The sequence below is a fragment of the Phyllobates terribilis genome, unplaced genomic scaffold (genome assembly GCF_046119375.1).
Source record: "Phyllobates terribilis strain yellow unplaced genomic scaffold, ASM4611937v1 Scaffold_2__4_contigs__length_985480577, whole genome shotgun sequence".
Classification (NCBI taxonomy): domain Eukaryota; kingdom Metazoa; phylum Chordata; class Amphibia; order Anura; family Dendrobatidae; genus Phyllobates; species Phyllobates terribilis.
The window spans coordinates 341636764-341708852 of NW_027362762.1; positions in this window are offsets into that span (position 1 = coordinate 341636764).

Genomic DNA, 72089 nt, shown 5'->3' on the forward strand with positions numbered 1-72089 from the left:
TAATATGCAGAAAACAGATTTACGTGACTATGCTCTTCTACCTATTCAACGTAATTGTAATTTTCTAATTATAGAAGAACGTGTTGATGTGACTGAGGGCAGAAATTTGCTTAAGCTTGGAGAAAAGTAAATAAATAAGTATACCCATTAAACTGATCATTAACGCAGAGTGTAAATTAAAAATCAATATCATTATTTTTAATGGCAGTCATTTCTGTAACACCGAAAAAAACTTGCTGATGAACTAGTAGAAGACCAAAACACTTAGCTTATTACTCCATAATTGGCCTCTTCTAGGCTGCTGGTTTCCACCACCTAGAGATTTACACATGGTGGAGATAATTTTGCCATGATCACTGTTCCACTCAACTGCAAAAGCTATTCATTATTCAGCATGAAGTAATTGTGGGTTAGCGAGAAGCCAATAACTCCAGAAATATCGCATTACGGTCACGTTATTTAATAGGTTTACTATTTAGAAAATACTGCATATCTAATTGTAGTGTACAAGGAAATGACATCTAAGGTGACCTAGATTGTATTTTCTTCCCACGGGCTCAGATCCAATTTATTGATAATTTTTATAGGATACAGTGTTACATATACTGTAGTATGAAATATCAAGTGATGCTGAGAAAACTACAATGATATTGTTGTATTATTTCTTAGTTCATAGCAACATACTGTAGACTTGCACAGTTTGAGTATAATATAATCTGATAAAAAGAAAGATAATCTTCATTTAAGCAAAAGGGAGAGGGGCATGTAAATAAAACTGATTTTCAGCCATATTGTGGCTAAACCATGCCTGCTATGTGTGCCTATTGGTTTCAAGTTCAATATCGGTCATTTATTTCTACTACAGCTGTATAAAACTGGGACAATATAACCAGTGATTCGGAAGGCAAAGACAGGCCTTATTCAGATGTCTATTTTTCACATACATGTTCTGTCTGTATTGTTCACGGTAAGAACACATGTGGCACCCCAGGGGTCTGGTTTCCCACAGTAATGTAATGTTATGTCTGAGAGCAGGTGGGAGGTCCTTTGGTCAGGGATCCTGTGCATGCCACACCTCCTGCCCAGTCTTGGGAGGGGAAGAACTTCCCCTATATAAACCCGGGGCTGAGGCAGGGTGAGGAGTAGAGAAGAAGTAGAGACGAGAAACAGTCATAGGAAGAAACAGCAGAAGCTCAGTGGGAGCAATACTACTACGAGTCAGGGGCTGGCAGCTGCAGAGCTCGCCCTGACTGAGAAGCTTTCTTACCGGACCCGGCGTCCGAGGCTGTGGGGACTAACTCTTACCCAGCAGCAAAAGCCGACCGGCAGGGGATTTCAGGTCCCCAGGCCCAGAAACCCAAAGGCACGGTCACACGCGTGGGACCAGCAGCGCCATCGTGGAGCGGAAGCCATAGAAGGCCCCGAGTCACCGGCCATACGGGTGAGCACCACACGGTACACTCAGGGACGTGGGCTACTTATATCCGCTTCTAGCAAGGTAGCCAGAGGAGTACAGTCAGTTTGGGAGGCCTACAACTCCGCCTGGCCAGGGGAGATCCCATCTGCTCAAGGACTGACCAGGCCCCGTTCGCTAGCAAGTACTCCGGGAGGGTCTATCGTTGTTACCAGTAAAGACCCTGAATTACACCGCACCGTCTCTGAGTGGTTCCTGCTACCCCCATCTTCCACGACGGCTGCCCTGAGGCCATACCCCTCCCGTTGGGGGTTATACTATCACGCTGCACAATTCTACACCGGCCTCAGCGGTCTGCCCTGCAGCGGCAGCTCCATAGCTGCAAATCAACGGGTGGCGTGGTCGACACTCAAATAACATCTATCAAGACTGCCACACACTGAGTTTGACTCCCTGGGCACGGACCGGGTCCCCGCCACTCGGAGACTACAACCCTCATCTGATCCGGTTCCGGGTAAGCCCCGTGCGCGAGACGCTGCGCGACACAGCAGGCCCAGGGGCGCGTCACACATACCTATTACAATCAATGTGGCTGTTCACAATTTAGAGTTTTTTTGTCAACCAAACAGTCCAGAAAAATAGCAGAGACATGTCCAGTTTTGATCTGAGTCATGGATCAAAATTACCCATAAAAGTCTATAAGTCCATAAAAATCAGGGACAACACAGGGATGCAATTTTTTAGCATTGCACTGGGTAAGAAAAAAATCCCTGATGCAATATTGCTGGTAACAGCTAAAACACTGACTTCTGAATAAGGTATAAAGACCAGGGTCAGGACTAGATATTTTGGTGCCCTAGGCAGTTGAAGTCTATGGAGACTCCACCCCTCAGCCCCCAAGCAAAGGAGTGGGTTAGAGTCTAAGGTAACAGGACCCCTAATGCACCCTCCTCCGATAGGTCAGGTAACAACCTCTTACTATCATTTCCACTAGAATTGTTATCTTTTTCACCTAAAATACCAGCAAAAAAAGTAAAAAAGTGGTGTACTTTAGGGGTGAGGCTCAACAGGGTCTGCAATTTCAAAGTTAGATATAGATATAGAATCATTCATTATTTGGGGAGCATTTACACAATACGAGGGACAAATAGCAATATTCATCCTTGACATCCTATATTTTAAATGTCAGACAGAAGGACAGTCATGGAAACTAATATTGATTAACTATAATGGGGGCAGTTTGGTTTCAATTAAAGTGTCCAGCATTTGGCGGATATACTAATGGAAATTAAACAGAACCCATGATAAATAAAGGGATAAGTCTGAAGATTTTTGAGTCTGCCATGTAACAAAAACAGCTTGCAACAAAGCTGATGGTGGTTCTAGTGTCATATTCCCATTCTGATTGTTGTTCTGGTGATATATTTCTGTTTAGATAGTGGTTCTGGTTTACAAATTACTGTAGCGATGGTTATTCTACTGCTGTATTCATATACTACTGAAGGTTCTGATGTTGTATTCATGTAGTGATGACGATCCTGGTGATGTATTCATGTAGGCATGGTTATTCTTGTGACATATTCATCACCAAAACCACCATCAGTATATGACTACGAAACCAACAACAGTACATGAATAGAACACCAGAGCCATCAATAGCACATAAATACAACACTAGAACCATCATTAGAAAATAAATAGGTCACTAAAACCACCATCAGCACATAAATATGTCACCAGAACCACCATCAGTAAATGAATACAATGCAAGTACCATCATAAGTACATGAATGCATCAACAGAACCACCATAAGTACTTGAAAACAAGAACCAAGCTTAGTACAGCAATAAATAGTAATGTCAGGTCAGCCCCATACACAATTGTATTGCATGAACCTACAACTCCCAGTATGTCCTTAACAATGGCAAGTAGATGCTGGTGTAGCACCCTGAGGATTCGGCTGCTACAGGGGTATTGCACCTCAACCCAGAGGTGTGATATTCCACTCCCGGGTAAGGATGGAGTGTGGATCTGAGCTCAGATAGACTGCATGCACTACATACATCCCATTCCAGAGGAGCAGGCCGACGGTACTCCCACTTAGAAATGTGCAGGTACAACCGAGCCTGTTCCTGGCTGGAGTGGGAGGGGGGTGGTACATCCCATGTAGTGTAGGGGCAGAAAGGGGGAGCAGTCTGGGTAGTGATAGGAGCTCATTGGGTGCTGGTCACCTGAGCTCACACATAGAGGGTGTATATAAGGTGGGCACCATCAAAGATCAGGGTCAGACGCAGAGAGGAAGTCAGATGCAGAGGACAAGCCTGCAGCAAGAGAGAGAAAGAAACAACAGCCCTGGAGAGAGAGTGGAGTGCAGAAAGACCCAGAGGGGGACAAAGAAGGGACCCAAGAACCCAAATAAGAACACCGGGTGAGGAGTCAGCAGAAGGGTACCGGAACCCAAGCTGGTGGGGGCAAAGACATTCCCCAGCCAGAGACCGGAGACCGTGGGCAGTGTCTGTCACGGTCACCCACTACATTCACCCTGAAGGCACACCACATGGAGGGTCAGGGAACCTTAGGCCAAAGGTTGCCCAACAGAAGGCCCGAGGGAGCTGGATTTAGGTGAATCACTGGTGGGGACGGCTGAAGAAAGGACAGAGGGAGAGCTCAGGGCCACGCTCCGGACTTGTTTGGGGGTTGGCTGGATCCAGGACCTGGTGGACGCAGCACGGCTCGGGAGGTCACTTGGAGCTAGAGTGACCAGGAACATCTGCAGTAAGTAAAGACCCTTAACTGCACAACCCGAGTCTGTCATCATTACCGGCTGCACCGCACCACCACAACCCCCATCCTCTGCGCCTGTCCCCTCTGAGGCTATACCCCTCCCGTTGGGGGTTATCCCACCAAGCTGTGCACCCACCATCAGCCTCAGCGGACCCTGCAGCAGCGGCGGCCACAGTGACCGCATCACAACGGGTGGCGTAGTCGACACAACGAACTTTAATAACATCAGTAAGGACTGCCACATAACACTGAGCTTGACGCCCTGGGCACGGGACCGGGTCACAGCCGCTCGGAGACTACAACCCCCCCCCCATCTGATCCGGTGCCGGGTATTCCCCTCAAAAAGGAATATGTCCCAGGGGGCGCGTCAACTTTGGCGTAGTCGGCAGGATTACGTGCCCGCAACACCCGGGTACTGCGTGCCTGAAGAAAAGTGCAAGTTTACCTCAGAAAGAAGTCTCCCGCCGGTTCCGGAGGGTCCACGCCATCGGACTCCATCACCAGTCGTTTCCCGCCGATTGTCCGCCATTTCCAGCTTGTTCCCGCCATCTGCAGAGTTTCCCGCCACTGGGAAGCGATTCCCGCCAAAACCGCAGATTTCCCGCCCTGGAAGAGCAGCGGACGCCATTATGGGCGTGCCAAAGGAGAGCAAGAGGCTACCTCCCATCGTGGGCCGGGACAGAAAATGGCGCCAAAAGTGGAAACCGCCCCCACCAACAGAGACTGTGATGCTGGAGGTGTCTGTCAGCGTGAAAGAACTCCCCCTGGAGCTGACAGTCACCGAGTTGCCCCGGGACCGCCCTCGAAGTAGGAGGAGACGAAAGAAAAGAGAAAAGATGGGTGTCGCTTGGAGCAGTCTAGAACGAGCGCACCCGGAGGCAAGGTGTCTAGAGCGAGAGCACCCGGAGTCGAGGAGAGAAAGAGTAGACCCGGGAATGGAGCGGCAGCAGAGCAGCACCGGCCCGCTGGCCAGGAGCCTGCTGGAGGAAGAAGGAGGAGAGCAGAGCAGCACCGACCCGATGGTCAGGAGCCTGCTGGAGTCAACAACCCCGCTAGGCTTAGCGGAGATCCTGGCGCAGCTTCCCCGAGACCGGGAGTGCGCGCGGAGTGCCCTGGAGGGCCTCGCGGGAAGGATGGCCCGAGTGCAGAGGGAGATCCTGGCGGAGTGGGGCCGGGAGATGGCCCAGCAAGCTGGAACCCGTCCACGGAGCCCGCTCCCTTGGAAGAAGACATCGACTGCCTCTGCGGATGACGCGGGAGGACCCAAGGCCGGAGACGGCGCAGAAGAGGGAGCGAGACGCATGGCAGCGGGTAAGGGGGACGCCTATACCCCATACCGGAAGACCGCTTACCTGCCCCAGCTCCCCGTCGCAGAGCCCGAAGGTCCCCCGGCCGTACCCGAGACCGCCATGACACCGCCACCGACTAGGCCCCGACCGGAAGCCGCCGTCGCGACCCCGGTGACGTCACGCGTCGTGACCCGGAGCGTGGCGAAGGAGGAGGAGCCTCCGGCCTGGTCGCAGGGCCTAGCGTTTCCGGGCGCCGCATCCCCAGCAGAGCCATCTACCTCCGCGGAGCCTCCGGCCTGGTCGCAAGGCCAGGTAGCCCAGGGCGCCGCCGTCCTAACAGTTCCATTTACCTTCCAGATGCCCCCGGCCTGGCCGCAAGGCCTGGGCAACCTGGGTGCCCCCACCATCGCGCCCGCACCCGCAACACCAAGGGTGCCATATCTGGGAGAGGACCCCTTCAGCCAGCTAACGTGGCCGGACGGGCGGCCTTTCATCTGGCCCAAAGAATTCTTGGAACTGGAGCGACAAAAGAAGTTGGGGCCCTTGTGTGAGCCCCTAATCCCGGCTCCGAAGCCCGTGACTCGGGTCTCGCCTCCACTCGAGGAAGCCCAGTTCGTGTGGGACCCCACGGGAGAAGATTTGATGGGGTTCACCGGAGAGACTCGGGCAGCTGCAGCAGAGCGTACCGAGTGTTGCCGTCAACAGCTGGCAGAGTTCAAGAGAGAGCGGGAGGAGAGGCGGGCCAGAGAGCAATGGGCCCAGACCCGCAGCGCGGAGCAAAAGAGTCGGACCAGAAGGAACCCCCGTGCAGCAGATCGTCCCCGTACCATCGGGACGGTAATAAAGTTTAATGCGCAGCATGGGTGGGGCTTCATAAGGGACCGGAACACCATGGGTGACGTCTTCGTTACTCGACGGGACGTCGAGTCCCACCTTCCAGAGGGTCACAAAGGCCGTGACCTCTACGTCGGTGACGAGGTAACGTTCACCCGGCACAAGTGTGCCAAGGGACCTTATGCCCTCCACGTGCACCGCCTGACGGAGGAGGAGTTGCGGTGTAGGGAGGAGGAGCCAGAAGACCCGGACGGGTTCAAGGCTAGAAGGTACTATGACTGAAATAGTACAAAGGACTGTATATAGTTACCTGTCGGGGTACCCAAGTAACCGTGGCTGCTTTAAAGTTTAGTCCCCGTTGGGACCAGTGAACTGTTTACCTGTGTGACCCCTTCCATACCAGGCTGAGGACTGTGAGCAGCCATCCCTTTCCCTTTACCTGGCCGGGGACTGAGAACGGCCAAAATTTCCCTGTATATAGTTGCGCTTCCTAAAGCGCCCCCTACCGGTTTTATAGGAGAAACCATTTTTCTAGAAAGACTGTCGCACTTTTCCCGGACACACGTTGCACAGTGTCCGGAGGAGGAACCTGAAACCAGAGAAGTCTACGAGAATGTTTATATAGAAAAAAGTTTTATATATATATAATGTTTATATGTTTTATATGTTCATATAAAAATTTTGTATGTTTTGGTGTTTTGTCTTACAGCCCGAGGACGTGCTGTGGTTTACCAGGGGGGAATGTAGCACCCTGAGGATTCGGCTGCTACAGGGGTATTGCACCTCAACCCAGAGGTGTGATATTCCACTCCCGGGTAAGGATGGAGTGTGGATCTGAGCTCAGATAGACTGCATGCACTACATACATCCCATTCCAGAGGAGCAGGCCGACGGTACTCCCACTTAGAAATGTGCAGGTACAACCGAGCCTGTTCCTGGCTGGAGTGGGAGGGGGGTGGTACATCCCATGTAGTGTAGGGGCAGAAAGGGGGAGCAGTCTGGGTAGTGATAGGAGCTCATTGGGTGCTGGTCACCTGAGCTCACACATAGAGGGTGTATATAAGGTGGGCACCATCAAAGATCAGGGTCAGACGCAGAGAGGAAGTCAGATGCAGAGGACAAGCCTGCAGCAAGAGAGAGAAAGAAACAACAGCCCTGGAGAGAGAGTGGAGTGCAGAAAGACCCAGAGGGGGACAAAGAAGGGACCCAAGAACCCAAATAAGAACACCGGGTGAGGAGTCAGCAGAAGGGTACCGGAACCCAAGCTGGTGGGGGCAAAGACATTCCCCAGCCAGAGACCGGAGACCGTGGGCAGTGTCTGTCACGGTCACCCACTACATTCACCCTGAAGGCACACCACATGGAGGGTCAGGGAACCTTAGGCCAAAGGTTGCCCAACAGAAGGCCCGAGGGAGCTGGATTTAGGTGAATCACTGGTGGGGACGGCTGAAGAAAGGACAGAGGGAGAGCTCAGGGCCACGCTCCGGACTTGTTTGGGGGTTGGCTGGATCCAGGACCTGGTGGACGCAGCACGGCTCGGGAGGTCACTTGGAGCTAGAGTGACCAGGAACATCTGCAGTAAGTAAAGACCCTTAACTGCACAACCCGAGTCTGTCATCATTACCGGCTGCACCGCACCACCACAACCCCCATCCTCTGCGCCTGTCCCCTCTGAGGCTATACCCCTCCCGTTGGGGGTTATCCCACCAAGCTGTGCACCCACCATCAGCCTCAGCGGACCCTGCAGCAGCGGCGGCCACAGTGACCGCATCACAACGGGTGGCGTAGTCGACACAACGAACTTTAATAACATCAGTAAGGACTGCCACATAACACTGAGCTTGACGCCCTGGGCACGGGACCGGGTCACAGCCGCTCGGAGACTACAACCCCCCCCCCATCTGATCCGGTGCCGGGTATTCCCCTCAAAAAGGAATATGTCCCAGGGGGCGCGTCACTGGGAGTTGTTGTTGCTATCAGTCTTTATCAGATTGCGGACCATACAGGAGCCACAGCACTGATGAGACACAGGCAGGATCCCAAATAAAATTTGACAATCCAGGTATCTTACAAGTGACATCTTCCGTGATTGGAGTCGTTCTCTTTCTCTTCGTCTCCATCTTGTCTAGACACCATGTTGACTTCTATCCACAGATCGTCTCTACCGACTTCCATCCTGTCGGGTTTTCTTCAACACATCCTGCCATGATGCCCTTAAAAAATAAGAGTGTTATTAAACTATTATTAAAAACATCTGTCTATACTCTGCCCTAAATAAGCCTCTTATTGTATATGGCCTCCACACTCTCTGCCCTTATGAGATATAAACCCACCACAGTGATTAGTGACTGTGCTTACAGCTCCATGCTCATGTGTGGATGAGAAATATGATCCTACACCAACCAGACAGCATGGAGCTCAGGCATCATAGTCACTAAACTACTGATTCTAATCAGTAACTCCTGCAGAAGCTGGCAGGCAGCAATTTGCATTCTCGGCAATCCTCATCTTTACTGAAGAGTCCCTGGGTCCCTATGTGCAGACGCCGCTCAGCATAGGCTGGAGGAGGGGAGCTGAAGGTTGTAAGTGGCTGAGGAGAGGACGAGCGGGAGGAGGAGCAGCCTGCATGCATGGCCTTGAGGCCGGCGTGTCAACGCTGTGGAGCTACAGCGCGTGGCACTGGTTTTGAATTTGAACCGAGGCACAGGCTCGTCAGCGACTGACATCGCTCACCACAGTGCCTGTGCCCCGGCTGTCGGGGTGCTGAATGCTTGCGGCCAGAAGAAGGTGCCTGGTGGTGGGAGGAAGTTGCCTGGCGGCCACAGGCATTCAGCAATGTCAGTTTGTTTTTTGTTTTTTTTTACACTGCACCCCCCTCAGGGAGGCAAGAGTTAGTGCCCTAGGCAGGTGCCTTCCCTGGCGGCGTACCCCTCATCTCGACCCTGCTAAGGGATATAACGCAAGGCACAAAGTCTGAATGGCAGCCCTATGGTTCTGCATCATCAAGTTGTGGGTATTTTGTAAGCAGTGTATTATGGCCTCATAAACTTCTATGGGTGCCATAAGAAGAATCTGTACAGTACAGAGCCCATAGCCATAAAGGCACATACAAACAACATCACTGCCCACTTTGCTTGATTTTTAACATGATAAAGAGGCCCTTTCACTGATTTTTTTTTTTTTATTTAAACTGAACACCTCCTCCAACAGGCGCAGCTCCAATTATTGTGGATTGATCAGTTTTTCTATTTTTATGTGCCCCTCTGTTCCAAAGTTATGCCCTCTAGTAGTAAAAGTACAAGTTTTCCCTTTTACAACCTGGCCACATATTATAGAACTTCTCTGTGGGCGTTTGCTCCTCTGATAATGGCCAATCAAAACATAGCCGTGGCCACAGAGAAGTGCTGTGATATAAATAATACGGCCAGCTGGTTGAATGGAAAATTTACACCACTATTGCCAGTGGGGGACGGACATAAATTTGGAATGGAGGGGCACAGATGAAAAATAAAACTGTTCTAGCATCAGAGGAACAGCAGCAAATGGAGGCGTTATTCAGTTTAAATGAAAAAAAAAAACAGTGAAAAGTTCTCTTAATGAGTGTGACGTATCATTTCTGTCATAAGACATTCATGATGGGCACAGAACAATCACTAATAGATCAATCTGTCCCCATACAGTATCATGTTATCAGCAGCACATCTGCAGTTTTCACCGGGTGATGTGCTACTGAGAACAAGGATGTTTGTTCCAGCATTAACAATCCAATCAATCGATGAATAGACAGCATTTTGCAAGTTTAGTATAATGCACTTTCACAGTCCTCCACATAGTATAAAGCACTCCCCATAGTCCTCCATACAGTATAATGCTCTACCCATATTCCTCTATATAGTATAATGCACTCCCACAGTCCTCCATATAGTATAATGCACTCCCCATAGTCCTCCATACAGTATAATGCACTCCCCATATTCCTCCAAATAGTATAATGCACTCCCCATAGTCTTCCATACAGTATAATGCACTCCCCATATTCCTCCATATAGTATAATGCGCTCCCATAGTCCTCCATATAGTATAATGCACTCCCCATAGTCTTCCATACAGTATAATGCACTCCCCATATTCCTCCATATAGTATAATGCACTCCCAATATTCCTCCATATAGTATAATGCACTCCCCATATTCCTCCATATAGTATAATGCACTCCCCATATTCCTCCATAGAGTATAATGCACTCCCCATAGTCCTCCATACAGTATAATGCTCTACCCATATTCCTCTATATAGTATAATGCACTCCCACAGTCCTCCATATAGTATAATGCACTCCCCATAGTCCTCCATACAGTATAATGCACTCCCCATATTCCTCCAAATAGTATAATGCACTCCCCATAGTCTTCCATACAGTATAATGCACTCCCCATATTCCTCCATATAGTATAATGCACTCCCATAGTCCTCCATATAGTATAATGCACTCCCCGTAGTCTTCCATACAGTATAATGCACTCCCCATATTCCTCCATATAGTATAATGCACTCCCAATATTCCTCCATATAGTATAATGCACTTCCCATATTCCTCCATATAGTATAATGCACTCCCCATATACCTCCATAGAGTATAATGCACTCCCCATAGTCCTCCATACAGTATAATGCACTCCCCATAGTCTTCCATACAGTACTCCCCATAGTACTTCATACAGTATAATACACTCCCCATAGTCTTCCATACAGTACTACCCATAGTCTTCCATACAGTATAATGCACTCCCCATAGTCTTCCATACAGTATAATGCACTCCCCATAGTCTTCCATACTGTACTCCCCATAGTACTCCATACAGTATAATGCACTCCCCAAAGTCTTCCATACAGTACTCCCCATAGTACTTCATACAGTATAATGCACTCCCCATATTCCTCCATATAGTATAATGCACTCCCCATATTCCTCCATATAGTATAATGCACCCCTCATATTCCTCCATATAGTAACATAGTAACATAGTTTTTAAGGTTGAAGGAAGACTAAGTCCATCTTGTTCAACCCATAGCCTAACATGTTGATCCAGAGGCAAAAAAAAACATGTGGCAAACACTAAGCTCCACGTTGGGGAAAAAAAATTCCTTCCTGACTCCATACGACAATCAGACTAGTTCCCTGGATCAATGCCCTATCAAGGAATCTAGTATATATAACCTGCAATATTATACTTTTCAAGAAAGGCATCCATGCCCTTCTTAAATTTTAGTAGTGAATCACTCATTACAACATCATGTGGCAGAGAGTTCCATAGTCTCACTGCTCTTACAGTAAAGAATCCGCATCTGAGATTATGATTAAACCTTTTTTCCTACAGACATAGAAGATGCCCCCTTGCATAGGCGGATTATAATGAGGACGATCTGGGCTACCTCCCGGGGCCCCAGGCTCCGGCAGGGTCCACAGCCAGATAGCCCTCATTATAATGTTTTCTGGAGAGGCAGGGGCAGGGGGACCGCACATTACCATTAGACGCCGGCCGCATCAGGGAGACAGACACGCCCCTTGCACGCTGTGGCTGTGTCTCCAGGACTGACGTCACACAGCAGCACCTGGAGCTTCTTCACTTCATCCTGCTGGAGAGGAGCTCGTGCATCAGTGGATGGCGGTAAATACAAGGTCGAGGTCGGGCCCTGGGCAGGATGTCTGGAGTGAGGAGGGGGCTGCAGGACGCTGCCCCCCTCCTGATGAGTTCACATGGATCCCTTAGTGTCAGGTCGGCGGGCCGCTCTGCTGGGGCCCTGTATGACTTATGGCCGGAGTCTGACCTTTGCTGCAGATCAGGTCACTCTGGGTCATCGGCTCCAGAGTCACCAGATCTGCAGGAAAATTCAGAGTCCTGCAATAAATCACACTGAGCCCCTGCAGAGCGACCACAGACATCAGCAGAGCGGATCCTGCACTGACTGATCAACCCTGAACCTACAGGACGTCACATACTATACTGCTCCATATATAATATGTGAGGTCCTGTAGGCAGGTCCAAGTGTGATCAGTACAGTGTATACCCATGTACAAAAAATGTCATCCAGTATATTGATTACTGTATAGTATACTGTGGTACAGACATCAGATGGGATATAACAATGTGTATAGCATATAACATCTAATGTCTGTATCACAGTATATCATACTAGCTATTGAACCTGTTCTACGCCCGGGTGGCGAGCTTTTTTATTGGTATATGCTCTCCCATCCTGGCCCCGTATCCCGGTATATGCTCCCCCATCCTGGTATATGCTTCCCCATACTGGTCCCTCATCCTGGTATATGCTTCCCCATCCTGCTCCCCCATCCTGGTATATGCTCCCCCATCCTGGTATATGCTTCCCCATCCTGGTCCCCCATCCTGGTATATGATTCCCCCATCCTGGTATATGCTTCCCCATCCTGGTATATGCTCCGCCCATCCTGGTATATGCTCCCCCATCCTGGTATATGCTTCCCTATCCTGGTCCCCCATCTTGATATATTCTACCCCATCCTGGTATATGCTCCCCCATCCTGGTCTGACATCCTGGTGTATGCTTCCCCATCCTGGTATATGCTCCCCCATCCTGGTCCCCCATCCTGGTATATGCTCCCCCATCCTGGTGTATGCTTCCCCATCCTGGTATATGCTCCCTCATCCTGGTCCCCCATCCTGGTGTATGCTTCCCCATCCTGGTGTATGCTCCCCCATCCTGGTGTATGCTCCCCCATCCTGGTGTATGCTTCCCCATCCTGGTGTATGCTCCTTCATCCTGGTCCATGCTTCCCCCCCATTATGGTATATGCATCTCTCCATCGTGGTCCATGCTTCTCCCCATCCAGGTATATGCTCCCCCATCCTGGTATATGCTCCCCCATCCTGATCCATGCTTCCCCCCATCCTGGTATATGCTCCCCCCCTCACTTTGGTCCATGCTCCACATGTTCGCATAGCGCAATATCTGGTTTCATTTGAATGAATACAAATGTGCAGAGTGTATTCAATAAAATGGTGCCAAAGTACTGTTAGAACCCTCCTGTTTGTTTTTGTTTCTATCTTGTGTTTTGCAGTCACGTGATCATCTTCCTATATATTCCAGCTCCGCCCTTCTGGCTTTGCTGGACTTCAGTGTTGTTTTGACTGTCTCTCTAGCCAGGTGCTTTTGTGCCTATCTATCTCTAGTTTGCTTGGTCCTCTGGGACCTCTAGTACTTTTTGTCAGTTTATCTTTTGCTCTGCAGCAACTTCTGTTAGGAGGTGTCCCATTTTTGTCTCAGTCCTTAGTTCCTTTAGGGACCCCTCCCTTTCTCTATAGGTCTCCGTTAAGACTAGCCGAGGACGAAGGCGGGTCTGTTCACAAGGAACAGGTAGCCCGCTACAACGTAGGGGCTCAGCTTAGTCTTACTGTAGGGACAGCTCTCCCCTTCTTTCCCAAGCCTATGTTGCAGATCATAACAGTAAGTCCAGCCCAAACAAAAACTTTAAGGAAAGAAATCCGGGGATCAGTATGGTTTCTGTTCAAGATTTGGCTCAACGCCTGCAGGGATGGTCTCTGGAGGTGTCCGAGCTCCGGCAACAGGTGAGTAGCTGTTCTGTAGCGCATTTTGTGGAACCGAAGGTAGGACTGCCTGATATTTTTTATGGTAAACAACAAGATTTTTTTTCCTTTAAAATTGCTTGTTTTTTATATTTTCGTTTGAGACCAAGGTCCTCTGGGAATGAATCTCAGCGCATTGGGTTTATCATGTCACTTTTGCGCAAGGAACCACAGGGGTGGGCCTTTTATCTCCAACCTAATGATCCGTGTTTTAGGTCAGTGGAGGATTTTTTTTCTGCTATGGGGCTATTGTACGACGATCCTGATCGAGTCTCATCTGCTGAGACAGAACTGAGGCGTTTGAATCAGGGGTCAGGTGATGTTGAAAATTATTGTACACACTTCAGAAGGTGGTCCTCAGAAGTGAAATTGAATGATTCGGCGTTAAAATGTTTCTTTCTTGCTGGCCTAAGTGAAAGGGTTAAGGATCTGCTTATTGCATTCCCTGCACCTGAGACCTTGCAGGAAGCCATGCAATTAGCTATACGTGTGGACAGGAGACTGCGTGCCTGGGTTAATTATGAAAAAATTCCTGCAATGGCAGCTCTTAGTCCCCAGAGGGTCTGCTCGGATGGCGGAGAACCGATGGAGGTTGAGGCGATGTCACTCCGCTCTCAGGAAAGAGACCGCAGGTTTTCCAAGGGATTGTGTTTTTATTGTGGTAAACCTGACCATTTGATTAAGAACTGTGAGCTTCGTTTAAGTAAAGAAAAAAAAAAGGTCAGTTACGCCCGTATTGCTTGTTTGAGCTCTAAGGGAGTATTTCTTTCAGGGAGTACCTCATTGCGAGAAGATTTGATTGAATTTCGGGTATTTGTGGATTACTCACAAGGTTGCGGCATTTCCCCTCACTATCAATGGTACTTTTTGTCAGTTTATCTTTTGCTCTGCAGCAACTTCTGTTAGGAGGTGTCCCATTTTTGTCCCAGTCCTTAGTTTCTTTAGGGACCCCTCCCTTTCTCTATAGGTCTCCGTTCAGACTAGCCAAGGACGAAGGCGGGTCTGTTCACAAGGAACAGGTAGCCCGCTACAACGTAGGGGCTCAGTTTAGTCTTACTGTAGGGACAGCTCTCCCCTTCTTTTCTTAGCCTATGTTGCAGATCATAACAAGAAAGCGCATGCGCATACCACGCTGTCCATTTTGTCGAAGACACTGTTCATATTTGTCTTCACTAAAATAGCGCCGGAAATCGGCGCCTGTGCCACACTCCTCCCCTGGCCTCTCCAGAGATGACAGGACCGAACACGTATGTGTTTATGGTGCCGGAGATCGCGGTATGCGCTCAGTGCTTATGCATACCGCGATCTCCGGCACCACACTCCTCATCCCTGTCTGGGATGTGGATGTGTCTTTCTGTCTGTGGCCAGACTGCGCAGGTATTGCGCTTGCACAATCTATAGAGGCTTCTATATAATAATATAATAATAATAATAGTTAATTTTTATAGCGCCAACATATTCCGCAGCACTTTACAAATTTTAGGGGGGACTTATACAGACAATACAGAATAAGCATATCTCATATCGAAAGGAGTGAGGGCCCTGCTCGCGAGCTTACAGTCTATGAGGAAGTGGGGGAGACACAAAAGGTAAAAAGTACATATATTGTATAATGCAGCCTTGATATACTGAATAGGATAAATAATAATACATGAACTGGTCGCCAGCCAGTATGTGTGCAGTCCTGACAGAGGCTTTTATGTGCATGGTTGGTTTGAACCCGAAGTTGAAGAAGATTTTAATATGGGGGAAACCTGGGATGGACACAGTGTGTTTAGGTGATACGCCAGTCTAAAGAAATGTGTTTTTAGGGTTCGCTTGAAACTGTGGGTATTGGGAATTAATCGAACTGTCCTGGGTAGTGCATTCCAGAGAATTGGCGCAGCACGCGAGAAATCTTGGAGACGGGAGTGGGAAGTTCGGATTATGGAGGATTTTAGTTTCAAGTCATTTGCAGAACGCAGGGCACGTGTAGGGTGGTAGACTGAGACGAGGGAGGAGATGTAGGGGGGTACTGAAGCATGGAGCGCTTTGTGGGTACGCGTGATAAGTTTAAAATGAACTCTATATTGGATGGGCAACCAATGCAATGACTGGCACAGGGAAGAGGCATCTGAGTAGCGGTTGGCGAGGAATATGATCCTGGCTGCTGCGTTCAGGACGGATTGGAGAGGGGAGAGTTTAGTAAGAGGGAGACCGATTAGTAGAGCGTTGCAATAGTCAAGACGAGAATGAATAAGAGCTACAGTAAGAGTTTTTGCCGAGTCAAAGGTGAGAAAAGTCCTGATTCTTGAGATGTTTTTGAGGTGTAGATGACATGAACGAGCGAGTGATTTGATGTGAGGAGTGAAGGAAAGATCTGAATCAAAAATGACCCCAAGACAGCGGGCTTGTTGCTGGGGAGCAATGGTGGAGCCACAAACAGAAATGGCAATATCGGGCACAGGTAGGTTAGTGGAGGGAGGAAAGACGAGTAGTTCAGTTTTTGACAGATTCAGTTTTAGGTAGAGGGAGGACATAGTGTTAGACACAGCAGAAAGACAATCACTGGTCTTTTGTAATAATGCAGGGGTGATGTCCGGAGCAGAGGTGTATAATTGGGTGTCATCAGCATAGAGATGGTACTGAAAACCGAATCTACTGATTGTTTGTCCAATAGGAGCAGTGTATAAGGAGAAAAGAAGGGGGCCTAGGACTGATCCTTGAGGAACCCCGACAGTAAGAGGAAGTAGGGAGGAGGAGGAGCCGGCGAAAGACACAGAGAAGGAGCGGTCAGAGAGATAGGAGGAGAACCAGGAGAGAACAGTGTCCTTGAGGCCGATAGAGCGGAGCATAATGAGGAGGAGCTGGTGATCCACAGTGTCGAATGCTGCAGAGAGATCCAGGAGAATCAGCAGGGAGCAGTGACCATTAGATTTAGCTGTTAGCAGATCATTAGAGACTTTAGTGAGGGCAGTTTCAGTAGAATGTAAAGAGCGGAAACCAGATTGTAAAGGGTCAAGAAGAGAGTTGTCTGAGAGATAGCGGATTAGACGGGAATGGACCAGGCGTTCCAGGAGTTTAGAGATAAAGGGAAGATTGGAAACAGGTCTGTAGTTGGCCGTGCAGTTCTGGTCGAGGGATGGTTTTTTAAGTAATGGTTGTATGCTGGCGTGTTTAAAAGAAGAGGGAAAGATACCAGATGAGAGGGAAAGGTTGAAAATTTTAGTTAGGTGAGTGGTGACAGCTGGAGCAAGGGACTGAAGGAGATGTGAGGGAATAGGATCGCTGGTGCAGGTGGTAGGGCGAGAAGATGCAAGGCTTCTGGCAGAAGGACACATCCCTGATTATACTATAGATACCAGTCATGTATTGTCATATAAACTATACAGGGCCATACCTATGGGAATCAGGGGGGGCATGTGACCTGGGTACAGCCGTCAGGGGGGTGCCTTCGGGCCACCTCATGTGGTGGTCAGAGGTGTCTCCCAGGTAGCGGCATTTTGCATTCGACCATTCTCTGAACTGGCTATGGAACCAACAATCGATCAGAGGAGGGAGCTATGTACGGGCTCATATTGTATGTAGGGAGCTATGTGGGTGCTCATACTGTATATAGGGAGCTATGTGGGGCTCATACTGTATATAGGGAGCTATGTACGGGCTCATACTGTATATAGGGAGCTATGTGGGGGCTCATACTATATATAGGAGGCTATGTGCGGGCTCATATTGTATATAGGGGCTATGCGGGATCTCATACTGTATCTAGGGAGCTATGTGGGGGCTCATACTGTATCTAGGGAGCTATGTGAGGGCTCATACTGTATATAGGGGGATGTCAGCATACTTAATTCTGCTCAATATTAAGGCTTTGTGCCCATGATGCGTTTAAGTGTTTCCGCAGCGGCAAAAACGCTGCAGAAACGCTTAAAAAACGCTTGGTAGAAGGTCTGCCATGTTCCTCAATGTAATCCGCATGTGCTGTGCACATGCTGTGGAAATTTCCGCTGCGGATTATCATTGCGGAAAAAAACGCAGCACTATTAATTATTTTGCGGAAGTGCTGCGTTTTCGCCGCCATTGACTTGCATTGGAACGCATGGATTACGCATCACTGTATATGTAGATGCGGAATCCACACATTTCAATGTGCGGATGGTACCCAGGTCTAGAGGACAGGAGACTCTCCTCCGGACCCGGGTACCATAGAAACTGTGAAAAAGATAAAATAAAAACTAAATGTTATATTTACCTTCTGGCGGCCCCCGGTGCACTCTTCCTCTCATGCCGGCAGATCGCGAAGGACCTGCGCTGACGTCATAGTCATGTGACGGGTCACGCAATGCTGACGTCGGCAGGTCCTTCAGTGTACCGTGATCTCCTGACAAGGGAGAATGGAGAGAAGCAAGACTCCAGGGGCCATCAGAAGGTAAGTATAGATTTATTTTTTATTTTTCACCATTCTTTTCGTCACAGTATATAAATCCATGCCGTTTGCATGGATTTATATATTGTGACCAAGTTGATAAGCACTTTCCAAGTGATGCTAAAATCGCTTGGAAAGCGGTTGTCAACCCGCATGCGGAAATGCATGTGAAGAACGCTTCACATCCGCATGTCCCTGGCAGGAAAAACGCATGTACAATCCGCATGTACAATCCGCATGTACAATCCGCATGCGTTTTTTTCTGCCAGGGAGATGCAGAAACGCCCAGGAAAAATTCGGAGCATTTCTGCATCGTGGGCACATAGCCTGAGTCATACAATTAATATATTTTTTTATTATTTTGTTAATATTATTAATATTGAGCAGAATTAATTTCAGCCTATTGATTCACCTTCCACAACAGTCATCGTCTCTCATGTGGCCCCTCAAAGAAATTAATCTCCCACCGCTGCTCTACTATACACCGCGTGCAGAATTATTAGGCAAATGAGTATTTTGATCACATGATATTTTTTATACATGTTGTCCTACTCCAAGCTGCATAGGCTTGAGAACCAACTACCAATTAAGTAAATCTGGTGATGTGCATCTCTGTAATGAGGAGGGGTGTTGACTAATGACATCAACACCCTATATAAGGTGTGCTTAATTATTAGGCAACTTCCTTTCCTTTGGCAAAATGGGTCAGAAGAGAGATTTGATGGGCTCTGAAAAGTCCAAAATTGTGAGATGTCTTGCAAAGGGCTGCAGCAGTCTTGAAATTTCCAAACTTTTGAAGCGTGATCACCGAACAATCAAGCGTTTCATGGCAAACAGACAACAGGGTCGCAAGAAGCGTGTTGGCCAAAAAGGCGCAAAATAACTGCCCATGAATTGAGGAAAATCAAGCGTGATGTTGCCAAGATGCCATTCGCCACCAGTTTTGCCATATTTCAGAGCTGCAACGTTACTGGAGTATCAAAAAGCACAAGGTGTGCGATACTCAGGGACATGGCCAAGGTAAGGAAGGCTGAAAAACGACCATCTTTGAATAAGAAACATAAGATAAAACGTCAAAAATGGGACAAGAAATATCTTAAGACTGATTTTTCAAAGGTTTTATGGACTGATGAAATGAGAGTGACTCTTGATGGGCCAGATGGATGGGCCAGAGGCTGGATCAGTAAAGGGCAGAGAGCTCCACTCCGACTTAGACGCCAGCAAGGTGGAGGTGGGGTACTAGTATGGGCTGGTATAATCAAAGATGAACTTGTGGGACCTTTTCGGGTTGAGGATGGAGTGAAGCTCAACTCCCAGACCTACTGCCAGCTTCTGGAAGACAACTTCTTCAAGCAGTGGTACAAGAAGAAGTCGGTATCATTCAAGAAAAACACGATTTTCATGCAGGACAATGCTCCATCACATGCATCCAACTAGTCCACAGCGTGGCTGGCCAGTAAAGGTCTAAAAGAAGAAAAAATAATGACATGGCCCCCTTGTTCACCTGATCTGAACCCCATAGAGAACCTGTGGTCCATCATAAAATGTGAGATCTACAGGGAGGGAAAACACTACACCTCTCGGAACAGTGTCTGGGAGGCTGTGGTGGCTGCTGCACGCAATGTTGATTGAAAACAGATCAAGCAACTGACAGAATCTATGGATGGAAGGCTGTTGAGTGTCATCGTAAAGAAAGGTGGCTATATTCATCAAAAAATTTTTTTGTTTTTGTTTTTGCATGTCAGAAATGTTTATTTCTAAATTTCGTGCACTGATATTGGTTTGCCTGGTGAAAATAAACAAGTGAGATGGGATTATATTTGGTTTCCATTAAGTTGCCTAATAATTCTGCACAGTAATAGTTACCTGCACAAACAGATATCCTCCTAAGATAGCCAAATCGAAAAAAAGCTCACTACAACTTCCAAAAATATTAAGCTTGGATATTTATGAGTCTTTTGGGTTGATTGAGAACATAGTTGTTGATCAAAAATAAAAATAATCCTCTAAAATACAATTTGCCTAATAATTCTGCACACAGTGTATATAGCACTATGTTAAGTATAGGGCTGTGTACATAATGGAAAAAAATTTCCATAATTTTCCGTCTACAGATGTCACCAAAGCATCTGTGTTAGTCACATGACCTATCACATGATCTATCAAAGGGACATGTCACATGATACATCGGGTACCTGTGGGGGGCCCACACCTTCTAAACTGCCCTGTGCCCTGGCTACTCTTAATCCACCCCTGACCCTTGTCCCCGTCTCAGGCCTCAGAGTAAAAAGATCAGTAGAAAGGTCTTTGTACTGTCCCCTCATATACTTGTACATAGTAATAAGATCACTCCTAAGCCTTCGTTTTTCCAAACTAAATAACCCCAAGTGTAATAACCTGTCTTGGTATTGCAGACCCCCCCCCCCCCAGTCCTCTAATAACCTTGGTCGCTCTTCTCTGCACCCGCTCTAGTTCAGCTATGTATTTCTTATACACCGGAGACCAGAACTGTACACAGTATTCTAAGTGTGGTCGCACTAATGACTTGTATAGAGGTAAAATTATGTTCTCCTCATGAGCATCTATGCCTCTTTTTAATGTATAATGTGTATATAATGCATAGTATAATGCATTCCTCATATTCCTCCATCGTTCCCTCGCAGCTCCAGTATCAGCAGTGCATCTCAGTAGCTCCACTGCCCTGCACAGCGTGGAGCAATGATGTCATGACGCTGCGGCAGAGGCAGTAGGGGAATGATGGCAAAGAGAGCATCATGTGACACTCTCTCCTCCATCATTACTATCAACTGTATCGGCATCTACTGTATGATGCCGATACAGTTGAATACGCGATGCAGGGAGGCGGAGTTGACGTCGGGGGCTCCTTGACTCACCTGACTAACGGGCCCCATAGTGGCCGGGCGGTGGCGGGCAGGGGTCCCCTGGGAGAGTGGTGGCCATAGGTTGATGCCTAGTTTGCCTGCCCCTAACGCAGGCCCTGGGAGCAGTACTACTTTTCCAATATTTTACAAAAAAAATATTACTTCCGGGACGACCCTCTAATAGAAGATTTGTGGACAGTGACTGTTTAATTGTTTGATGGAGCAGAGGCAGACACAGACAGAAGAGGGCCTCCGTGCAAGAACAATATATGCTCTTTGAAGTTCATCATAATGTAGCCCTTTATGTCTGTGATAGAAGCTTCTGCTGCTTTGGATTTAGAAATGGACCACACTGTTAGGTCCCTGTGCAGCTTCACAGATTGCACCAATGGTATGTCGCCCCTATGAAGGAGACAACCTTTGTTGTTTTGTGCCGTTGTTTTGCAAAAAATAAAAGTTTTTCCATATACATTGTCCATCAACCAGCCATCCTCCACTCCATCCATCTGGACCATCGAGATCATTTCATGCATGATAATGCCCCGTCTCATGCTGCACATAACACAATGCTTATAATTTCAAAAATGACCATTTTTTTGTTCTTTATTAAAATGAAAAGGTTGAAAACTCTGCTATGCATAATAATTTGGAACATGCATTTTGAGTGCAGTTTGAGTTTTTTATTTTTTAAAAAATATACTGTTATCATAGGCAGTTTGTACGAAAACCTTTCAATTGTACTCTAATAGTTATTTGACTGGAAAATTACAATGACTGCAATTCATATAGATAATTTGGGAAAATCTGAGAAAATATTATTTGCATAATAATTTGAAACACAGTGTAAACATATAAACCAACTTTGGTCTGTGACTGCCTAACCACCATTTTACAGATTATCAGATTTATCACACTTGTCGTTTGTACTTTTCTCTCATGGTCTACACATTTTGCTAGTTCCCCTCGAAATATTAAGGATGCTGATGAAATATATTTTGCTTTTAAAAGCTTATTGTCATATAGCATATTTGCTGAGGGTGTTCCTTTTTCATTTTTAACTTCTAGAAATCATTTTTACCAAATTATTCAAAATATGTATGAATTAATTTTTCGTCAACTGTGAAACTCATTGGACATAACACTGTAGCACAAAAAAACAAACAATAGTGCAATTTAAAAATACATATGCTTAGTTTTACTACGGCTTTTTATCTAAATAGATCCAAAATTCTGAGCTGATCAATTTTATTGCATATCTTTATAGGAGTTTGAGATTCGCTTTTCTGACACAGAGCAGCAAGAATTTTATATGCTAATATAATAATAATAATAATAATAATAATAATTCAAAGGTACTGCCTTGGTCAGGGCTGGCATTAGGGGCAGGCAGACTAGGCATCTGCATACGGCCCCCACTCTCCCAGGGGACCCCAGCCCGCCGCCACCCAGCCGCTATGGGGCCCGTGAGTCAGGTGAGTCATGGGGGCCCCTGATGTCAGCGCCGCTTCCCTGCAACGCGTATTCAACTATATTGGCATCATAGATGCCGACACAGTTGATACTAATGATGGAGGAGAGAGCGTCACATGATGCTCCCTCTGCTTCTGCCGCAGTGTCATGACGTCATTGCTCCACTCTGTGCAGTGCAGTGGAACTACTGCGATACGCTGCTGATACCGGAGCTGCGAGGGAACAAGGAGGAGAGGTATTATATTTTTTAACTCACTGAGGCCATAATACTGGAGGACTAGGGGCTACATTATACTATATATGGGGGGCTGCATTATACTCTATATGGGGGCTTCATTATACCTGCATTATACCCTAAATGTCTGCATTATACACTAAATGGCTGCATTTTACCCTAAATGGCTGCATTATGCCATATATGGCTACATTATATCCTAAATGGCTGCATTATACCCTAAATGGCTGCATTATGCCCTAAGTGGCTGCATTATGCCCTATATGGCAGCATTACAACCCTAAACTGCTGCATTATGCCCTATATGGCTGCATTATACCCTATATGGCTGCATTATACCTGCATTATACCCTAAATTGCTACATTATACCTGCATTATACTCTAAATGGCTGCATTATACCCTAAATGGCTGCATTATACCCGAAATGGCTACATTATACAGTATTGGGACTGCATTATACTCTATGGGGCTGCATTATACTGTATTGAAGACTATGGGGTGCATTATACTGTACAGAGGACTATGGGGATGCAATATACTATGGGGCTGCATTATACTGTATCTAGAACTATGGGGTACATTATACTGTACATAGGACTATGGGGATGCAATATACTATGGGGAGTGCATTATACAGTATCTAGGACTATGGGGATGCAATATACTTTGGGAAGTGCATTATACTGTATCTAGGACTATGGGGTCACAATATACTATTGGGAGTGCATTATACTATATGGAGGAATATGGGGAGTGCATTATATTATATGGAGGAATATGGGGAGTGCATTTTACTATATGGGGAGTGCATTATACTATATGGAGGAATATGGGGACTGCATTATACTGTATGGAAGACTATGGGGAGTTCATTATACTGTATGAAAGACTATAGGGAGTGCATTATACTGTATGGAGGAATATGGGGAGTGCATTATACTATATGGAGGAATAATGGGAGTGCATTATACTATATGGAGGAATATGGGGAGTGCATTATACTGTATGGAAGACTATGGGGAGTGCATTATACTATTTGGAGGAATATGGGGAGTGCATTATACTGTATGGAGGACTATGGGGAGTGCATTATACTTTGTGGAGGACTATGGGAGTGCATTATACTAAGCTAGTAAAATGCTGCCTATTCATCGAGTGATTGGATTGCTTATGCTGGAACAAAAATCATGGATCTCAGTAGCACATCGCCCGGTGAAAACTGCAGATGTGCTGCTGATCACATGATACTGCATGGGGACAGATTAATCTATTAGTGATTGTTCTGTGCCCATCATTCTTCCTTAGCCGCTGTAAAGAAGCCAGAAAACAATCGCTGAACGACTTCAATACTGTCGATCACGGTCGTTTAGTGGCCTGAATTCAACATGTAAATACAACCGAAATGTTTCTGTGTGATGGTGCAATATGTGAGCATTTGGGGCCCCACTATAAAAACTTTTGCCTAGGGCCCCTCTTTGTCTAAAACCGGCCCTGGCCCTGGTTTAGCTATAGGGGATAGAGATATATAGTCGTGGTCACACACCAGGCCATGCCCCCACCGTGATGTCCAAAGAACCTTCTATTGTATAAGAAGAGACTAATATTATACATGGCACATGGTTGGATGGCTGCCATATTACAGATTTTGCATTGAGCCACAGGAACTTCAACTAAGGCCACGGCCCCAATATCACTATTTGGTCAGTATTCGGTCAATATTTTTTCTCAGTAGTGGGAGCCAAAACCAGAAGTGAATGATAAATTCAGAATTGGTACATTTGTTTTTATTATACGTTTTCTCTGATTGTTCCTCATCTGGTTTTGGCTCCCACTCCTGAGAAAAAATACTGACCGAATACTGACCAAATGCTGATAGTGGGGCCGTGGCCTAAAATGTAGAATCGCATAATAGATGCTATGGCAAATATGTATATGCAAAATAGCAAATATTATACCTTGTTCTAGGTGACAGATAATTTTACTGTCTTTTTGTTAAGAGTTCCGAGGATTTTTTTTACAAATAGCAAAGTTATAATTACTACTATTGTACTTTAGTACATAGATATACTGTAATGCAAGACACAATAGGGCAGATTTACTGCACCTCAACTTTGTTTAAAAAATGCACCAAATTTTGATGCAATTTGTGACCTACAGTTTTTAGACCTACAGTGGATAAGAAATGTTACGGGTCCGGGGGGTGGAACCTCTGTGCCGCGGTGCAAGGAGGGACCCAGAGGGGCGTAACTAAGTATCAACTCAGACCGACCCTGGTCGTACGGCGGCTAGCGACTCCGTGACCAGGGAGGGACCAAGCAGAGGGACCAGGTGATACTCTGGGGACGACCTTGTAAGAGAGCAGGTGGCTCCCACGGGTCAGATGACTGGGACTGACCGGTATAGCGGATGGGCACAACAAGCAGGCAGAAGTCTCTGGGTTAGCTGACAGGTGGTCACGGCACATGACGGCAGAGCAGGCTGAAGTCTCTAGCTTAGCAGACAGGTGGTCACGGCAAGTGACAGCAGGAGCCACCAGGTAGGCTATCAGGTGGTCACGGCAAGTGACGGCCGAGCCTCCAGGTAGGCTAGCAGGTAACAGGCGAGTGCTCCCTGGTGAGCGGGCTAGCAGGTACGGCAGGTAGCAGGCAGGTAACAAGTGAGTGCTCCCAGGTGAGCGGGCTAGCAGGCACGGCAGGTAGCAGGCAGGTAATTGGCGGGTGCTTCCTGGTAAGCAGGCGGACTTGCCCATAGACAGACTGGCGGGTTGAACGGAAGACAGACTGTCGGGCTGGAGAGTAGTCAGGCTGGCAGACTGAAACAGTAGTCAGGCTGGCAACTGGACCTGAGGGTTGAAGCAGAGGTAAGTATACTGTGCAACAACTATTGCTCGGGCACCTCCATTTTGGAGGAGGTGCCTTATATATGGGAGGTCCTCCGGCTATTGGCCGGGGACTCCTTAGGACGGCACGCACGGCCACTTTAAGAGAGAGGGAGCGTGCGCGCCCTAAGCACAGTGCCTGGGAAGCAGCGCGCGCAGCAGCAGCAGCAGGAGGAGGAGCGCTGGAGGACGCCGCGCGGGGAGCGAGGAGGTGAGAGGGACGGCGCCTCGGCCTGGCAGGGGGCAGAGACGCCGATACTACAAGAAACACATACCCCTGTTAAAATGCCGGGTTTTTCTTATGTAAAATAAAATAAAATCATACCAAGAACAATCATTTCAGAACTGTTTCAATCCATATTGTCACAAAACAAAGCAAAATGACAAAACAAATTAAAAAAACACAGGTCAGAAAACGAATGCACTCACAGGATGCAGAAATCCCTTTTGATAAAGGCGGAGGCAACACAGGTGCAAAATACTGATGAAACAACCACTCACAAACTTAGCAATTCATGTAGGAGGTGGATGCGGGTAGTATTGCAGGGACACACTGCTGTATAACTCGTGCGATGATCGATCGTATCGCACTGAACAGACTTGGCCGGCACCTCTCCTGACCTGAGCGTGACAGCATGATGGATTTCTATGCAGCTGTCAAGGTTAGGTCAGGAGAGAAGACAGCCAGTACGAGGTTTACCATGCGATCCTCAGACGTGAAATACGGCAGTGTGTCTCTGCCCTTAGAATTGCACACAGATAAGACTTGTATTGGATACCAGTCACACAGATGTAGTGAACAGTATCTGGCTTACAGCCTATTAGCGACGCCCAAACTATTAGATTAGGTGAGCTTCCCAACACTATATAAGTGCACATCACAGGGTCAGGCTCCCTAGATAACAATGCCAACATTGATGGGTTTGCTGCATCCTGCATTAAAATGAAAAACATGTGAAGAAAAATAGATCTTTCTTTTCTTCATTTTTATGCAGAATGTAGCCAGGCCCATCAATGTTGGCCTTGTAACCGAGGGTGCCTGTCCCTGTGGTATATATTACTGGACAGCCCACATAATCTAAGGGTATCAACGTCGCTAATAGGCTTCAAGCCAGACACTGTGCACTACATCTATGTGACTGGCGCGCTATTTAAGCCTTATCTGTGTGCAGTTTTTCATGAATTGGTAGGTTTGTGAGTGGTTGATTCATCAGTATTTTGCACCTGTGTTTTCTCCACCTTTATCAAGGGGGGCTGCTGCATCCTAAAGAGCATTATTTTTCTGACCTGCGTTGGTAAATACAGCTGCCTTTTTTCTGCTATGTTTTTTGTATCTTTCTTGTCATCTATAATCATAACAAATCCATTAAGAAACAAACTGAAATAGTTTTGAGGGGGATTAGAAATAAAACTCAAATGTAATTGTATTCAGAATTAGTAAATCACATTTAAACTCAATTTAAATAGTAATCAGTACACAGCTGCCATCATTAGGGTGATTCTGATTAACCCCGTATAAAATTTAGTTGTTCTAGTAGGGGTTTCCTGACATTTTCTTAGTTTACTTTTACAACAAAAGCCATGGTCCATACACAGCTTACAACACAGCAAAGGGATCTCATTTTTTAAAGTCAGAAATGTATAAAAAAAATTCCAAGGCTTTAGTTATTCATAGTAACATAGGCTGAATAAAGACCTAGGTCCATCCAATTCAACCTTTCTCCCTCAATTGTACTCCGTACACTAACTTACTAACTTACTGGGACTAGGTCTCACAAATGTATTATTACCATTTTTATTATTGTTGCACTATTACAATTAAAAATGAACCCGTTTATAATTTGTGATTAGTTTTATATTTTGTATTACTTTAGTGATTCTAATAAAGGTATTACTAAAATCCCTATGCCTAAATCTATTGATCCAGAAGAAGGCAAAAAGCCCAGGACACATTAAGTCAATTTGCATCACGGGGAAAAATTCCTTCTTGACCCCGAGAAAAGGCGATCTGTCCAAAAACCCTGGATCAAACCTAATTATGATACTAGTTGTGTAATTACTATTATCACATTAAATGTACTACCATAGGTGTAACATTTTGTCTAATTTAACTGTGTAACCCACAATATTATGTGTATCGAGGAAATCGTCCAGCCCTTTTTTGAAACCTGTTATAGTGTCTGCCATCCATGGAACACAATGAAGATGTTTATCAAGAAGTGGCTTACATTTGGCACAACAATGACATTACCTAGAACTGAATGTCTCTCAAAAATTGTTGAAAAGTCAAGAAGAAAACTGGTCCTGGAGACTACCAAGAGGCCTACAGCAATAGTAAAGGAGTTGCAGCAATTGCTGTAAAGTATTAGTTGTGTACTGCATGTTACAACAATCTTCCATATTCTTCATATGTCTGGCCAGTGGGGTATTGATGGCAAGACAGAAGCCTATTCTTACAAAGAAAAACATCCAAGCCCAGCTACGTTTTGCCAAAACCTATATCAAATCTGCAAAAAAACTGTGGCAAAACATGTTATAATCTGATGAGACCAAGGTTCGACTTTTTGGCCATAATTCCAAAAGGTATGTTTGGAGCTAAAATTGCACATCACCACAAGAACACCATACCCACAGTGAAGCATTATAGAGGCAGTATTGTGCTTTTTGGCTGTTTTTTGGCAGCTGGAACTGAGGCTTTAGTTAACTTGGAAGCGGAGGGAATTGTGAATGGCTCTAAATATCAGTCCCTTTGGAGCACTACTGCAAGGACTCCTACCCAAAGAGACTGAATGCTGTCATAAATTCAAAGGGTATTTAATAATAATAATAATCTTTTTATTTATATAGTGCCAACATATTCCACAGCGCTTTACAAATCAGACAATTTACAGACATTATAGGCACTGTCCTCATTGGGGCTCACAATCTACATTCCCTATCAGTATGCCTTTGGAGGGTGGGAGGAAACCAGAGAACCCATGCAAGCACAGGTAGAACATACAAACTCCTTGCAGGTGTTGTCCTTGGTGGGATTTGAACCCAGGACCCCAGCGCTGCAAGGCTACAGTGCTAACAACTGAGCCATCGTGCAACAAGGTATTAGTGTAAGGGTATGCATATTTATGCAGCCACAATATTTTAGTTCTTTATTTTTCTTTTCCACCTAAAAAGACTTCAGTTTATTTTTCAATTGAATTGTACAAATTATGGGTGACATTAAAGGTGGAAACAGTTCTGAAATAATTCTTCTTGGTTTGTTTCTTTTTACATGCCAAAGCCTGCCATTTTAACAGGGGTGTATAGACTTTTTATATCCTTTTTAAATCCTCTTTATTATTTATGTCTTTTAGATTTATTTGCTGGTTACCAGAAAAGGGCTCTGGCTTTCACCAGGAGTGACATATGCAAGATGGAAATAAGTGTGAGTTAAATCATGATAAAGTATGACAAAATTTACATGGAATAAAGTAAGCCAATCAAAAATTGGTGAAAACGGTATCAATTAAGAACTGGATTAGTAAATATAAGCCATTGAGGACAACATATGCAAAATAATATTTTAAGAAAATTATAAAGGTAACCAACTAATTTGGTCATTTTCCATATGGCATCATACCACTAAATGTTACAGTTAGCAAGTCACTTTATAACATGCATGTTAAAAGCATTTTTGGTGCTTTGTTTTACTACAACTGGATCTTAGTTTTACGGTGCAAGTTTAGGTCACAGTCTTTGCTTTTCCAAGTGTTATCCCACTGCAGTGAAGTATTTTCTTTGAAGAGAGATTAGCCTCAGTGTGTTTATTTTCATTCTTTAACCTTGTAAATGTTGCTTTGCAGAGCTTCCCAAAGGGAATATGTTTTTTAACATGAGAGCTCATCTGTGATAGTTTAAAACAACAGTCACACTAAAGGCATTTAGAGATGTAGATAATACTAATATAGGAATGAGCTGTATCAAGTCAAATATTCAACTTTTACAATGTCAAATACATCCTTCAAGGCACTCAAGTAAGGGAATTGAGAATAGAAAATTATAGGGAAACTGACAACAAAAATAAATGATCCCTAACATAACATAAGTAGAGAAGAGCGGATCTTTTGAATTTTGAATTTGCAGTATTTTTCCACAAAATTCGACTTGTGGTGAATACACTTGTGCAAAACTCAATATTGGAAAGCTCAGAATTGCTCAGAAAATACACATGGGGGAAAGAAGAGAGAAAAGCCTGTTGACCATAAGAGCTTACACTCTACAGGCGAGAGAGAGAGGATCCCTGTGCTCCACTGGGAACTGATGATCTGTGGTAGCCATGGTATTGACCACCAATGTACAAGGTATGATATTCCATAAGATATCATACAGTGGCATGAAAAAGTTTGGGCACCCCTGGTCAGAATTACTGTTATTGTGAACAGTTCAGCAAGTTCAAGATGCAGTGATCTCTAAAAGGCCTAAAGACGCATTTCCTTTGTATTTTAGGCAAAAAATATATACACTACAGACCAAAAGTTTGGACACACCTTCTCATTTAAAGATTTTTCTGTATTTTCATGACTATGAAAATTGTACATTCACACTGAAGGCATCAAAACTATAAATTAACACCTGTGGAATTATATACTTAACAAAAAAGTGTGAAACAACTGAAGATATGTCTTATATTCTAGGTTCTTCAAAGTAGCCACCTTTTGCTTTGATGACTGCTTTGCACACTCTTGGCATTCTCTTGATGAGCTTCAAGAGGTAGTCACCGGAAATGGTCTTCCAACAATCTTGAAGGAGTTCCCAGAGATGCTTAGCACTTGTTGGCCCTTTTGCCTTCACTCTGCGGTCCAGCTCACCCCAAACCATCTCGATTGGGTTCAGGTCTGGTGACTGTGGAGGCCAGGTCATCTGGCGTAGCACCCCATCACTCTCCTTCTTGGTCAAATAGCCCTTACACAGCCTGGAGGTGTGTTTGGGGTCATTGTCCTGTTGAAAAATAAATGATGGTCCAACTAAACGCAAACCGGATGGAATAGCATGCCGCTGCAAGATGCTGTGGTAGCCATGCTGGTTCAGTATGACTTCAATTTTGAATAAATCCCCAACAGTGTCACCAGCAAAGCACCCCCATACCATCACACCTCCTCCTCCATGCTTCACGGTGGGAACCAGGCATGTAGAGTCCATCCGTTCACCTTTTCTGCGTCGCACAAAGACACGGTGGTTGGAACCAAAGATCTCAAATTTGGACTCATCAGACAAAAGCACAGACTTCCACTGGTCTAATGTCCATTCCTTGTGTTCATTGGCCCAAACAAGTCTCTTCTGCTTGTTGCCTGTCCTTAGCAGTGGTTTCCTAGAAGCTATTTTACCATGAAGGCCTGCTGTACAAAGTCTCCTTGTAACGCACGCGCCCGGACTGACTGGCGTGAGCGTGATTAGTGATTCCACTGTGCCAAGAACCAGAGAGTGCCTGGAGGGGCGTAACTAAGTATCTGCCCGATCCGACCAAGGCCGCACGACGGCATACGACGCCAGTGCACCAGGGAGGAACCAAGTAGAGGGACCAGGTGCCACTCCAGGTCAGACCCCGGACACGGCTGTTGACCCACACTGGGGAATACGGGAACAGGCAGGCTAGAGTGCAGGCTGGGTAGGGTCCAGTACAGACTGTGAGACGGGTTCAGAGCCGCAGATGCGGTAATAAAGGAGAGCAAAGCGAAACCGCAGACGCGGTAGACAAGGTTGAGCAGAGCGAAACCACAGACGCGGTAGACAAGGCTGAGCAGAGCGAAACCGCAGACGCGGTAGACAAGGCTGAGCAGAGCGAAACCGCAGACACGGTAGACAAGGCTGAGCAGCGCAAAACCGCAGATGCGGTGCACAAGGCTGAGCAGAGCAAAACCGCAGACGCGGTGGACAAGGATGAGCAGAGCAAAACCGCAGACGCGGTGGACAAGGCTGAGCAGAGCGAAACTGCAGACGTGGTAGACAAGGCTGAGCAGAGCAAAACCGCAGACGCGGTAGACAAGGCTGAGCAGAGCAAAACCGCAGACGCGGTGGACAGGGCTGAGCAGTGCAAAACCGCAGACGCGGTGGACAAGGCTGAGCAGAGCAAAACCGCAGACGCGGTGGACAAGGCTGAGCAGAGCAAAATCGCAGACGCGGTGGACAAGGCTGAGCAGAGCAAAACCGCAGACGCGGTGGACAGGACTGAGCAGAGCAAAACCGCAGACGCGGTGGACAGGGCTGAGCAGAGCAAAACCGCAGACGCGGTGGACAGGGCTGAGCAGAGCAAAACCGCAGATGCGGTGGACAGGGCTGAGCAGAGCAAAACCGCAGACGCGGTAGACAAGGCTGAGCAGAGCGAAACCGCAGACGCGGTAGACAATTCTGAGCAGAGCGAAACCGCAGACGCGGTAGACAAGGCTGAGCAGAGCAAAACTGCAGATGCGGTAGACAAGGCTGAGCAGAGCAAAACCGCAGACGCGGTAGACAAGGCTGAGCAGAGCGAAACCGCAAGTGCGGTGGACAAGGCTGAGCGGGCAGGAACCGCCGAAGCGGTAAGTAAGACAGGACAGAGATAAATCGCCGAAGCGGTAAACAAAGACAAAGCAAAGGGGACAGGGCTCTGTTCACATGGAACAGACTGGAAAAGAAAGGCAGAACCAGATACACACAAGGTACTTGCAAACAAGTAGCGAAAGGACTCCAACTCACAAACGGAAGTACAATGACAACGAGTAGAAGTTAGGTGCAGGTTCAGATTCTACAGAAAAAGGGAGCAAACGGACATAAAGACAAAACAGATAAGAAGCTAGGAGACAGTTCAGACAAGAACAGTTACTGCAACAAAATGCAAGAAGGAGCCCCCCGAGGAAGCAGCACGCGAAACGCGCATCGGGGCTTCAACGCGACATCGGAGTATACATTGCACATGGGTGAGCCACCTTATTTGTTGAAGACACCATTATGACTGTCTCACACATATATGAGAATGACTGGAACAGTTACTGAATCTGTATACCTGTAGATTCCATCCATTTCTTGGATTTCTCTGATCATACACACTGCCATTTGGGTATACTATTTATGTATGTTCCCTTCATGTGACTGGTTGCATTTATACCAGAGTGCAACCTTTATTTCTATGCTATCAGATGATCTCATGTGCACTCCTATATAGAATTGTCGCATTGTATTTGTGTTTTCCATCCCCGGTGACCTACTAAATTGTTATGAGTATATTGATTTTAATATTTATACTGAATAAAATTTGTCTTTTTAATATTATTCAATATTGTTCTATATTTCTTTTCTTGGGGGTCATACTTCATATATTTCTATAGGCTATGCATTTCAGTAGGAGTACCCTGTGTATATAATATGGTATTCTTTCATATGGTTCGGTTCAATTGTATTTAAAAATGCAAGAAGGAGCCTAGGTAAAGCCAAGTGCTGGTTCAGACACTGCAGAAAAAGGGAGCAAACGAACATAAAGACAAAACAGGTAAGAAGCTAGGAGACAGTTCAGACAAGAACAGGTACTGCAACAAAATGCAGGAACGAGCCTAGGTAAAGCCAAGTGCTGGTTCAGACACTGCAGAAAAAGAGAGCAAACGGACATAAAGACAAAACAGGTAAGAAGCTAGAAGACAGTTCAGACAAGAACAGTTACTGCAACAAAATGCAGGAACGAGCCTAGGTAAAGCCAAGTGCTGGTTTAGACACTGCAGAAAAAGGGAGCAAACGGACATAAAGACAAAACAGGTAAGACGCTAGAAGACAGTTCAGACAAGAACAGTTACTGAAGCGAGATACAGGAGCGAGTCTGGGTATGCGGCCCCCAGAGGGCGGGACGAACAGGCTAAGAGCGAGTTCACACGGGCCTGGAATTACAGCCTCCAGGAAAGGCAGAAAGACAGCTGGCTAGAGTGCACAGACAGGACACAGTTCAGACACGGGAACTGATACCATAAGGCAGGAAACATAGACAGGACCTGGCACATCAGTGACTAGAAGCCAACTGACAGAACAAGATGCTCAGGCAAGGATTCCAAGGAGGAGCTGGTTTAAATACCAGGTGACATACAGCAATAGGCTGAGGACACATTAGGGGTGTGTCTGCAGCAGCTACAAGAAACAGGAAGTTCGGCGGGCGTCGCCCTAAGCAGCCAGAGCAGAGCAAAGCAGACAGTATGGAAAGAAGCCAGAGTGACAGTCTGGACTGGAAATCAAGTGCGCGCTCTTGCACAGTGGGAGATGGACCACTATGCAAGGATGCCGCCAGGTATGTTACACTCCTCTTAACAGTTGTTGAAGAGATGTGTCTGCTGCTAGAACTCTGTGTGGCATTGACCTGGTCTTTAATCTGAGCTGCTGTTAACCTGCGATTTCTGAGGCTGGTGACTCAGATAAACTTATCCTCAGAAGCAGAGGTGACTCTTGGTCTTCCTTTCCTGGGGCGGTCCTCATGTGAGCCAGTTTCTTTGTAGAGCTTGATGGCTTTTGCAACTGCACTTGGGGACACTTTCAAAGTTTGCCCAATTTTTCAGACTGACTGACCTTCATTTCTTAAAGTAATGATGACCACTCGTTTTTCTTTACTTAGCTGCTTTTTTCTTGCCATAATACAAATTCTAACAGTCTATTCATTAGGACTATCAGCTGTGTATCCATCTGACTTCTGCACAACACAACTGATAGTCCCAACCCCATTTATAAGACAAGAAATCCCACTTATAAAACTTGACAGGGCACACCTGTGAAGTGAAACCATTTCCAGTGACTGCCTCTTGAAGCTCATCAAGAGAATGCAAAGAGTGTGCAAAGCAGTCATCAAAGCAAAAGGTGGCTACTTTGAAGAACCTAGAATATAAGACATATTTTCAGTTGTTTCACAATTTTTTGTTAAGTATATAATTCCACATGTGTTAATTCATAGTTTTGATGCCTTCAGTGTGAATGTATAATTTTCATAGTCATGAAAATACTGAAAAATCTTTAAATGAGAGGGTGTGTCCAAACTTTTGGTCTGTACTGTATATATAGTTTCATCTTTTACATTTTAAAAATTACAAAAGGAAAATGGGCTGATGCAAAAGTTTGGGCACCCTGCATGGTTAGTACCTAGTAGCACCCCCTTTTGAAAGTAACACAGTTTGTAAACACTTTTTGTAGCCAGCCAAGAGTCTTTCAATTCTTGTTAGAGGGATTTTCATCCATTCTTCTATGGAAAATTCTTCCAGCTCTGTGAGATTCCTGGGTCGTCTTGCATGCACTGCTATTTTGAGGTCTAGCCACAGATTTTCAATGATGTTCAGATCAGGGGACTGTGAAGGCAATTGTAAAAGCTTCAGCTTGCACCTTTTGAGGTAGTCTATTGTGGATTTTGACGTGTGTTTAGGATCATTATCCATTTGTAGAAGGCATCTGTCATGCAAGGGGTGGGAAAGACTAAGTGCAACACAAAGGAAAGAGGGAAAGGGAGCCCAGACTCTAGGGAAAGGGGGGAGTGGAGACCTCCTAGGCTGATCTAGTATCACCCTGTCTCCACTAACTTCCCTATATTGGTTCTTCACCAATCGCTGCACGAGTACCTCGCCATGTCTTTCCCTGGCGTTAGACTCAGGCTAGGGAAGGGAGGGGATGAGCACTAGTCAATCCCCACTGAACACTAAAGACAACAAGGGGGGGCAAACAAGGGAAAATCGCTTAGCTTTAGTCGACTCCAGACAAATGTACACACATCCTCTAGCACCAGAGAGGAAGAAGTACTGCTCTTGCTCAATCCTTCACAAGGGGTAATGAATATCACCCGCACCTCCCTCTGACACATAGCAGTTATTTATACACCCAGGCCAGAGTGTTAATTAGCCAGACGAAGGTAGCCACTGGGTCCTAGAGATACAGCTTCTAAGAATTTGTCTGTAATGCCAAATGAAGAGATCTCCTGCAACCAACTGCAGGGTGACTGTCTGTCACTTCTGACACACCAGTGACAGTACCCCCCCTCTACGAGTGACCTCCGGACACTAAGGACCTTGTTTCTCAGGATAACAGGTGTGAAATGAACAAACCAACCTGGGAGAGTTCACCTCTGTTGCTGAAACCCACATCCTCTCCTCTGCACCATAACCCTTCCAGTGCACCAAGTATTGTAGATAACGACGTGGAAAACGAGAATCTACAATCCTCGAAATCTGGAACTCCAGATTACAATCAATCATTACTGGGGGCGGTGGTAGAGGTGAGGGTTCAAGAAGTTCCACATACTTTTTGAGTAAGAACCTGAGGAACACATTGTGGACCTTAAGGGCCTGAGGAAGTTCAAGACGAAACGCTGCTGAGTTAATGATGGCGGTTATTTTATAGGGATCAATAAACCTAGGTCCCAGCTTCTAAGAAGGAACTTTCAATCTTATATTCCTGATAGACAACCACACAAAGTCACCGGTAGGTCAGTAATAAAATCCATGGACAAGTGTGTCCATGGCCAACTAGGGATAGATAGCGGAAGAAGAGTACCAGACAGACGGGTATGCAAAATTTTAGAACGAGCACAAATACTACAAGCAGCAACGTGTTCAATCACATCCCGATGCAACCTCGGCCGCTAAAAGCAACGAGAGAGGAGGCCCACAGTTGCCGTACCACCTGGATGCCCAGCAAGGACAGAGTTATGATGTTCCTTAATTACTTTGCGCAGATTAGATGATACAAATAACCTTCCTGAAGGGCAAGAGGCAGGGGCATCCCCCTGAGCCTCCAAAACCTCACCCTCCAGTTCAGGATACAGTGCCAAAATGACTATTTCTTTCTGTAATATTGGGTCAGGGTTCTCATGTTTACCACCACCAGGGAAGCTCCGGGACAAAACATCAGCCTTGACATTTTTGACCCCTGGACGGAAAGTGACAACAAAATTGAACTTAATAAAAAACATGGAACCATCTGGCTTGGCTAGGGTTGAGACATTTAGCTGACTGGAGATATAACAGGTTCTTATGGTCAGTAATAACAGCAATAAGATGAACAGCCCCCTCCAACCAATTCTTCGAACGCCAATTTGATCGCCAAAAATTCCCTATTACCCACGTCATAATTTCTCTCAGCTGAAGACAATTTTTTAGAAAAGAAGGCGCATGGACGCTGTTTACCAGGTGACGGACCCTGAGACAACACAGCACCAACCCCGACATCCGACGCACAATAAAGGGTTGGGAAACATCAGGTTGACTGAGTATAGGTGCAGTGGCAAAATGATTCTTTAAGGAAGAAAAAACCTGGAGGGAGGTATCCGACCATTTGGAAAAATCAGACCCCTTCTTAGTCATGTCAGTAAGGGGTTTCACAATTACTGAGTAATTTTGGATGAATTTCCGGTAAAAATTAGTAAAGCCCAGAAAATGTTGAAGAGCCTTCAGGTTCTCGGGACGTTCCCAATCAAGGACTGCACGGATCTTCTCCGGATCCATCCGAAAACCCGAAGATGACAACAAGTACCCCAAAAACTGCACCTCCTATATGGCGAAAACACGTTTTTCCAGTTTGGCATAAAGTTTGTTATCCCTTTATATATGTTGCACCTGCTTAACATGCACCCGATGTGTCTCAATATCAGGTGAGTAAACCAAAATATCGTCCAGATAGACCACCACAAACCTGATGGAAAATATAATTTATGAAATGCTGGAATACCACAGGTGCCTTGGTCAAACCAAAAGGCATAAATAGACTGTCAAAATGTCCTTCCGGGGTATTGAATGCTGTTTTCCATTCGTCCCCTTCTCTGATTTTAACCAGATGGTAGGCTCCTCTTAAATAAAAGATGGAGAATACCTTAGCCCCTATAATCTGGCTGAACAAATCAGGAATCAGAGGAAGAGGGTATGGATGGTAAGTTGATTTAATTCCCGGAAATCTAAACAGGGACGTAGACCACCATCTTTTTTCTTCACAAAGAAGAACCCTGCCGCCACCGGTGAAGATGAGGGTCTGATATGTCCCTTCTCCAGACTTTCTGCAATGAAATCCTTCATGGCTTGTCTCTCAGAGCCAGAAAGATTATACAGTTTGGACTGCAGTAGTTTAGCTCCGGTGGTCAAGTTAATAGGACAGTCATATGCACGATGAGAAAGCAAATCCTGACACCCCCTCTAAGAAAAAACGTCCTCAAAACCAGACAGAAAAGCAGGTCATATTTCCGTAGAGACAGTAGCAAGGGAAATTTGTAAACAGTTCTCATGACTGTAATCTCCCCATTCAATCATCTCCCCGTTTTGCCAATCCACTAACGGATTATGTTTAACAAGCCAAGGAATACCCAAAACAATAGGTGTGGGAAGATTGTCAAGGACATAGCAAGGGATTATTTCACAATGACCTGACCCCACCCGCAGTTTTACATTATGTACAATCTGAGTAAATGCTTTCTGTGCAAGTGGCGCCAAGTCGATGGCGAAGATGGAAATAGGTTTAGCTAAAGTACAGCAAGCAAGATCATGAATTTTCACAAACTCAGCATCAACCATGCTGACTCCGGCTCCACTGTCAACAAACACAGAAATTTTCTTGGTTTTGCTCTCTAGCACCACCTCTGCTGTCAGGACAAAGCGGGAACAGCAGGCTTGCAACAAATGCACCCCTTGTTTATCCAACTCCAGACTACCAAGAGTTAATTGAGTCTCCTTTTGTTTAGGAATTGAAGGACAGGTCCCAACAAAATGTCCCTTTTTCCCACAAAAACAAATACGCCTTTTTCCTTGCAAGTCTCAGGGAGATGTATGATGCAGAGACACCCCCTAACTGCATGGGTTCCTCCACCTCACCCAGAAGTGATTCACCCCAGACCGCTCCCCCAGCAGAGGTACACAACTCTGACAAGAAGGCCCCAGAGAAGGTGGTCTCACCCGTCTATCCCGAAGGCATCTATCAAGATGTATGGCCAACGACATGGCAGCCTCCAAGGATTGGGGGTTTCATATACTGCCAAGGCACCTTTCAACCTTTCAGTAAGCCCCTCAAAAAATTGATTTCTATGAGCTCAGTCATTCGATTTGGAATCTGTTGCCCATCTACGGAATTCCGAACTGTACATCTCCACTGACCGATTCCCCTGCTGAAGGCGGCGTAGACTAGACTCAGCCAAGGTGACTCGGTCAGGGTCATCATAGATGAGGGCCAGAGCCCCGAAAAACCCCACCACAGACTGGAGACAAACCGAGCCCTGTGGTAAAGAAAACGCCCACGACTGAGGATCTCCCTGCAGTACAGAGATCACAATTCCAACCCGTTGCTCCACCTTTCCTGGAGGAGTAAGGACGAAGTTTAAAATACAGTTTGCAGGCCTCCTTGAAAACAAAAAACTTGTCCCTAACTCCTGAAAACCTGTCCGGGAGGGCAACCTTGGATTTAGGCTGCATAGGCCTACCTGCAGAGACCTCCACACTGGCGACCTGTAGCCGCTGATGCTGCTGCTGAACCTCACAGCAGAGGTCATTCACCTCCAGAGACAGACAGCGGAACTGCTTTGCAGGCTCTGCAACGGAAGTGCTCTGCTTAAAACAACTAATATAACGTGATTTTTTACAAATTCAACACAAAATGAAACTTTTAATGATACCTGCTGTTGTAAAATTATTTAACACCTTAGTGAAAAATATCTTTAGTACCTGGCTGTTTTAACCTACTGCAAACGTGATATCTAACCACATCAACTTCTTGGTAGTGTTTCCATGGAATGTTAGCCCAGTTCTCGTAAGTAATGGCCTCCAGTTCACTAATATTCTGGTGTTTGTGTGCTGCAACCTACATCTTCTTCAAATCACAGCAAACATTTTTTATAGGGTTCAGGTCAGGCAACTATGTCTCAGAATCTTCCAAGACTTATTATGCAGCCAAGACTTGCGTGACTGGCTTTGATGTATGTTTGGGATTATTGTCCTGTTGAAAAGTTCTGTAACATCCAAACTTCAATTTGATGTTTCCTCGTATGATTTCTCCCAGGATGATTGTATTAATTTTGCTTTCCACACACTGCAGGTTTCCAATGCCAGAGGAAGCAAAGCAGCCACAGAGTATCAGCAAGACACCACTGTGCTTCTCTATAAGCAGGGTGATCATGGTATGCTTTGCTTTATTTTTCCTCCTCCAGACACAAACTGATTCATAGTTCCAAAAAGTTTAAGTTTTCAATTTTGTTTCAGCAATCCACAAAACAGAATGCCAAAACTTATGTGGCTTAATTATCTTAATTATTTGCTTTTGAGTATACTCAAGTCAACTTTTCTTGTGCTTTGGGGTCAGTAGAGTACAGAAATGGAGACTTTCAGCATTTAGTTTGTGTATTAGGCCTCATTCACAGGTCCATGTCTCCAGTACATGTGGTGCCAGTCTTCACACGTACTGGAGAGACTTACACAAATGAATGGGTCTGCGCACATGTCAGTGTGTCTCCATGGACCATATGTTCATGGGAAAACACACTGAGATGTCAGTTTTTTACATGCAGCATGGGCGACAAAATGTCCCACACATGTGCACACTGATGACACACACTGTCATTAGTGTTACAAGTACCAGCGCCTGGGAATCAGCGGTGCAGTTAGCACTGTTACCAAGCGCATGCTGAGGCAGATGTATTACGGCGTGCGACACTTACTTCATCTTAGGAAAGGTGAGTATAATGATTTTTTTATTTTATTCTTATTTTTACACTTGGAGACATTGGGAGCAGAATACTACTCTCAACATTGTCCCTTGCTCGCGCGGATCGCAGCATAAGCTGGGGACAATGATGACAGATGCCTCCAGCACCCGGCGCTTGGGAACAGTGCAAACTGTACCCCTGATTCCCAGGCGCTGGTATGTGTTATTATGATGCTGCACATGGGCGGCACACGGTTGCCACACGTATGACACACAGGGACACACGGACACGGATATCTCCGGTACTGGTTTTTCCAGTACCAGAAATATCTGGACGTGTGAAAGAGGCCTTAGGCCATGTGCACGTGTTCAGTATTTGGTCAGTATTTTACATCAGTATTTGTAAGCCAAGACCAGGAGTAGGTGAAAAATACAAAAGTGGTGTCATGTTTCTATTATACTTTTCCTCTGACTGATCCACTCCTGATTTGGGCTTACAAATACTGATGGAAAATACTGACCAAATACTGAACGTGTGACCATGGCCTTACTGTGAATACTGGAACATTGATGCAGGTCTTCTGCAGACACTTGAAGTTTTTTATCACCTACCTCCTCAGAAAGCTGACAAGTGACAGCTGGTGATAGCTTCCTTTCGCTGCCATATCCAGTTAGTATAGCTAGTGTTCTTTTAACCCTAGAACACATGACCATAAAAATCTACAATTTCACATACCTGGGGCCTTTTAGGCCCGTGTGCAAATAACATGGAATAACTCAAACAAAAATGACAAACAACTACTATACTATATACCTGAGGAATACCTAGAGTTTCAAAATTCTGACTAAAGTAATCTTGCAGAAAATAGAAAACAATTAACAGGGCGGGCCTTCGAGGCCCCCAGGTATGCGTTCTAGGGTTAACCGGTTCAGGAGACACTCACTGTGAAACAGTCAGCAAAGATGTCATGTAATGTAATACATGTCTATTACATTGCATGACATCAGTGATTAGAAAAATAAAAATTAATGTCCCATACAGGGACTAAGTAAAAATGTAAAAAAAAGTCAAAAAAATGTTTTCAAACTGTTAAAAAAAAATCACAAAATAAAAAAAAAAAAATAAACAAAATATTAAACCGATAAATCCGTATATTTATGCAAAAACAAAAAAAGTACACATATTTGGTATCGCCGCGTCCGAAACAACCCGATCTATAAAACTGTCACACTAATTAACTCCTTCTGTGCACACCGTATTAAAAATAAATAAAAAATGGAGCAAAAAACTATGCTTTTTCATCATATCGCCAAACAAAAAGTGGAAAAAAATGCGATCAAAAAGCAAAATGGAAATAAAAATGCTACCGCTGAAAATGTCATCTTGTTCTGCAAAAAAAAGCCGCCATACAGCTCCATCAGCCGAAAAATAAAAAAGTTATAGTGCTCAGAATAAAGCGATGCAAAAAAAATATTTTTTTCGATAAAACTGTTTTATTGTGTAAAAGCGCCATAACATTAAAAAAATATACAGTAAGTGTAGTATCGCTGTAAACGTACTGACCCGAAGAATAATGCTGCCTTATCACTTTTACCACATGCAGAACGGCATAAAAAAAAACTCAAAAACAATTCCTGAATTGTTGGTTTTTGTTAATTTTACCTCCCAAAAAACGGAATAGAAAGCGATCAGAAAATGTCACGTACCCAAAAATGGTACCAATAAAAATGTCAACTCGTCCTGCAAAAAACAAGCCATCACATGACTCTGTCGGCCGAAATATGGAAAAATTATAGCTCTCAAAATGGCGATGCAAAAACTAGATTTTGCAAAAAAAAGCATCTCTTAGTGTGTGACAGCTGTCAATCAAAAAAAAACGATATATATCTGGTATCTCTGTAATCGCACCGACCCGAAGAATAAAGTAATCTCATCACTTATACCGCACGAGGAACGGCGTAAAAAATAAATAAAACCAATTCTTCACCTGCTACTGATTTGTTTATTATGTCTCCCAAAGATCGCAGTAAGGCTCTGCTCACATTTATCCTGTGCTCTGCGCTGAGCACTTACACCAGAGTTTCCGTGTAAATCTCTGAAATACGTGATTCAGACGGAACCCATGACGGAAGATTCCCTGTAATGAGGCAGATATAGGCCACTGTGGATGCCATCTGGCCTGTGATCCCACAGTGTCAGTTTTTTTAGGCGTGCATAAAAGTGCGGTTGGCCACAGTTTTGTGCACTTCTGAAAAAAAGGACACCGCTAAACAGAGGCCAGACGGAGTCCAGAGTAACTCTGCTGCCTCATTACAGTGAATGGATCCGGCAGGGGTTTCATCTGAATTATATCACTTGGAAATTTAGATGGAAACCCCGATGTAAGTGCTCAGCCTAGAGCACCGGATAAATGTTACGTAAAATGTTCCCAATAAAAGCTTCAACTCAGTCCTCGAAAAAAGCTAGTCCCCACTCAGGTCTGTCATCTGTTAAAAATATTCCAAGTTACTGGTAGCAGAAAGGCTCTGGAAAAGCGAAATGGCCCTTGCCCCCCAAAAGAAATTCAGAAAACTTTGTGCTCCCAAATCCAAATGCCTATTCTACAATAATTTGTTCTCCAATTGTCAAATAGCGCTCCGTCCCTCCCAGATCTCGCTGTATGGCTAAGCGGTACGATACAGCCACATATGGGGTATTGCCACTTTTAGAAGAAATTGTGTGACACATTTCGACACTATTTTTACCCATTGCCCTGTGTGAAAATGTAAAATCTGAGGGTAAAACATTTTTTTGTGGTAAAAATATAATTATGTTTTTTTCACTGCCCAATGGTATAAATTTAAAAATTAAAAAATACTCACTATTTCCCTAGATGAATTCCTTGGGGGATGTAGTTTACAAAATGGGGTCACTTGTGAAGGTTTCTGCTTTTTCGGCATGTCAGCGACTCTTCAAATGTGACATGGTGTCTGCAACCTATCCCAGCCAACATAGCGCTCGTTTCTCTTCCGAACCCTGCCGTACACCAAAGCAGTGGTTTTCCCCCACATATGGGGTATCGGCGTGTTCAGGAGAAATTGCACAACAAATTTCATGGTGCAATTTCTCCTGTTATCCTTATAATAATGCAAAATTAGGGGATGAAAAACATTTTTTGTGGGAAAAATGTGAAAATTTTATTTTTACGGCTTAATATTATAAACTTCTGTGAAGCAGCTGGGGGAGCAAGGTGCTCACCACACATCTAGATAAGTTCCCTAAGGGGTCTATTTTCCAAAATGGTGGCACTTGTGGGGGGTGTCCACTGTTTAGGCACATTAGGGGCTCCCCAAATGCGACATGGCGTCTGCTAATTATTCAAACAAATTTTACATTCAAAAAGTCAAATGGCGCTCCTTCCCTTTCAAACCCTGCCGTGCGCCCAAACAGTGGTTTGCCTCCACATATGGGGTATCGGCGTGTTCAGGAGAAATTGCACAACAAATTTTATGGTGCAATTTATCCTATTACCCTTATGATAATGCAAAATTAAGGGATGAAAAACATTTTTGTGGGAAAAATATGAAAATTTTATTTTTACAGCTCAATATTATAAACTTCTGTGAAGCACCTTGGGGTTCAATGTGCTCACCACTAGTGTTGAGCGATACCTTCCGATATCAGGAAATATCGTATCGGATTGGATCGGGCCGATACCCAAAAAGTATCGGATATCGCCGATTCCGATACCGGAAACCAATGCAAGTCAATGGGACACAAATATCGGAATGAAAATAAACCCTTTCTTTCCTTGTAGGTTAATTCTACATGAAGTAAAACAACTAAGAATAATGTAGAATGACATGAAAAGCCGGCAATTCATCAGCGGCATTCACCGGTACCCGACAATTTACAACAGAAAGAATAGAGCACCACACATAGATTAGATAGATAGAAACATGTCAGTCACATATATATGAAGTACAGTGACAGTGTTGCTTACTGTACTTGTCATTTAGTGTAAAGGATTTATTTTAAAAAATATTAGTGTTTTCGTGCACCGTCTCTTTAAGAAAGCCGGCCGGCAATTCAGTAGCGGTACCCGACAATTTATAACAGACAGAATAGAGCTTCACACATAGATTAGATAGATAGAAACATGTCAGTCACATATATATGAAGTACAGTGACAGTGTTGCTTACTGTACTTGTCATTTAGTGTAAAGGATTTATTTAAAAAAATATTAGTGTTTTCATGCACCGTCTCTTTAAGAAAGCCGGCCGGCAATTCAGCATCTGTACCCGACAATTTAGAATAGAAAGAATAGAGAATCACAGATAGATTAGATAGATAGAAACATGTCAGTCACATATATATGAAGTACAGTGACAGTGTTGATTACTGTACTTGTCATTTAGTGTTAAAATAAAGGATTTATTTAAAAAAAAATTGGCGTGGGGTTCCCCTTAATTTTAGGCTCTAGCGGAGGTTAAGCAGACAGCTGGGGCAAATGTTTGAAGCCTGGGAAGGGGGTAATACCCACGGAGCTTCCCCCCAGGCAACTAATATCAGCCCCCAGCTGAATACCTAGCCTTTACTAGCTATTAAAATGGGGGAACCCCCCAAAAAAAATAACGTGGGGTCCCCCCTAATTTAATAGCTAGCAAAGGCTAGGCAGACAGCTGGGGGCTGATTTTAATAGCCCAGGAAGGGTGCCATGAATATTGGCCCCCTCCCAGGCTAGAAACACCAGCCGTCAGCCGCCCCAGAAATGGCGCATCCATAGGATGCGCCAATTCTGGCACTTAGCCTCGCTCTTCCCACTGCCCTGTAGCGGTGGCAGTGGGGTAATAGGGCTGGGGTTGATGTCAGCTTATAATGCCAGATGACATCAAGCCCAGGTTAGTAATGGAGAGGCGTCTATAAGACACCCCCATTACTAACCCCATAGTCAAAGTTAAAGAAAAACACAAACACCCAGAATAAAGTCCTTTAATTGAAATAAACACACAATTCTTTATTGTTCTAAATTAAACCATACTTACCATCACGCCCATTCCAGCTGAAGCCAACGATCTCCTGCAATAAAAGAAAAATAATAAAGCAACATCATCCTTACCTTTCGATGGTTCCCAGGACAGCTCCAGCTCTGCTACATCGAGATGACAGGCTGGACCGCAGCAGAACGCTGCCATCCAGCCTGTCATCCCGCAGACACTGAGAAGCGCAGGCATGCTTGCGCTCCTCAGTGTCTCTCTGTGACGTCATCCAGATGAGCCGAGTTCATGTCCAATGAACTCAGCTCACCTCATGCACGTCACTGACAGCGTGGGAAAATTCTCCTGCACTCAGCGCTTCAGCGTGAGAATTCTCCCACGCTGTCAGTGACATACATGAGGTGAGGTCATGTCCAATGAACTCAGCTCACCTCATGCACGTCACTGACAGAGTGGGAAAATTCTCACGCTGAAGTGCTGAGTGCAGGAGAATTTTCCCACGCTGTCAGTGACGTGCATGAGGTGAGCTGAGTTCATTGGACATGACCTCGGCTCATCTTTATGCCGTCACAGCCAGACACTGAGGAGTGGAAGTATGTCTGCGAGATGACAGGCTGAATGGCAGCGTTCTGTTGCGGTCCAGCCTGTCATCTCGATGTAGCAGAGCTGAAGCTGTCGTGGGAGCCATGGAAAGGTAAGGATGAGGTTGCTTTATTATTTTACTTTTATTGCAGGCGATCGTTGGCTTCAGCTGGAATGGGCGTGACGGTAAGTATGGTTTAATTTAGAACAATAAAGAATTGTGTGTTTATTTCAATTAAAGGACTTTATTCTGGGTGTTGTGTTTTTTTAAATACTTTACTAGAAATTCATGGTGGTCATGTCTAATATTGGCGTGACCCCATGAATTTCGGGCTTAGGGCCAGCTGATAATGCCAAGCTGGCCTTAACCCCTTTATTACCCAGTGAGCCACCGCACCAGGGCCCTGGATGAGTTGGGTACAGCGCCAGAAGATGGCGCTTCTATGAACGCGCCATTTTCTGGGGCGGCTGCGGACTGCAATTTGCAGCGGGGGTGGCCCAGAAAGCTTGGGTCTCCCTGCGCTGCGGATTCCAGCCCCCAGCTGCCTAGTTGTACCTGGCTGGGCACAAAAATAGGGCGAAGCCCCACGCATTTTTTTTTTAAATTATTTCATGAAATTCATGGAATAATTAAGAAAAAAAGGGCTTCCCTATATTGTTGTGTCCAACCAGTTAAAAATAGGCAGCTGGTGGTTGGGGGCAGCCCGTTCCTGCCTGCTGTACCTGGCTGGACACAAATATAGTGCGAAGCCCCACGTCAATTTTTTTTTAATTATTTCATGAAATAATTTTTTTGAAAAAGGGCTTCCCTATATTGTTGTGTCCGGCCAGGTACAAATAAGCAGCTGGTGGTTGGGGGCAGCCTGTTCCTGCCTGCTGTACCTGGCTGGACACAAATATAGTGCGAAGCCCCACGTCAATTTTTTTTTAATTATTTCATGAAATAATTTTTTTGAAAAAGGGCTTCCCTATATTGTTGTGTCCGGCCAGGTACAAATAAGCAGCTGGTGGTTGGGGGCAGCCTGTTCCTGCCTGCTGTACCTGGCTGGACACAAATATAGGGCGAAGCCCCACATCAATTTTTTTTAAAATAAATCCTTTATTTTAACACTAAATGAAATTTGAGGAGTTAATAAAGATGCAGTCCCTAAATTATTATTTATTTTTTAATTAATTTTTCCCAAAACTTTTGACGTGGGCTTCGCCATATTTTTGTATGCCAGCCAGGTACAGCATCCAGCTTCTATGAACGCGTCATTTTCCGGGGTGACTGTGGACTGCAATTTTCAGCGGGGGGGGGGCAGAAAGCTTGGGCCTCCCTGCGCTGCAGATTCCATCCCCCAGCTGATTAGTTGTACCTGGCTGGACACAAAAATAGGGAGAAGCTTCACGTATTTTTTTTTTTTAATTATTTCATGAAATTCATGAAATAATTAAGAAAAAAAGGGCTTCCCTATATTGTTGTGTCCAACCAGGTACAAATAGGCAGCTGGTGGTTGGGGGCAGCCCGTTCCTGCCTGCTGTACCTGGCTGGACACAAATATAGTGCGAAGCCCCACGTCAATTTTTTTTAAATCATTTCAAGAAATTCATGAAATAATTTAAAAAAATTGATGTGGGGCTTCGCCCTATATTTGTGTCCAGTCAGGTACAGCAGGCAGTAACGGGCTGCCCCCAACCACCAGCTGCCTATTTGTACCTAGCCGGACAAAACAATATAGGGAAGCCCTTTTTTTCTTAATTATTCCATGAATTTCATGAATTTAAAAAAAAAATACGTGGAGCTTCGCTCTATTTTTGTGTCCAGCCAGGTACAACTAGGCAGCTGGGGGCTGGAATCTGCAGCGCAGGGAGGCCCACGCTTTCTGCCCCCCCCCCCGCTGAAAATTGCAGTCCGCAGCCGCCCCGGAAAATGGCGCGTTCATAGAAGCTGGATGCTGTACCTGGCTGGCATACAAAAATATGGCGAAGCCCACGTCAAATGTTTTGGGAAAAATTAATTAAAAAATAAATAATAATTTAGGGACTGCATCTTTATTAACTCCTCAAATGTCATTTAGTGTTAAAATAAAGGATTTATTTAAAAAAAAAATGGCGTGGGATCCCCCATAATTTTAGTCTCTAGCGGAGGTTAAGCAGACGGCTGGGGCAGATGTTTGAAGCCTGGGAAGGGGGTAAAACCCACGGAGCTTCCCAGGCTACTAATATCAGCCCCCAGCTGAATACCTAGCCTTTACTAGCTATTAAAATGGGGGACCCCCCCCCAAAAAAAATGACGTGGGGTCCCCCCTATTTTAATAGCTAGCAAAGGCTAGGCAGACAGCTGGGGGCTGATATTAATAGCCCAGGAAGGGTGCCATGAATAATGGCCCCCTCCCAGGCTAGAAACACCAGCCGTCAGCCGCCCCAGAAATGGCGCATCCATAGGATGCGCCAATTCTGGCACTTAGCCTCGCTCTTCCACGCTGCCCTGGTGTGGTGGCAGGGGGTAATAGTGGTGGGGTTCATGTCAGCGCCAGCTGCCATGAAGCCCAGGTTAGTAATGATGGCCGTCTATAAGACACCCCCATTACTAACCTACAAAGTGTTAAAAAGAAAAAACACACTACACCCAGAAAAAAATAATTTATTTGAAATAAAACACACCATTTTATTTAATTCTTAGTTTACTAAAAATAATAGTTACCTGTCCACGTTCCTGCGCTGATCTCCCATGCACAGCTGTCACATCTGGAGATGGTGACAGCTGTGCATGGCTGCTGTAAGCTCACGCTGCCGGAAACACGTCCGCTCCCGGCAGCGGGAGCCACTGACTGAGGTCACCGGAGTGCATTCAGGCAGCGCAGCTCCGGAGACCTCCTTTACGGCACTGCTGTACCGTGGGAATTTCTCACGATACAGCAGGGCCGTAAAGGAGCTAACCGGAGCAACGCTGCCTGAACTCCAGTGAACCCTTACGGCCCCGTCATTCTAGCGACGGCAGCGGTTCAGAGCGGTCACATTCTATGTGGCTGCTCTGAACTGGAGATCTTCGTGGGACACTCGTGGACTACTCCGGAGGGGTAAGGATAAGGTTGTGGTTTATTATTTTATATTTTATTACAGGAGATCGATGGCTTCGGGGAATTAGGTGTCTAGGTGAGTATAGGTGTAGTTTTTTATTTTTTACTTTATTTTAGGTGGCGATCGGCGGGGACAGGTAATGTATGAACTAATTTCTTTTAGGTAACCACTGGCCACCAATGACATGTATCTAACATTTATTGGGGACACAGTAGGGCAATTTAAATAGCAGGATCAGGCTGATGGGAACTACTGCTCCCATCAAGCTGATCCTGCTGGCACGAGTGGACGGGGGACAGACATAGGCCGATGAGAGTAGTAGTGTCACATCGGCCTATGTCTGCCTGCACGCACAGACACCGCGCACACCCGCACAAACATCGCACACACACACGCACACACACCCCGCACACACACCCGCACACACACCCCGCACACACACCCCACACACACACCCCCACACACACACCCCCACACACACACCCCGCACACACACCCCGCACACACACCCCGCACACACACCCCGCACACACACCCCCGCACACACACCCCGCACACACACACCGCACACACACCGCACACACACCCCGCACACACACCCCGCACACACACCCCGCACACACACCCGCACACACACCCCGCACACACACCCCGCACACATACCCGCACACACACCCCGCACACACACCCCGCACACACACCCGCACACACACTAATCATGACGGGTCTGGGAGGTGAGGCTGACCTGTGCGGCCGTGGGAAAGTTCATGTGAGTTCATGCAGTCAAGCATGAACTCACATGAACCCTCTGAGGGCAACGCGGCGACTTCAAATGAACAGCTGATCGGCATCAGCTGATACCTCAGCTGTTCATTTGAAATAACCGGCGGGAAAGCGCAGCACAGAACGGGAAAGCCGGCGGTGAAGTCTTTTCACTGCCGGCTTCCCTGCCCGGGTCCTTCGCTCCTTGGTGCTGCGCTCCCCGCCCGGTCCTAATTTACGATTGGGATTGGAGGTGGCGAGGGGAGCGGAGGATCGGGGTGGGAGGCTGCGGGGAAGCAGTATGGGGCTGTGTGATTGTTTAAAAGCCGGCGGCTTTTTACCGCGCACCGGCTTTTAAACAATCAGGAGAATTCTCCCCCGCTGGGATGGCATTCTGATGACAGGCTGGATCGCGCTGCCATCCAACTTGTCATCCTTCACAGACACTGCAGAGCGCAGGCATTATGGGAACTTCCGATTCCGGTATTCGATATTGTAAAAGTATCGGAATTAAGTATCGGAATTCCGATACCGCGAATATCGGCCGATACCCGATATTACAGTATCGGAATGCTCAACACTAGTGGTGAGTAGTGTTGAGCATTCCGATACTGTAATATCGGGTATCGGCCGATATTCGCGGTATCGGAATTCCGATACTTAATTCCGATACTTTTACAATATCGAATACCGGAATCGGAAGTTCCCATAATGCCTGCGCTCTGCAGTGTCTGTGAAGGATGACAAGTTGGATGGCAGCGCGATCCAGCCTGTCATCAGAATGCCATCCCAGCGGGGGAGAATTCTCCTGATTGTTTAAAAGCCGGCGCGCGGTAAAAAGCCGCCAGCTTTTAAACAATCACACAGCCCCATACTGCTTCCCCGCAGCCTCCCACCCCGATCCTCCGCTCCCCTCGCCACCTCCAATCCCAATCGTAAATTAGGACCGGGCGGGGAGCGCAGCACCAAGGAGCGAAGGACCCGGGCGGGGAAGCCGGCAGTGAAAAGACTTCACCGCCGGCTTTCCCGTTCTGTGCTGCGCTTTCCCGCCGGTTATTTCAAATGAACAGCTGAGGTATCAGCTGATGCCGATCAGCTGTTCATTTGAAGTCGCCGCGTTGCCCTCAGAGGGTTCATGTGAGTTCATGCTTGACTGCATGAACTCACATGAACTTTCCCACGGCCGCACAGGTCAGCCTCACCTCCCAGACCCGTCATGATTAGTGTGTGTGCGGGTGTGTGTGCGGGGTGTGTGTGCGGGGTGTGTGTGCGGGTGTGTGTGCGGGGTGTGTGTGCGGGGTGTGTGTGCGGGTGTGTGTGCGGGGTGTGTGTGCGGGGTGTGTGTGCGGGGTGTGTGTGCGGGGTGTGTGTGCGGGGTGTGTGTGCGGTGTGTGTGTGTGTGCGGTGTGTGTGTGTGTGCGGTGTGTGTGTGCGGGGTGTGTGTGCGGGGTGTGTGTGCGGGGTGTGTGTGCGGGGGTGTGTGTGCGGGGTGTGTGTGCGGGGTGTGTGTGCGGGGTGTGTGTGCGGGGTGTGTGTGCGGGGTGTGTGTGCGATGTTTGTGCGGGTGTGCGCGGTGTCTGTGCGTGCAGGCAGACATAGGCCGATGTGACACTACTACTCCCATCTGCCTATGTCTGTCCCCCGTCCACTCGTGCCAGCAGGATCAGCTTGATGGGAGCAGTAGTTCCCATCAGCCTGATCCTGCTATTTAAATTGCCCTACTGTGTCCCCAATAAATGTTAGATACATGTCATTGGTGGCCAGTGGTTACCTAAAAGAAATTAGTTCATACATTGCCTGTCCCCGCCGATCGCCACCTAAAATAAAGTAAAAAATAAAAAACTACACCTATACTCACCTAGACACCTAATTCCCCGAAGCCATCGATCTCCTGTAATAAAATATAAAATAATAAACCACAACCTTATCCTTACCCCTCCGGAGTAGTCCACGAGTGTCCCACGAAGATCTCCAGTTCAGAGCAGCCACATAGAATGTGACCGCTCTGAACCGCTGCCGCCGCTAGAATGACGGGGCCGTAAGGGTTCACCGGAGTTCAGGCAGCGCTGCTCCGGTTAGCTCCTTTACGGCCCTGCTGTATCGTGAGAAATTCCCACGGTACAGCAGTGCCGTAAAGGAGGTCTCCGGAGCTGCGCTGCCTGAATGCACTCCGGTGACCTCAGTCAGTGGCTCCCGCTGCCGGGAGCGGACGTGTTCCCGGCAGCGTGAGCTTACAGCAGCCATGCACAGCTGTCACCATCTCCAGATGTGACAGCTGTGCATGGGAGATCAGCGCAGGAACGTGGACAGGTAACTATTATTTTTAGTAAACTAAGAATTAAATAAAATGGTGTGTTTTATTTCAAATAAATTATTTTTTTCTGGGTGTAGTGTGTTTTTTCTTTTTAACACTTTGTAGGTTAGTAATGGGGGTGTCTTATAGACGGCCATCATTACTAACCTCGGCTTCATGGCAGCTGGCGCTGACATGAACCCCACCACTATTACCCCCTGCCACCACACCAGGGCAGCGTGGAAGAGCGAGGCTAAGTGCCAGAATTGGCGCATCCTATGGATGCGCCATTTCTGGGGCGGCTGACGGCTGGTGTTTCTAGCCTGGGAGGGGGCCATTATTCATGGCACGCTTCCTGGGCTATTAATATCAGCCCCCAGCTGTCTGCCTAGCCTTTGCTAGCTGTTAAAATAGGGGGGACCCCACGTCATTTTTTTGGGGGGGGTCCCCCATTTTAATAGCTAGTAAAGGCTAGGTATTCAGCTGGGGGCTGATATTAGTAGCCTGGGAAGCTCCGTGGGTTTTACCCCCTTCCCAGGCTTCAAACATCTGCCCCAGCCGTCTGCTTAACCTCCGCTAGAGACTAAAATTATGGGGGATCCCACGCCATTTTTTTTTTAAATAAATCCTTTATTTTAACACTAAATGACATTTGAGGAGTTAATAAAGATGCAGTCCCTAAATTATTATTTATTTTTTAATTAATTTTTCCCAAAACTTTTGACGTGGGCTTCGCCATATTTTTGTATGCCAGCCAGGTACAGCATCCAGCTTCTATGAACGCGCCATTTTCCGGGGCGGCTGCGGACTGCAATTTTCAGCGGGGGGGGGGCAGAAAGCGTGGGCCTCCCTGCGCTGCAGATTCCATCCCCCAGCTGCCTAGTTGTACCTGGCTGGACACAAAAATAGGGAGAAGCTCCACATTTTTTTTTTTTTAATTATTTCATGAAATTCATGGAATAATTAAGAAAAAAAGGGCTTCCCTATATTGTTGTGTCCAACCAGGTACAAATAGGCAGCTGGTGGTTGGGGGCAGCCCGTTCCTGCCTGCTGTACCTGGCTGGACACAAATATAGTGCAAAGCCCCACGTCAATTTTTTTTTAATTATTTCAGGAAATTCATGAAATAATTTAAAAAAAATTATGTGGGGCTTCGCCCTATATTTGTGTCCAGTCAGGTACAGCAGGCAGGAACGGGCTGCCCCCAACCACCAGCTGCCTATTTGTACCTAGCCGGACACAACAATATAGGGAAGCCCTTTTTTTCTTAATTATTCCATGAATTTCATGAAATAATTTAAAAAAAAAATACGTGGGGCTTCGCCCTATTTTTGTGTCCAGCCAGGTACAACAAGGCAGCTGGGGGCTGGAATCCGCAGCGCAGGGAGGCCCAAGCTTTCTGGGCCCCACCCGCTGCAAATTGCAGTCCGCAGCCGCCCCGGAAAATGGCGCGTTCATAGAAGCGCCATCTTCTGGCGCTGTACCCAACTCATCCAGGGCCCTGGTGCGGTGGCTCACTGGGTAATAAAGGGGTTAAGGCCAGCTTGGCATTATCAGCTGGCCCTAAGCCCGAAATTCATGGGGTCACGCCAATATTAGACATGACCACCATGAATTTCTAGTAAAGTATTTAAAAAAAACACAAACACCCAGAAAAAAGTCCTTTAATTGAAATAAAGACACAATTCTTTATTGTTCTAAATTAAACCATACTTACAGTCACGCCCATTCCAGCTGAAGCCAACGATCTCCTCAGTGTCTGGCTGTGACGGCATCCAGATGACCCGAGGTCATGTCCAATGAACTCAGCTCACCTCATGCACGTCACTGACAGCGTGGGAAAATTCTCCTGCACTCAGCGCTTCAGCGTGAGAATTTTCCCACGCTGTCAGTGACGTGCATGAGGTGCGCCGAGTTCATTGGACATGACCTCGGCTCATCTGGATGCCGTCACAGCCAGACACTGAGGAGCGCAAGCATGCCTGCGCTTCTCAGTGTCTGCGGGATGATAGGCTGGATGGCAGCGTTCTGCTGCGGTCCAGCCTGTCATCTCGATGTAGCAGAGCTGGAGCCGTCGTGGGAGCCATGGAAAGGTAAGGATGATGTTGCTTTATTATTTTCCTTTTATTGCAGGAGATCGTTGGCTTCAGCTGGAATGGGCGTGACTGTAAGTATGGTTTAATTTAGAACAATAAAGAATTGTGTGTTTATTTCAATTAAAGGACTTTTTTCTGGGTGTTTGTGTTTTTTTAAATACTTTACTAGAAATTCATGGTGGTCATGTCTAATATTGGCGTGACCCCATGAATTTCGGGCTTAGGGCCAGCTGATAATGCCAAGCTGGCCTTAACCCCTTTATTACCCAGTGAGCCACCACACCAGGGCCCTGGATGAGTTGGGTACAGCGCCAGAAGATGGCGCTTCTATGAACGCGCCATTTTCCGGGGCGGCTGCGGACTGCAATTTGCAGCGGGTGGGGCCCAGAAAGCTTGGGCCTCCCTGCGCTGCAGATTCCAGCCCCCAGCTGCCTAGTTGTACCTGGCTGGACACAAAAATAGGGCGAAGCTCCACGTATTTTTTTTTTAAATTCATGAAATTCATGGAATAATTAAGAAAAAAAGGGCTTCCCTATATTGTTGCGTCCGGCTAGGTACAAATAGGCAGCTGGTGGTTGGGGGCAGCCCGTTCCTGCCTGCTGTACCTGACTGGACACAAATATAGGGCGAAGCCCCACATCAATTTTTTTAAATTATTTCATGAATTTCCTGAAATGATTTAAAAAAAATTGACGTGGGGCTTTGCACTATATTTGTGTCCAGACAGGTACAGCAGGCAGGAACGGGCTGCCCCCAACCACCAGCTGCCTATTTGTACCTGGTTGGACACAACAATATAGGGAAGCCCTTTTTTTCTTAATTATTTCATGAATTTCATGAAATAATTAAAAAAAAAAAATACGTGAAGCTTCTCCCTATTTTTGTGTCCAGCCAGGTACAACTAATCAGCTGGGGGATGGAATCTGCAGCGCAGGGAGGCCCAAGCTTTCTGCCCCCCCCCCCTCCCGCTGAAAATTGCAGTCCACAGTCACCCCGGAAAATGACGCGTTCATAGAAGCTGGATGCTGTACCTGGCTGGCATACAAAAATATGGCGAAGCCCACGTCAAAATTTTTGGGAAAAATTAATTAAAAAATAAATAATAATTTAGGGACTGCATCTTTATTAACTCCTCAAATGTCATTTAGTGTTAAAATAAAGGATTTATTTTAAAAAAAATTGATGTGGGGCTTCGCCCTATATTTGTGTCCAGCCAGGTACAGCAGGCAGGAACAGGCTACCCCCAACCACCAGCTGCCTATTTGTACCTGGCCGGACACAACAATATAGGGAAGCCCTTTTTTTAAAAAATTATTTCATGAAATAATTAAAAAAAAATTGACGTGGGGCTTCGCACTATATTTGTGTCCAGCCAGGTACAGCAGGCAGGAATGGGCTGCCCCCAACCACCAGCTGCCTATTTTTAACTGGTTGGACACAACAATATAGGGAAGCCCTTTTTTTCTTAATTATTCCATGAATTTCATGAAATAATTTAAAAAAAAAATGCGTGGGGCTTCGCCCTATTTTTGTGCCCAGCCAGGTACAACTAGGCAGCTGGGGGCTGGAATCCGCAGCGCAGGGAGACCCAAGCTTTCTGGGCCACCCCCGCTGCAAATTGCAGTCCGCAGCCGCCCAAGAAAATGGCGCGTTCATAGAAGCGCCATCTTCTGGCGCTGTACCCAACTCATCCAGGGCCCTGGTGCGGTGGCTCACTGGGTAATAAAGGGGTTAAGGCCAGCTTGGCATTATCAGCTGGCCCTAAGCCCGAAATTCATGGGGTCACGCCAATATTAGACATGACCACCATGAATTTCTAGTAAAGTATTTAAAAAAACACAACACCCAGAAAAAAGTCCTTTAATTGAAATAAACACACAATTCTTTATTGTTCTAAATTAAACCATACTTACCGTCACGCCCATTCCAGCTGAAGCCAACGATCTCCTGCAATAAAAGTAAAATAATAAAGCAACCTCATCCTTACCTTTCCATGGCTCCCACGACAGCTTCAGCTCTGCTACATCGAGATGACAGGCTGGACCGCAGCAGAACGCTGCCATTCAGCCTGTCATCCCGCAGACACTGAGAAGCGCAGGCATACTTCCACTCCTCAGTGTCTGGCTGTGACGGCATAAAGATGAGCCGAGGTCAAATCCAATGAACTCAGCTCACCTCATGCACGTCACTGACAGCGTGGGAAAATTCTCCTGCACTCAGCACTTCAGCGTGAGAATTTTCCCACGCTGTCAGTGACGTGCATGAGGTGAGCTGAGTTCATTGGACATGACCTCACCTCATGTATGTCACTGACAGCGTGGGAGAATTCTCACGCTGAAGCGCTGAGTGCAGGAGAATTTTCCCACGCTGTCAGTGACGTGCATGAGGTGAGCTGAGTTCATTGGACATGAACTCGGCTCATCTGGATGATGTCACAGAGAGACACTGAGGAGCGCAAGCATGCCTGCGCTTCTCAGTGTCTGCGGGATGACAGGCTGGATGGCAGCGTTCTGCTGCGGTCCAGCCTGTCATCTCGATGTAGCAGAGCTGGAGCTGTCCTGGGAACCATCGAAAGGTAAGGATGATGTTGCTTTATTATTTTTCTTTTATTGCAGGAGATCGTTGGCTTCAGCTGGAATGGGCGTGATGGTAAGTATGGTTTAATTTAGAACAATAAAGAATTGTGTGTTTATTTCAATTAAAGGACTTTATTCTGGGTGTTTGTGTTTTTCTTTAACTTTGACTATGGGGTTAGTAATGGGGGTGTCTTATAGACGCCTCTCCATTACTAACCTGGGCTTGATGTCATCTGGCATTATAAGCTGACATCAACCCCAGCCCTATTACCCCACTGCCACCGCTACAGGGCAGTGGGAAGAGCGAGGCTAAGTGCCAGAATTGGCGCATCCTATGGATGCGCCATTTCTGGGGCGGCTGACGGCTGGTGTTTCTAGCCTGGGAGGGGGCCAATATTCATGGCACCCTTCCTGGGCTATTAAAATCAGCCCCCAGCTGTCTGCCTAGCCTTTGCTAGCTATTAAATTAGGGGGGACCCCACGTTATTTTTTTTGGGGGGTTCCCCCATTTTAATAGCTAGTAAAGGCTATGTATTCAGCTGGGGGCTGATATTAGTTGCCTGGGAAGCTCCGTGGGTATTACCCCCTTCCCAGGCTTCAAACATTTGCCCCAGCTGTCTGCTTAACCTCCGCTAGAGCCTAAAATTAAGGGGAACCCCACGCCAATTTTTTTTTAAATAAATCCTTTATTTTAACACTAAATGACAAGTACAGTAATCAACACTGTCACTGTACTTCATATATATGTGACTGACATGTTTCTATCTATCTAATCTATGTGTGAAGCTCTATTCTGTCTGTTATAAATTGTCGGGTACCGCTGCTGAATTGCCGGCCGGCTTTCTTAAAGAGACGGTGCACGAAAACACTAATATTTTTTAAAATAAATCCTTTACACTAAATGACAACTACAGTAAGCAACACTGTCACTGTACTTCATATATATGTGACTGACATGTTTCTATCTATCTAATCTATGTGTGGTGCTCTATTCTTTCTGTTGTAAATTGTCGGGTACCGGTGAATGCCGCTGATGAATTGCCGGCTTTTCATGTCATTCTACATTATTCTTAGTTGTTTTACTTCATGTAGAATTAACCTACAAGGAAAGAAAGGGTTTATTTTCATTCCGATATTTGTGTCCCATTGACTTGCATTGGTTTCCGGTATCTGAATCGGCGATATCCGATACTTTTTGGGTATCGGCCCGATCCAATCCGATACGATATTTCCTGATATCGGAAGGTATCGCTCAACACTACTCACCACACATCTAGATAAGTTCCCTACGGGGTCTAGTTTCCAAAATGGTGTCACTTGTGGGGGGTTTCCACTGTTTAGGCACATCAGGGGCTCTCCAAACGCAACATGGCGTCTGCTAATTATTCAAACAAATTTTACATTCAAAAAGTCTAATGGCGCTCTTTCCCTTCCGAACCCTGCAGTGGTTTTCCCTCAAATATGGGGTATCAGCATGCTCATGAGAAATTGCACTACAAATTGTATATTCCATTTTTTCCTGTTACCCTTGTGAAAATAAAAAAATTGGGTCTAAAGTAACATTTTTGTGAAAAAAAGTTAAATGTTCATTGTTTTCTTCCACATTCCAAAAATTCCCATGAAACACCTGAAGGGTTAATAAACTTCTTGAATGTGGTTTTGAGCACCTTGAGGGTTGCAGTTTTTAGAATGGTGTCACTTTTGGGTATTTTCTATCATAAAGGCCCCTTATATCTTCCTAACAAAAAAAATGTTGGTTCCAAAATTGTGCTGATGTAAAGTAGACATGTGGGAAATGTTATTTATTAACTATTTTGTGTGACATATCTCTTTGATTTAAGGGCATGAAAATTCAAAGTTTGAAAATTGCAAAATTTTCAAAATTTTTGCCATATTTCCTATTTTTTCACAAATAAACGCAAGTGATATCGAAGAAATTTTACCACTATCATGAAGTACAATATGTCACGAAAAAACAGTCTCAGAATCAGGGGAATCCGTTGAAGCGTTCCAGAGTAATTACTTCATAAAGTGACAGTGGTCAGAATTGAAAAAATTGGCCCGGTCATGAAGGCAAAAACAGGCTCTGGCGCGAAGTGGTTAACTTTGAACGTGCAAACTATGCTTACTACTGTATCTCTATTAACATGCAATGGCTTTTGCTATCTTTTTGTATAATTTTTCTGGCAAGGCAATGATCTCCTCTCTTGATATGGACCACTCTCTTGACAACACAAAAATATTAGTGAAATAGAGGCCATTGCCCATGAATAATGAACCAAGATTCCTCGGGTACACTGCCTGCAGCTGGTGTTTGCCTATGCATCATGTTTTCTGCAGGTCATAGCAGCCAAAAAATGCTATGTTAAGTACTAAAGAAGTTTGTCAAGAGGTAGTTGAATAATTCTGAGACTGCAGTAGTTATTAAAATTGTCACTTTGTGCTGAATTTGTATAATCCACTTGTTATATTAGTTGTGTTAAGCTACTTAAATTATTCTTGTTTCATTGGTTTATTGCAAACAGTAGAAAGTTTGTAAATTTTGCTAGTAAACCTAAATTTGCAATGTGATTTGAATAATTTTGATTGCAACTGTATGTGTCTGTTTAGATACTACATTTTCCATAGTACAGTTGAAGCATGCACATGTACAGTTGAAACCGGAAGCTTACATACACTATGTAAAAAGACATATACTGTATGCGTATTTTTCTCAATATCTGACATGAAATCAGAATAAACTTTTCCCGTTTTAAGTCAATTAGGATTACCATAATTTTTAATATTTGCCAAATGCCAAAATAATAAGAGAGAATGTTTTAAGGCATTTTTATTACTTACTGATATGGAAGTCCAACTTGCCTAGCATAAAAGAAAATGATGAATATCTGCATTTCTGCCACCACTAGAAGGTGCTTAGGAACAGACTAAATGCAAATCTAATTTGGAGTTCAATGATAGCTGCATATCTCCCTGATGGTGTCTGCAGGTAGCAATAATTGTCTCATGACTACTCAATCAATGAAGATGTGTATCAGAAAAAAAACAATACTTGAATTTTCTCAATATTGTAATATCCAGTAACACATGAATTAGCACAGAATTAGAGAAGAGGTGCAGAGGTTAAACACAACATGTACCGTACATATCATCATCATAATGTAAACTTATATGATGAAAAGGCCTCTCTGCATCGAAAACTTTCAATAAGAGATAATCAAATCTATCCCCTGCGAATCACCTTTCACAAAATCTGCTGATTCAATTAAGGCTTGTCACCTAAAAAAATGGCCAGTGACATTTCACAAATTGATATACAGTAGATTGCATCAACAATAGAGTGGACTCACATGATGTCAGATGTGGCCATGTGGGCTTCCCCTAATGCCTTGCAGCTATCACATCATATGCTTTAGTGCAGTCAATCAAGGAAGACTATCACAGCGGCTATAAAAGTTGATGCGGCAAAACCAGTGGTTATTTTATGGTTTTACAATCTTATTGACAGGAGGTCAGAGCTAGAGATGAGCGAATATTTCAATATTCAGTTCGGATTACGAACGCCGAATTTGCAATATTCGCTGAACATATCCGACCGCCATTGGATTCAATGGGAGGCAAAACCAAACGCATACACAACACCTTCAAACGGGCCCAAAAGCTGCCAAAACACATCAAATTAGGGGCAGACACCAGGGAAGTGGCATCAATTGACCCAGAGTACAAATAGTATAATTATTATTTTTATTTATTATTATAGCGGCATTTATTCCATGGCGCCTTACATGTGAAAAAGGGTCATCAACTGGTACAAGAGGAGAGAGGACCCTGACTGCGAAAGTACACAAATAATCTACAAGGGATGGGTAAGGATACAGTAGGTGAGGGTACAGCTGGTCGTGCAGCGGTATGGTGGAGCAAGGCTTACTTCAGCGGGTCTTCAGCTTCCTTTTGAAGGTTTCCACGGTAGGTGAGAGTCTGATGTGTTGGGGTACAGAGTTCCACAGTGGGGGAGATGAACAGGAGAAATCTTGTATTTGATTGTGGCAAGAAGAGATAAGGGGGAAGTAGAGAAGGAGATCTTGTAAGGATGGGAGGTTGCGTGCAGGTAAGTACAGGGAGACTAGATCACAAATGTATGGAGGGGACAGGTTTTTGATGGCTTTGTATGCCAAAGATAGGCTTTTCAACTGGAGTCTCTGGGCAAGGGGGAGCCAGTGCAGGGATTGACAGAGGGGAGAAGCCGAGGAATAGCGGGGTAACAGGTGGATTAGTCCGCCAGCAGAGTTTAGGATAGATTGGAGGGGTGCAAGAGTGGTAGAAGGGAGGCCACAGAGCAGGAGGTTGCAGTAGTCGAGGCGGGAGATGATGGGCCCGTGCACATGTGTTTTTGTATATTCATTGTTGAGGAATGTGCAGATCCCGGAGATATTGTGGAGCTGGAGTCGGCAGCAAGTGGAAAGGGCTTGGATCTGATGTTTGAAGGAGAGATCAGAGTCAAGCTTGCGGGACTGGGGAGCGTGGGCAGCCACTGACTTTGATGGATAGGTCAGTTAGGAGGGATGAATGAGATGGTGGAAAGATGATGAATTCGGTTTTATCCATATTAAGTTTTAGAAATCTAGCAGAGAAGAAAGATGAAATAATGGACATACATTGTGGGATCCTGGTTAGTACGGAGGTAATATCAGGTCCAGAGAGATAGATCTGTGTGTCATCAGCATAGAGATGATACTGAAAGCTGTGAGACTCTATGAGTTGTCCCAGGCTGAAAGTGTAGATGGAGAAGAGCAGGCGTCCTAGAACTGAACCTTGGGGGACACCGACACATAGGAGGCGAGATAAGGAGGTGGTGTGTGAGTGGGTGACACTGAATGTCTTGTCTGTTAGGTATGAGGAGGGCCAAGTCTGTAATGCCAAGAGATCAGAAAGTCTGTAGTATGAGGGAATGGTCCACTGTGTCGAAGGCAGATGACAGGTCCAGGAGGAGGAGGACAAACTAGCGTCGCTTGGATTTGGCAGTAAGTAGATCATTGGTAATTTTAGTCAGGGCAGTATCAGTGGAATGGTGCTGTCGGAAGCCAGATTGTAAGCGGTCAAAGAAAGAACAGGAAGAGAGGTGGGAGGTAGGGATGAGCAAGCATGCTCGTTACTCGAGATTTACGAACATGCCCGGGCGAGCACCTATTATCTTCAGCGTGCTTGGGCAATAAGTTTTCGTCGCTCCGTGAACATGATTTGCAACTGTTTGACAGCTTTAATACATGTGAGGAATGCCTGTTTTTCCAGCATTCCTCACAATGCTAAAATGCAGACTAGCGGGTGTCTCCAACCACTGGCATCTTCTGCTTCTTCCTCCTCCGTCAACGTGGCAATTGTTCTCACACAGGTCTCTGGCTGCAGAACATTCACATGTTTACCCGCTACATTCGGGGTGAGTGAGAGCCCATCAGCTGTTACGGAAGTGGATATGACTGCTGTTTTTGACTTATCTCAGACAACGAGCACACTCCGTCTTTCTCAATCCACTGTAACATCTCCGCCTGCACCTCTCTCAGTCCAGCAGCTTGTCGTGTTCATCCTACACACAGGTCTCTGGCCGCAGAACATCCACTTGTTTACCCGCTACATTCGGGTTGAGTGAGAGCTCATCAGCTGTTACGGAAGTGGATATGACTGCTGTTTTTGACTGATCTCAGACACCGAGCACACTCCGTCTTTCTCAATCTACTGTAACATCTCCGCCTGCACCTCTCTCAGTCCAGCAGCTTGTCGTGTTCATCCTACTCAACCCTCTCTCAGCACAGCAGCTAGCCCTCAATCCCACAGTTGGTTTAAAACCAACTGTGGTTTTAAAAGATGGTTTCCTCCTACACATGGCAAAACAAAGAGCTTGAACTTCACCATCTCCAATCTGTTGGACACGGAAATGCTGGTGCATACAGATAGTTTCTGAAAGCTGATGGCCGTCACAGTCCCCCAGTACCAGTTGCCCAGTTGCCATTACTTCTCTAGGAAAGCTGTGCCTTCGCTACATCAGCATGTTGCAGACAACATCACCCGTTCCTTGAAAAAATCTAGATTTGACAGGGTGCATTTCACCACTGACACCTGGACAAGCAAGCATGGCCAGGGGCGTTATATCTCATTGACTGGGCAATGGGTGGCTGTGGGAGCAAGTGGGGAATGGGCTGCTCCACAAGTCTTGGAATCCCCACGGCTTTCAGGGCGCTTGGGGATGGAGAACTAAACCACTACCCACCAGAAGATGGAGAACTAAACTACTAAACATCTTGGGTTTGAGAACTAAACTACTATACACCAGGGGATAGAGAACAAAAGCACTATACACCAAGTTGTCACTAGACACCAAGTCTTGGAATCCTCAAGGCTTGTGGGACAAACCTCTGTTATCTAACACTTCCTCCAGTGCTTCGGCCTCCTCCACCTCCTCTAGGACCTCCACCTGCGCCCTCAACCTCTGCCTTAATGAGACACACGTTCCAACACTGCAGAGAGAATCATCCCCACCTCAGTACTGCGCAGCCATGGCTCATAGAAATCAGGCAGTGTTTAAATTAATGTGCCTTGAATATCGCAGTCATACAGATCAAGAGTTGTGGACAGCTATACATTCCAAGTTTGAACAATGGTTGTCTCCACTGAGCCTGGAGCCAGAGAAGGCCGTGTGCGATAATGGTGCAAACCTGGTGGTGGCCCTACGCCGGGGCAACCTCACACACATGTGCCTTGGCTCGCATACTCAACCTGATGGTACAACAATTTCTTTGCCACTATCCTGGCCTGGATGCGCTGCTGCAGAAACCACGGTCTCTGTGTGCTCACTTCCGCCATTCGCAACACGCGGGTCACTACAGAGTCGCTAAATAGATCTTTCGGCCACATGTTGCAGTGACTGTGGCAGCAGCGACAAGCCCTGATGCAGTATCTCATGTCGTATAGCCTGGGCAAACAAAGCACAGACGTGGTGCAAATCACACTTGCGGAGTGGACACAGATGAAGGACCTCTGCACCCTTCTGCAAATTTTTGAAATGGCTACTAAGATGGTTAGCACTGACGATGCCATCATCAGCATCACTATTCCGGTCATCTACATGCTGGAGCACACTTTGAACAGTCTGCGGGAGGAGTTGGTGGTGGTGTGAGAGTGTGAACTGTGATAGCATCAGGAGAGCATTAGGACCCTGTGGGTTTTGCCTGGCTGAGCTAAGGGCAGGGGCAAACTGGGAGACCCTGTGTGTTCTGGGGGTGTCTGCTGTGTGAGACGCTGGAAGCAGAGTCTGAGGAGAACTGTGAGGACTGAACTTCAACAAGACTCTCTCTCAAATAGCTCTCCTGTTGGGGTTGTTAACCCCTGGCCCTGGTGAAGCTGTGTCCCTGCTTAAGAATGAGTGCTGAGCTGGAGAAGGCTGTGTGGCTCTTTGGAGTTTTGTGGAAGTCCACGCTGAGTGGACTAGAGACTTTGTGCTGAACGAGCCAAGTGTCGAGTGAGAGGGAAAGAGACTGAGGATATCATCTCTGTGACTGAGTGCATGGTCAGTGGTCTGGAAAACAATGAATAACTGCGAGAGGAGAAACGGGGTCCGGTGCCATTCACATTGAGAGGATGCTGACAAGCCTGGTGAAGAGTTCTTCCCGGACCTTAACCTGAGGCTACAGAACTAAAGTCCCCGGCGTGTGGGCTTAGCATCGGCCGCCAAGACAAGGAACTGTTGCTGTTTTTGTAAACATTTGCAGCGTCGGCGTCTCTGCCTCCTGCCCGACAGAGACGCCGATATACTCACCACCGCGGCTCCAGTCTGGCGTTCCCCGCTCCTCCCCCTGACCTCATCGCAGCGTTTATCTGGGGTGCGTGCACCCTGCGTAGATCCCCGGTCTCTGTACTTAGGGCAATCGTGCGCGCTACCTTCCTCTTAAAGGGGACGCGCGCGCCATCCTAAAAGTCCCCGGCCACTGGCTGGATGACTGCCCCTACTTAAAGCACCTCCTCCATAATGGAAGTGCCTGTGCAAAGTTGTTGTTTGTGTGCTAACACTCTCTCCAGCTCTCAGGTTGCAGTGCTCGCCAGCCTGTCTATCAGTCGTGCCCGCCTGCCTGTCTATCAGCCGTATCCACCTGCCTGAGGATGCGGAAGGGTTAACAATATCTCTAAGTTCTAGTCTGTCATCTCAGAAGCGGTTTCCATGGGAGGAACAAATGGAGAAAGATGAGGAGGAAGAGGTGATGGATGCGCAACAGTTAGGAAATGAAGAGGATAATGATTCCCTCTCTGTTGGCTGGTTGCAGGAGGGGATGGAGGAAACAAGCTTGAGTGCTATCCCGCCGCCAACACACTATGGACTTGGACCTCATGAAAGAGACCAATCTATGAGTGCATTCTTGCATCACTATCTGCAAAATGATTATTGCCTGTATTGTTAGGATTCGAAATAGTGTTGACTAGTGTTGAGCATTCCGATACTGAAATATCGGGTATCGGCCGATATTCGCGGTATCGGAATTCCGATACTTAATTCCGATACTATTGCAATATCGTATACCGGAATCGGAAGTTCCCATAATGCAATGAGACATTTTCATTTTATTCAGCCAATGAGGATCCTAAGAAGTGTGGGCACATCCTGTTAGGCATGTAGGCATCTTAACTAATGGCATGGCTGTGATTGGCTGCTGAAATGATGTCATGATGCACTATAAAAGCCACCGCCGCCATTTTGAGCTCACTCTGCTGTGAATTCAGTTAGGGATAGGACGCTGTTGTTCTGAGGGACAGTTTTAGCTACCTATTTGCTCTATACTGCTTTACCCAAGCTACTTTCTAAATCACTGTGCCTTGCAGTGCTAGTGCACAGTTCCCTGTGCTGTTCACCGCTATCTGCAAGGTCTGTGTGTGTGAGTGCAGCTCACCCTGTAGTGTGTGCTTCAGCCAAGTCTGGTTGTAGTGCACTCAGTGTGTGTCACTGCCTCATACATTGTCCTTTTTTGCCAATTCATAATTTTTCCTGATATCTCCTATTAGTGTGGTGGTTCCATCTGTATTCAGCTAAATTGGTTCCAAACACACTATATAGGAGTAGATAGAGAAATTTTTTTCCGTCTTGCAGCACTAGTGCACAGTGCTCTGCATCTGTACTGTTCACCGCTGTCTGCAAGGTCTGGTGTGTGAGTGCAGCTCACCCTGTAGTGTGTGCTTCAACCCCGTCTGGTTGTAGTGCACTCAGTGTGTGTCACTGCCTCATACATTGTCCTTTATTGCCAATTCATAATTTTTCCTGATATCTCCTATTAGTGTGGTGGTTCCATCTGTATTCAGCTAAATTGGTTCCAAACACACTATATAGGAGTAGATAGAGAATTTTTTTTCCGTCTTGCAGCACTAGTGCACAGTGCTCTGCATCTGTACTGTTCACCGCTGTCTGCAAGGTCTGGTGTGTGAGTGCAGCTCACCCTGTAGTGTGTGCTTCAACCCCGTCTGGTTGTAGTGCACTCAGTGTGTGTCACTGCCTCATACATTGTCCTTTATTGCCAATTCATAATTTTTCCTGATATCTCCTATTAGTGTGGTGGTTCCATCCATATTCAGCTAAATTGATTCCAAACACACTATATAGGAGTAGATAGAGGAGCCTTTCTGCAGCATTGGGCCCTGCAGCCCCAGCCAGATTAGTATTAGCCTATTTTTTGCAGCCTCATCTATTGCATTGTAGGTTACCTTCCTACATTGTAATAGCTACAAAAAGTTTGTGATACTATCGTTATTACATCTTTAGGCACATCCAGTGTCTTTTTGTGACAAAAAAAACCTAAATAAAGTTCACCAAACACTCCACTTTACAGTTGTGTAGGCCACATTAGCTCATATTAAAGTCTAGTCCACACTTTATAAAATTAGTGTTTCTTATACCTGTTAGCAGCTGTTCAGGAATAAGCACACTAAGCCCTTAGTACTTTTCTGCCTATCTTTATCAGTCTACCAAGATGAAGAAGGCAGGGAGTAAGGCATGTGGTCGTGGTCGTGGGCGTGGGCGTGGAGTTTCTGCAGGGAGAGGACGTGAGGATTCTGTGCCTGCAGGGAGAGGACGTGGGGATTCTGTGCCTGCTGCGGGCACCAGTGACTCAGCATCCCCCAGTTTTACCAGGGAACAGTCCTTTATGCGCAGCTTTGTAGGAGCTAGCCGTACCCCACTGCTGCGCGAGGACCAAATTGAAGCCGTTGTCGGATGGATGGCAGCTAACGCATCGACTTCAATTAGTTCCAGATCCTCTCAGGTCCTGAGCACTGAAGAGCACCCATCTGTCTCTTCACCACCTGCCAAATTGCCCAGGCAGTCAGAGAGCCCTGGACAGGAGCCATCTCTACTTCTGTTCTCTGAATCTCTTGGCTTGGAAAGAGGGGGCCAGCCAAGCAGAATTCGAGAATTTGAAGAAGAGGTAGTATGCAGTGATGCGCAACCGTTTTGTCTCTCTGAATCTGAAGAGGCGGGTGGGCCAGTGCCTATGGTCAGCAGCACACCTCAGTACGCATCTGATGATGAGACTCAGGTGCCACTTTCTGGTGCGTACTGTGCTGTCGAGACTACCCAGGAGAAGCAGTTGTTTGAAGAGGGTGGTGTAGATGATGAGGTCCTTGACCCATCATGGCGTGAGGGACAGGAAGGTGGTGGGAGCAGCTCTGAGGAAGAGATTCCCCGAACGGCCCAAAAAGGAGGGAGAGGGAGGGGGCAGACTTGGTTGCCTGTAGCCTCCACTTCGGCACCCATTAGGAGCATGGCTCTTCCAAAATCCAAAGCGGGCGCTCCCAAGACTTGCAGTGCCTGGTCCTTTTTTGACACAGTTGCAGATGACATTTGCTTTGTCAAATGCAAGCTGTGTAATCAGAAGGTGAAAAGAGGGAAAAGTGTCAGCAACCTCAATACCACAAATATGTGGAAACATGTGCGGACCAAGCACGTGGTGGAGTTACACAAACACACTGAAGACCTAGGCCAACCTACAGCGCAACCTACCACCTCTTCAGCTCGTGTTGTAGCCTCTTCCTCCAGCTCACACACAGCTGGTTCGGCTTCCTCACAGGATCGCCATGGAAGAATCTCTGGCACTGTTGTACAGAGACACAGTGTAATTCCACCCACAGCACCACTTTCCCAGTCATCCTCACACTCCCAGGCCAGTCTACAGCCATCGTTAGCACAGGCATGGGAGAAAAGGCGCCCATACTCGGCAAACCACCCCCGAGCACAGGCTCTGAATGCTGGCATTGCTAAACTACTGGCCCTTGAAATGCTATCATTCAGGCTGGTGGAGACTGACACATTCCGTAACTTTATGGCATTGGCAGTCCCACAATACAACGTGCCCAGCCGCTTTTATTTCAGCAGGCAAGCCGTCCCTGCCCTGCAACATCATGTGGAGGGAAAAATTAAACATGCGCTACAAAACGCCGTCAGTAGCAAGGTCCACCTGACCACTGATGCGTGGACCAGTAAGCATGGACAGGGACGATACCTTTCCCTCACTGCCCATTGGGTAAATGTTGTGGAGCCGGGTACAGATCTTGAGAGTGGCGCTGTACGTGTTCTGCCAACTCCAAGGATTGCAGGAATCCAGTCTGTACACATTGACTCCTCCTCATACTCCAGTTCCTCTGAATCAGCGCTGCAGGAGCCGTCACGGTCTACCTCCACATCGACCCGTGAACGGTTACCTGTTATGATGACCGATATGAGCACAGCCGTGGCCAAACGTCAACAGGCCGTATTAAAATTAATTTCTTTGGGGAATCGAAGCCACACAGCGCAGGAGCTCTGGAATGCCATCAAGCAGCAGAGTGACGTGTGGTTTGTGCCAGCGAATCTCCAGCCAGGCATGGTAGTGTGTGACAATGGCCGAAATCTGGTGGCAGCTCTGGGCCTAGGCAACCTCACTCACATCCCATGTCTGGCACATGTGCTCAACTTGGTCGTGCAGAGTTTTTTGAGGGACTATCCGGATCTTGATGCACTGCTTCACAAGGTCCGCATAGAGTGCGCTCACTTGCGGCGTTCCAGCAATGCAAGATCACGCATTGCAGCTCTGCAGCGCCGATTATGTCTTCCGGAACATCGCATCATATGTGACCTACCCACCAGGTGGAATTCAACGTTACATATGTTGGAGAGGTTGTGTGAGCAGCAGGCAGCAGTAATGGAGTACCAGCTGCAGCAGGCGCAAACAAGTCGCAGTGCGCGCCGTTCACACTTCACCACCACTGAGTGGGCCTCTATGAAGGACATTTGCCACGTTTTGCGTGCCTTCGATTATTCCACGCGGATGGCGAGTGCAGATGATGCACTAGTCAGCATGACTATCCCCCTTATCTGCCTGCTTGAAAAAACACTGCAAGCACTAAGGGACGAGGTTTTGGAAGAGGTGGAGGATGAGGAGTCACAAATGCCATCTGCTTCTCTACAGTCTGCGCAACGTGGTTCCTCACAAAGGCCTAGGCAGGGGACACTTTGTGAGGAGGATGAGGAGGAGTCAATGGATGAGGAAGACATCTGTCCAGAGGAGGGAGGTACACAATGCTCTAGTAGTCAGTATCTAGAGCGAGGGTGGGGTGATGCAGAGCAGGCAGAGATCACGCCTCAAGCAGGGGACAGCGTTTCTTGGCCAGTTGGCAGTCTGCAGCACATGGTTGATTTCATGCTGCAGTGCCTCAGAAACGACCGCCGCATCGCCCACATTCTCAACACGGCTGATTATTGGGTGTCCACCCTCCTAGATCCTCGCTACCGGGACAACTTACAAAGCCTCATAACACCATTGAACCGGGAGCGTAAAATGCGGGAGTACCAAGACGCACTGGTGCATTCCATCATGTTCTCCATTCCAACCGAGAGCAGTGCTGCTAGTGCTTTACAAAGCAGCTCAGTGCGTCGAGGCAGTGGAGGAAGCTCTGCACAAAGAGGGAGCAGAAGCAGCGCCTCAGCACAAGGCAAGACCAGTATGGCCGAAATGTGGCAAAGTTTTGTGTCCCCGCCGCCACAAATGTCTACACCATCACAGACAGCTCCAGTCAGCAGGAGGCAACGTTTCCGTCAGATGGTGACAGACTACATGTCTTGCCCTCTTAGTGTACTCCCAGACGGCTCTTCTCCCTTCAAGTTTTGGGTCTGTAAGCTGGATACATGGCCAGAGCTTAGTCAGTATGCACTGGAGGTGCTAGCTTGCCCTGCTGCTAGTGTATTATCGGAACGCGTCTTTAGTGCCGCAGGTGGTGTACTAACAGACCGTCGCATGCGACTATCCTCCGATAACGTTGACCGGCTTACTTTTCTCAAAATGAACAAGGCCTGGATCTCTCATGAATTTGCCAGTCCTCTTCCAGAATAAATAATTGGTTGGCAACAGTATCCAGGTCTCCTGTTCTGTTCATGTTTCTACCACCTGAACTGTAATCCCTGAGCTCCAACACCGCCAGTTGGCGCTCGGAAGTGCCGTCTGCACAGTCAACACTTGCTGCCGTGTTATTGGGGTTCAGTAACGTCAGCTGTTCTCCTGCTGTGCGGACGGCAATTTCTCCTGCTTTGTCCAAATCCACTGTACTACACATTTTAAAGTTGCTCGAATTACACCTCTGGCTCCTCTGTTTTCATTCTTATCCCTGGGCTCCAGCACCGCCAGTTGGCGCTCGGAAGTGCCGTCTGCACAGTCAACACTTGCTGCCGTGTTATTGGGGTTCAGTAACGTCAGCTGTTCCCCTGCTGTGCGGACGGCAATTTCTCCTGCTCTGTCCACATTCTCACTACTACAGATTTTAAAGTTGCTCCAATTACACCTCTGGCTCCTCTGTTTTCATTCTTATCCCTGGGCTCCAGCACCGCCAGTTGGCGCTCGGAAGTGCCGTCTGCACAGTCAACACTTGCTGCGGTGTTATTGGGGTTCGGTAACGTCAGCTGTTCCCCTGCTGTGTTCACGGCAATTTCTCCTGCTCTGTCCATATTCACTGTGCTACTTATTTAAAACTTGCTCCAATTACACCTCTGGCTCCTCCGTTTTTAGTATTTACCCTGGGCTCCAATACCGCTAGTTGCTGCTCAGAAGTGCCGTCTGCACAGTCAACGCTTGCTCCAGTGTTATTGGGATTCAGTAACGTCAGCTGATCCCCAGCTGTGTGTCCGGCAAATTCTCCTGCTTTGTCCACATCTACTGTAGTACGGATTTAAAACCTCCTCCAAATACACCTCTGGCTCTTCTGTTTTTAGTATTTACCCTGGGCTCCAGCACCGCCAGCTGGTTCTCGGCAGTTCCATTGGCTCTTGTACCTTCTGCTACCCATCCGGGTTCCAGTACCGTCAGCTGGTTCTCGGCAGTGTCTTTGGCACGGGTACTCCCTCCTGCCCAGCCTGGTTCCAGCACGCCAGCTGTTTCCGGGTAGTGTCAACGTCACTTTGCCTCCAATGCGTTGTCCTGTCGTGTTGCGGTCGGGTTAGCCGACTCTATGGTGCCTGCAGTTTAGGTGACTCCTATGTGGGCTGCGGGATCTGGCAATGAAGGCTGGTTCCATAGTGCCAATAGGACAAGCACCCTCTGTAGGACTGTGGGTTTTGGTAACTGCGGCCGGCTCGCGGCCTTGAACTTTTTTTTTACATGGGTACCTTCTGCTACCCATCCGGGTTCCAGTACCGTCAGCTGGTTCTCGGCAGTGCCTTTGGATTAGGTGCCTCCTTCTCGGTATCCAAGTTCCACCAACGTCTGCTGGTCCTTGGTAGTGCTTTCTGGCACAGGTACCTCCTGCTTAGTAACCGAGTTCCAGTAACATCAGCTGGTCCTCGGTAGTTCCATTGGCTCTTGTACCTTCTGCTACCCATCCGGGTTCCAGTACCGTCAGCTGGTCCTCGGTAGTTCCATTTGCTCTTGTATCTTCTGCTACCCATCCGGGTTCCAGTACCGTCAGCTGGTCCTCGGCAGTGTCTTTGGCACGGGTACTCCCTCCTGCCCAGCCTGGTTCCAGCACGCCAGCTGTTTCCGGGTAGTGTCAACGTCACTTTGCCTCCAATGCGTTGTCCTGTCGTGTTGCGGTCGGGTTAGCCGACTCTATGGTGCCTGCAGTTTAGGTGACTCCTATGTGGGCTGCGGGATCTGGCAATGAAGGCTGGTTCCATAGTGCCAATAGGACAAGCACCCTCTGTAGGACTGTGGGTTTTGGTAACTGCGGCCGGCTCGCGGCCTTGAACTTTTTTTTTACATGGGTACCTTCTGCTACCCATCCGGGT